We start from the raw sequence: 72,089 nt of genomic DNA, 5'->3' as shown, positions 1-72,089 counted from the left end.
CTCTGGAGAGACCATTCATAGATTTGGTTAATGTAGTAAAATCCTTAAATTAAAATAGGTTTTTTTAATATACTGGCAGTATGTGTATGTGTGTGTGTTTATAGAGAGAGGTAGAATAATAATATCTCATATTTCTATGTTTTCAGGGTTAATAAAGTCACTTGTGGTTTTACAAATGAGAAATCTTAGGCTCTAAAAGGTTAACTGACTTGCACATGACCACACAGTAAGTGTTTGATAGGGTATTGAAACCCAGTTCTCTCAGCTTCAAGAAGTCAATTATTCAAACCAACTAAGCCTAAGAGCATATGAGATATAAGGAACAAATGAAAAACTACTTTAAGTAAGAATAAGTACTAAAATGAATTCTTCGTGATGGCTCTGAGCCCATTCATTGCTAAACTGATGTACTCATGGGAGACTAGATTAGATGTGAAGAAGGGGATATCACCCATTTTGGATATTCTGCTTTGGTTTCTAAGAATTGTGTTCAAAATGTTTAGGTTCCATGCTTAATGTCAAATGTAAGTTAAAAAATAGGGCTTAGTTCTAATATTAAAATAACATTTTTTAAAGGGAAGGAAAAGAACTGGTATATCTGGGACATCTGAAGATATAGAGTTTAAATCAACTATATAAGGCTATTTCATAGGTGTCTACATTAGTTATATATTAGCATTAATCTATATCACAAACCTATATAAATTCTAATATATATATATATATATATATATATATATATATATATATATATATATATATACACACACACACTATTATCCTAACAAAAGAAAACTTAGAAATTAAAGAAAAAAATATTTTCATTATATGATATTGTAATCTATTTAAATATTACCGAATTCAAGATTCTATAGATCATAGATTTGTTACAAATTACACAAATCAGAACTACATAAATCTTATTTTATTATTTATAAATAATTCTACCTCCAAAAGAAAATTGATTAACCCTCACTAATACAGTCACCAATTTGAGATAAAATTATATTTACAGTTTAAAAAACGTAAAGGATAGATTTAATGACATGAAAACTTTTCATTGTTTTGATAAATATTGCTTTTATTAAAACACTCTTAAGCTGTCCAATATTCATTAGTACTCTTTTAGTACAAAGGAAAAAAAATCTTTTGGTACTCAGAAAATGCCTCTATTTTTCCATTACACTTTTTAATTTATGTTATTTTTGTATTATTTTCAGTGGATAAAATGTACAACTGTGTTTAGGAAAATAATTCATTTGCCAAATAGATTTTTATTTCTTGTTTTCATTTTTATGTTTTAGAAAATTGAAGGCACTAATGTCTTCAATAAATAATAAAAAGTGGCCACTACACCCTTTGTTATGAACTTAGAAATGAGAATACATACAACATCAGAAAATAGACTTTATGAGTATATTTTGTGCCAGGCTAGAGTCACATGCCCCATAAATATCAGTGAAAGGAAGGAGTGTGTAAAGTAGCAGATATTATGAATGAAGTCAGAGACATCATGTAATAAGGTAAGTTTGTACCAAATATACCTTCAATACCATATATATTTTACATTATACATATACTTTGAATTTATATAGGATATTAGTATTTACTAAGTACTTTATCAGTATCTATGAGGTTATTTAAATATATGTAATCTTTATTCCTATGATCCAGATTGAGACAAAGTCAGAAAAGTTCTATGATAGCCAAAGCTAAGTGAATTGCCCAAGGGTATGAAAACTATGCAGGATTGGAAACAGAATTTAATAAATCTGCCAATACACAAGCATTTATTAAAAACCAACTATGTACCAGATACTATTCTATGCTCTAGGGATACAGATAAAATGAAATGCTCCTTGGCCTTAAAGAGCGTACAGTCTACAGAGGAAAACAACATTTAGAAGTATAAGTACATAACTCAAACACAGATTTCCTGACTCCAAATCCAGTTATTTTCCAGTATATAATACTGAGATTTAAATTAAAGCTTTTTGAAAAAATTATTTTCTAGAACATCATCTTTTTTTTTTGGAGGGGGGAAGGCAAGGCAATTGGGTTAAATGATTTAACCAAGGTCACACAGCTATTAAGTGTGCCAAGTGTCTGAGGGCAGATTTTAACTCATGTCCTCCTGACTCCAGGGCTAGTGCTCTACTCACTGTGCCACCTAGCTGCCCCTAGGATATCATTTTTAACTATATCAAAAAATTCCTTTAATCCTTGTTTGTGTCAAATCCTATAGAAAAAAAAAATCTTAGGCTTCAAGGCAATGTTGAAATATTGCCATAAATGTTTTAATTATTCTTAGAAATAAAATATAACATTTTAGGGGGTGGAGCCAAGATGGAGGCTAGAAAACAGGAACTTGCTTAAACTCTCCCCCAAATCCTTCCAAAGACCTGTAAAAATGGCTCTAAACAAATTCTAGAGCTAAAGACCCACAAAATAACAGAGGGAGGCAGGTCTCCAGGCAAGAACAGCTTGGATGTTTTCTGGGAAGGGTCTATCCCATCATACTAGGAGCAGAGCACAGCCCAGAGTGGGCCACACCAGGACAGACCAGGCTCTGAGGATATTGGGTGGAGCACACCTTAGTGCCATGAATCACTGAGCTACAGCAGTTACCAGACTTCTCAACCCACAAATGCCAAAGAAGACTTAGCAGGTCAGTGGGAAAATTGCTGAATCTTGGTGAGAGAAGTGTGTGTCTGGCCCTAGCCTGGGGGGTGTCAATGGTGGTGCAGCAGCCTCAGCAGGAAGCTCTGAAGGCTGTTTTCAGAGCTCCAGCTGTGGTTGCTTCCAGCACCAGTGCCACCCAGTGGGAGGAATCAAGTGGTGGATCAGAGCAGGAGTTCAGGGAACACTTTGCTGGTGCAGAGGGAGGGTTGCCTTGCTTTGCCCTACTTGTATCTGGGTCATGGTCCTGGTTGGTAGTTCTTGGGGGAGGAGGAGCACTGGTGTGGCAAAGCTTGCTGTGTAGAAGTAGCTCTGAAAACAGCAGTGCAAGACCCCTGAAGCTTGGGACAAAGCACTCTCCACTATGAAGGCAGTCATACACTGCTAAAAAGCTCAAGGGTCAAGTAGTTGGCTGGGAACATGAGCAAGCAGCAAAAAAGGACTCAGACTATAGAATCTTTTTTCTAGTGACAAAGAAGATCAAAACACACATGGATAAGAAGTCAACAAAGTAAAAGAGCCCACATCAAAAGCCTCCAAGAAAAATATAAATTGGTCTCAAAAAGGATATAGAAAAGCAAGTAAGGGAAGTGGAGGAAAAATTGGGAAGAGAAATGAGAGTGATGCAAGAAAATCATGAAAAATAAGTCAACAGCTTCCTAAAGGAGACCCAAAAAATATTGAAGAAAATAACACCTTAACAAATAGACTAACTCAAATGGCAAAAGAGCTCCAAAAAGCCAATGAGGAGAAGAATGCCTTGAAAGGCAGAATTAGCCAAATGGAAAAGGAGGTCCAAAAGGCCACTGAAGAAAATAACACCTTAAAAATTAGATTGGAGCAAGTGGAAACTAGTGACTTTATGAGAACTCGTGAAATTATAAAACAGAACCAAAGGAATGAAAAAATGGAAGACAATGTGAAATATTTCATTGGAAAAACCACTGACCTGGAGAATAGATCCAGGAAAGATAATTTAAAAATTATTGGACTACGTGAAAGCCATGAAAAAAAAAAAGATCCTTGACATCATCTTTCAAGAAATTATCAAGGAAAACTGCGCTGATATTCTAGAGCCAGAGGGCAAAATAGAAATTAAAAGAATCCACTCATAACCTCCTGAGAAAAGATACCAAAAAGAAAACAACTAGGAATATTGTAGCCAAATTCCAGAGTGCCCAGGTCAAGGAGAAAATATTGCAAATAGGCAGAAAGAAGCAATTTGAGTACTGTTGAAACACAATGAGGATAACACAAGGTCTAGCAGCTTCTACCTTAAGGGACTGAAAGGCTTGGGATATGATATTACAGAGGTCAAAAGAGCTAGGATTAAAACTGAGTATAATACTCCAGGGCAAAATATGGATTTTCAATAAAATAGAGGACTTTCAAGCTTTCTTGATGAAAAGACCAGAGCTGAATAGAAAATGTGACTTTTAAATACAAGAATCAAGAGAAGCATGAAAAGATAAACAGGAAAGAGAAATCATAAGGGACTTATTAAAGTTGAACTGTTTTGTTTACATTCTTACATAGAAACATGGTATTTGTAACTCATGAAAGCTTTCTCAGTATTAGGGTAGTTGAAGGGGATATATACATATATATATATATATATGTATATATATATATATATATACATATATATATATATACATATATATATGTATATATATATATATATATACAAAAGGCACAGAATGAGTTGAATATGAAGGCATGATATGTAAAAATAAATAATAAATAAATGCAATGAAGGGGTGAGAGAGGAATATATCGGGAGAAGGAAAAAGGGAATGATAGAGTTGGGTAAACTATGACACATAAAAGTGGCAAGAAAAAGCAGTTCTATTGGAAAGGAAGAGGGGGCAGGAGAAAGGGAATGAGTGAATCTTGCTCTCATCGGATTTGACTTAAGGAGGGAATAACATACACATTCAATTGGCTATCTTACCCCACAGAAAGGTAGGGGGGAAGGGCATAAGAGAGGGGGAATGATAGAAGGGAGGCAGATTGGGGAAGGAGGTAATCAAAAGCAAACACTTTTGAAAAGAGAAAGTGTCAAGGGAGAAAATTGAATAAAGGGGGACATGATAGGATAGAGGGAAATAAAGTTAGTCTTTCGCAACATGACTGTTATGGAAGTGTTTTGCATAATGATGAATGTGTGGCCTATGTTGAATTGCTTGCCTTCTCAAGGAGGGTGGTTGGGGAGGGAAGAAGGGAGAGAATTCAGAACTCAAACTTCTAAAACAAATGCTCCAAAAAAAGTTGTTTTTACATGCAACTGAGAAATAAGATGTACAAGCAATGGGGTATAGAAATCTATCTTGCCCTACAAGAAAGTAAGGGAAAGGGGATAAGGGTGGGGGAGAGTGGGGTGACAGAAAGGAGTGCAGACTGGGGATAGGGGCAATCAGAATATATGCCATCTTGGAATGGGGGAGGGTAGAAATGGGGAGAAAATTTGTAACTCTAAATCTTGTGGAAATCTTTAATGAAAACTTAAATATTAAATAAACAATAAAACATTTTTTTAAAAAGGTCTTTCTAAGAAAATAAATTAATAAGCTCAAAAAAAGAAAAGATATATAACATTTTACTTTAAAGAAGTAGATAGTACTCCCAGGAGTACTATTGTCAAAAATCCAGACTTCCCATATCATATAATATGCTATAAGGAGCTAGAAAGAAGAATTCAAGTCTCCAGGAGCTATGATCAATATCATACAAGACTAGGTGGCTACAACTATGCTCAAAACATGGTATTCCAAGAGGGAAAATAGATATGCGGCTACAAAGAAGGATTGGAGAGTGGAATTAAATTGTATTAAGTATAGATCAGTAATATGATACTGTATCAGTAAGGTAAGATTGATGATATTGATGGTGACCATGAAGATGCCTTCATAGTTCAGAATCACAAAGTATAAGAGACTCTCTGTATAGAAGGCAGAAGAAGTAAAACATTTATTCAGTCACCAGAGGATCAAATACCAAAACTAATAACCCCAATTCAACATAGCAGTAATTGTATCCCCAAACCAGTAAGTCCACCTTAATGTAACAGCAAGGACATTAAAACACAGCATCACAGCAAAGAGCTAAGCCATGATGTAACCTTCACTTCTGCTAGGGCCTTCCCATAAATGCTCATTCATGAAATCTGTTTGCTTGCCTGCATCCTCTCCTCCCACAGTTCTGAAAGTGCTTGCAGTTCTCAGAGCCCTTCCAGTTCTCTCTCTGTCTATCCATCTCTTTGTCTTCTTCTGTTCTCTCAGCTCTCTCATCTCCTCAGCTCTCTTGTCTCCACTCTCCACAGCTCTCTAGTTTCCACAGCTCTCTAGTCTCCACAGCCCTCTAGTCAGAGTTTAATGACTACCACAGGAGATATATATATATATATATATATATATATATATATATATATATATATATATATATATATATATATATATATATATATGTCCTGTGTAGTCCTGGGGCTTACCATCTAATAGCAAAAGGGTGTGGGCCTGCCTACAAACAAGCCTCTCCTAATCAAGCTTCCCTTAACTAGGTGCACCTGAGGACTATTGAATGGGGCGGGGGGGGGGGGGGGGGGGGGGGGGGGGGGGTAGGGAAGATCTTTGATCATATTAGCACCATAGACACATGCTCTTCTCTCACTGTTATCTTCTAAGTAAAGAAGACTAGAATAAAAAGGAAAAAAATACAAAAGATTTGATAGATGAAAATAGAAAATTAATAGCCCTGGCCATAAATTTGAGGGAGATAAAAATTATGGGGAGACATTTTCTTGCTTGGATGAAAATAAACACAGATACACTACAATAATGATTTTTAAAATGTAGCAGAATGAATAGTGATAATGGAAACAAAAAAGAAACATCAATGAAATTCTTCACTTAGGCAAGGAGTGCTATCATTGGAGATAAGGATAGATCAAGATTCATGAAGACATTAGCCGGTTCAACCTCCATACCCACAAAACTATGTAGAATAGATTAAGTTATTGGAAGACAAAAGGCAAGATAAGCATCTGGGAGAACCAGAATTCAGACAGCCCACGCCTGAGTAAAAGAAAATATTTTAACAACACCTGAGGTCTTACATGAGACCTGCTAAAAGCACAACCAATAAAATGTCCATGGAATCTACCATGATCATAGAAAGAAATGAAGTTAACCCAGGTTTAAGACTGTGCAAGGAGAAGGAGACAAAGAAAGAGCCAAGGTCAAAACATAAAAGGAACCCCCAAGAAGTTGAGCCAAACCAGAAGAATTCCTAAAGAACGTGGGGGCTTCTCTTAGCCAACACATGCAGGACTGATATTTTCTAAATACAGAGTAGGGAGGTGAGTATGACCCAAATATAAAGCCTTAATTGAGAAGCTGAGCCTTAAATATTAATAAATGTAAGAAAATATTAAAGAAAATACCATAGACTCAGAGAAGCAGAAGACACAAAACCCATTAAAGAAAGGAACACCAATAAGGCCTCACATAAAAGAAAATCCTGGCCACAAGCACTATAAGACTACTTACAAGAATACATCAAGATATATAAAATGCCATATAAAAGGAAATTAGAACAAAGAAGAAAATAAAGGAAAGTAGAATGAATAGATTTAAAAGCCATTGTTAAACCTTACCCAAACAATTTACTAAACTTGTTGTTGCTGTTATTCAGTCATTTCAGTGGTGTCTCTTTATGACCCCATTTGGAGTTTTCTTAGCAAAGATACTAGAGTGATTTACCATTTCCTCCTTCAGCTCATGTTACAGATGTTACAGAAAAGAAAAAGGAAAAGAAATGTGATTGGAATTAGGACAAGGGGAATGGAAAGGGTAATGCAGGAGGAAGAGAATGCTTCAAATTTCAATCACTATTGCTTAGAAACTCATCATTGCCTTCTTCAGCTTTGTAAATGAGAGTGGGATGTAGTGAGTGACAAAAAGTAGGGAAAGGAAGAAGACAAGATTGGGAGAAATATACCATTAACAATCACCGAGGTGAACATGAAAGAAAAGCACTTTACCACAAAACAGAACAGAATACACTATAAAGGAAAGTCTAACAACTTTTTTTATTTTCAAGAAATAAACACAACACATAAATATTTACATAATATTAAAAAAGGACTAGAATAAAATCTTATGCATTTGAAGAACTCAAAAAATGTTTAGATATGATTTTTCAAATTTATTTTTTATTTTTAGTTTACAACACTCAATTCCACAACTTTTTAATTTCCAAATTTCCTCCCCTTCCTTCTCCTCCCCCTTCCCACCAAGATGGCATGTAATCTAATATAGGATGACAGTTGTAAAGACGAATTATAAAATCAAAAAAAGAAGGGAAAAGAGAGAAAGCAAATAGTTTGCCTCATTCTGCATTCAGACTCAGTAATTCTTTCTCTGGATGTTGATAGCTTTTTCCATCATGAGTCTTTTGGAGCTTTCTTAGAACCCCGTATTGCTGAGAAAAGACAAGACTATCAAAGTTAGTCATCACAGATACCGTGTGTCTGTAATTGTTTATAATGTTCTCCTGATTCTGCTCCCCTCACTCAGCATCAGATCACATAAGTCTTTCCAAGTTATTATGAAGTTCATCTTCTCATTTCTCATAGCACAATAGTATTCCATTACATTCACATATCACAACTTATTTAGCCATTTCCCCAATTGATGGGCATCCCCTTGATTTCCAATTCTTTGCCACCACAAAAAGAGCTGCTATAAATATTTTTGTACATATGGGTCCATTTCCCACTTGTGTGATCTCTTTGGGATACAACCCCAGAAGTGGTATTGCTGGGTCAAAGGGTATGAACGTTTTTATAGCCTTTTGGGCATAGTTCCAAATTGCTCTCCAGAATGGCTGGATCGGTTCACAAGTCCACCAAGAGTGTAACAGTGTTCCAATTTTCCCACATCCTCTCCAGCATTTATGTTTTTCATGTTTTGTCATGTTAGCCAATCTGACAGGAGAGATGTTGTTTTGATTTGCATAGCAATGATTATTTTAGAAGGGACAGTAAAACTTATCAAGATATAAATAGATGTGCAAGCAAACTGCACTACACTTAAGGGAAATATAGGTAATAAACATACACACATTTATTTACATACACATATCCACCAAACATAGTATGTAAATACTTAAAGGAAATATTGATTGAATGTCAAGAAAAAATAAAGAGTAAAACTATACTTTTAGGTGACCTAAATGGACCTCTTTTAATACCTAGAAAAGTTAAATCAAAAGACATCTAATAAAAATATATGGTTATAGATATAATTTTAGAAATATTGGATAACAAACCTATATATACTGTTGAATGGAAATAGAAAAAAGAATTTATATATTTCTTATCTGTATATGGTACATTTACAAAAATTGGCCATAGTTGGAATGTAAATCCTTGCAAATATATTCAGAAAAGCAGAACCATTGTACATTGCTTCAATAACAACATTGCAATATAATTTATATTCAATAAAATACCCTTAAAATGATTAAAATTAATTTGAGGCTAAATAATATAATCCCAAAGTAACATGTATCAAAGCACGTATCATAGAAAAAAATAATTTTTATTAAAGAAAATGTCAGCAAGTTACTATACCAAAATTTATGGGATGCAACAAAACCTTTATTTAAAGGAAAATTTGCCTCTCTAAACATATTAGTCAACCAAATTGAGAAATAACATCAAATAATTGAACATGAAAGTAACATGAATAGAAAGGCAATAAATTTAAAAAGCAATTTAAGTTTCAATTAGAATTTCAACATCAATCATCAGCATTTCTATACATTACCCCAAAAAGTCCCATTTAAAATAACTGCAGACAGTATAAGATACTTGGGAGTCTACATGCCAATACAATTACATGAACACAATTACAAAACTTTTTTGCACAAATCAAGTCAGATCTATGCAATTGGAGAAACATTAATTGTTCATGGGTAGGCCAAGCCAATATAATAAAAATGACAACTCTACATAAATTTATTCACTTAGTGCCATATGAATGAAATTATCACAAATGTATTTTATAGAGCTAGAAAAATAATACAATTCATCTGGAAGATCCAAAGGTCAAGAACATCAAGGGAATCAATTTTTTTTAAAATGTGAAGGAAGGAGGTTTAGCAATAAATTCTTTGCAAGAAATCTAAGCAAACTATATCTATATCACATACCAATCTATTGCTTTAGTAATATTGGCACAAAAGAAAATGGGCTTAGTCTGGCACAATTTGTTCTTTAAAAAAAAGCCAGGAGGAATATTTGTGAACACTGGTTCATTTAATAGATTATTATTAGTAATTCTTATTTAGTAATATATTCTATAATATTTGGGGGAACTAAAACAAAAAATAAATTCATTCTTCTTGAGTATATCATAGGTTTATCCCCTTATAAAGGAGCTTACATTCTATAATATGGAAACATCTAAGCCCTAAAAACTAGAGAGATGAGAAAATATGTCATATAAAATGTAGCAACTGAAATTAACCTTGAAGGAATTTAGCAATTCCAAGAAATAGAATTGAGGAGTGATATCCAACTTATTCTTAGACCTCTCAAACTTGATGCATGGTAGATATCTCAAAGCCTTGACTTTATCTGTCCTTATCTTCTTTGGGAGCTTGTCCTTCTATGCTTCCCTACCTTTCATCTTTAACAGTCCATTACCGTTTCCTTCCTTGATGCCTATAAATATCCACACATCTTCCATATCCTTCAAAGGTCTTTATTTGCCATCTTTGTCACAACCTGCAGTATAGTAAAGGAATAGAAATGAAGGACAATGAACAGAGCTTTTGAGGTGTATAATTTTAAATTGAAGAACATGAAAGAAGGGGCAACCAGTGCAAAAGTGTGGAATGTAGAACATAGACAGTGACATGGTAAAGCTGAGGATAAACATGAGCATACAGGAAGAGGTGTGGTGGAATAGAAGATTTTCATTATGGCAGATTAACTCTGAATCATAGTATTAAGGGGAGGTCCATATGGGAGTTCGCCCACCATCATCCAATGGAAGGTTGGCCTTTGAGGGTCCAGTCTTTAGAGTTTGTGCATATTTGTCATTACTGGAGGGACAGCATGTGGAGCACGAGTAATAATTATTTCCTTCTGCAAATCAAACTTAGGGAACTTCTACAGAAAAGCCCTTGAATCCACCTAAGAGCAGTAAGACATTCTTTGGCAATTTCTTGTTGGCTTACAGAAGTAACAAAAAATCTTTTAACTGGATGCCCAAGGAAAAGTGAGTGTGCATCCAAAAGTTTTGAGTGATTAGTCTCTTGCTCTCTTCCTGAGTAGTGTTTGAATGAAAAAGAAAAAATCCTGTGCATGTCTGAGTTGAGGAATGTGAGGGGACAGTGGCATTGGTAGTGGCTGAATCAATAGCCTCTGCTGCCTTATCTCAAAATCTGGCTCCAATTTAACCATAAACATTTATGTGGTATCTTTGCTTCTTTTTTTCCTTGCATTTATATTGTATGGATCTTATGTGAATGCCTATCCAGAGATAGAATAGACCATGCTATGGCCATCTGAGCTTTGAATTATCAGGAAAGCTATCAGAGACTTAGCAACTGGTATCAGTAGTAGAGTCTGATAGTGGCTTCAGCATTCATAGCTGGTGGTGGGACAATACAGAATAATCATGTGCTTGACCAAGCCCAGCAAGGAGCCAGCCTTACTGAGCAAGGGAACAACTCATCATAAGATATACCACATGCAGAAGTGAATTCTAGGCAGATTCTGAGAAGGAACAAAATGACTTTCAGAGTCAGGAAATACCCTGAAATTTTTCATAGTAACTTTTTTGAGTTTGCAGTCTCTTCTCAGGGATTAAGTGGTTGTACAGAGGGGAAATTTCATCTATGTATTTGGGGAGGCTTTAAAATATTTTTATCAACATATTTTGTTTTTGCATGTTTTTAAATGATCTATATTTGTTCCTATATCCCTACATGTGCCCCCAAACCTCAGAAGTTCATTTGTTACTTTAAAATACAACTATAAAAATGAAAAATAAATAAGTAAAAAGAGGTAGAAGCAAAAAAACCCCAACAAAATATATCACTATGTTAAAAAAAATGATGCTATATGCAATGTTTAACATCCATGTATCTCCCCTCTACCACCATCCCATATCTGCAAAGAAGTAGATAGAGGTGTCTTCTCATGTTACTCTTTTTGGGATCATACGAGTTATTTTAATTTCATACCATTTACCTTTTATTATTTTGTAATCATTGATCTTTTCATTTACATTAATGTATTCAATGTTTGTGCTTATCTCATTTTGAATTAGTTAATTTTAGACTTCCCATGCTTCTTTATATTCATCCTATTTACTGCTTTGTACAGCATGGTAATAATCCACTGCATTCACAACACCACAATCTGTTTAGTCATTTATATTTTATTCCACATGGAGTCTTTCTTTTTGCCAATGACCTATCTGAAGTATATACCTAACAGTAGAACTGCCAGGCCAAAGGTATGGCTACTTCATCCACTTTATTTGAATAACTGAAGATTGCTTTCTGAAATTGTTGATCCACCAATAATGTATGTGATTCTATCCTTGTATATACCCTCCAGCATCAACTATCCCTAACTTTTGTCATTTTTGGCAATTTGCTGGGTGTGGGGTGAAATCTCAGGGTTGTTTTATTTTTAATTGTTCTTATTAATTATTTTACCCATCATTCCATATTGTGGTTAATACTTTCACATTTTTTCTTTTGAGAGTTGTTTGTTTATATTAATTGGCTACTTATCTATTGAAGATGGCTTCTGGTCCTAATTCTAGTGCTTTTTTTATGCATGTACATGTATGTGTATAGCAACCTAATACAAAATCCTCATCTGAGATCTGTGATAGCAAAGATTTTTGTTGGTGGGGAGTTATTTTTATATACTAATCCTTGCTATACATTCTCTATAAATATCATTTTATAAAAGCTAATTGATAAGTGAAACTGAAGAGATGTCAACTGGTTATTCAATATGGGTGTGACCTAATGGGAGCTTACATTGACTACATTACAGTCTTCCTACCTACTAAGCATTACTACCAAAACCTTAAGGGGAGAAGTAGTTCATCATCTTCTAGAGACTCTTCCTTCCAACCCTTGTGGTAATTAGGTTAGTGAGTAACAAGAGGAACTACAATAGCATGGAAGAAGAACCAGTTGGTCTGGATCATGGGTCCCTTCCAAATCTCAGATTCTGTTCTCAGTGTAGATTCAATGTACATTGTACGATGTACAGTGTGAATCATCATTCTTAGAAATTTATATATCAATACTACTGTGCTATAAGAAATGAGGAGCGGGCAGACTTCATTATAACCTGGAAAGACTTATATGAATTGATGCTGAGTGAGGGGAGCAGAACCAGGAGAACACTATATACAATTACAGACACATGGTATCTGTAAGGACTAACTTTGATAGACTTGGCTCTTCTCATCAATGTAAGGTTCAAAGACAGCTCCAAAAGACTCATGATGGAAAAAGCAATGCACACCCAGAGAAAGAATTACTGAGTCTAAATGCAAATTGAGGCAAACTGTTTGCTCTCTCTTTTTCCATCTTTTTCGGTTTTGTTTCTTCTTTCTTATGATTCATTCCATTGGTTATGATTCTTCTTTACAACTTGACTATTATGTAAATAAGTTGAATGTGAAGGTATATGTAGAACCTGTGTCAGATTACATGCCATCTTGGGGGGAGGGGGAAGAAGAGGGAGGGAGAGAAAATTTGGAACTCAAAAACTTGTGGAACTGAGTGTTGTAAATTAAAAATAAAAAATAAATAAAAAAGATATCTATGTATCATACAAATGGAAATAGTTTCATATTTACTCCTAAGCTCCATATTTTCTACGATCTTTCTTTCCATCTTTGTGTAATACTTTTCTATTCTCCAAAGTTCTAACAGAAGTCAGTTACATCCTTCTGTCTAATCAAATCTTGAGGGAGCTATAAAATAATATTGCCTCCTCATAGTGACATCAGATCATAATAGAAGACACAGTATCATAAGATCAGATATTTATATTTTGGAAGAGTCTACTGTCCAAATCTCATCATCTTGCACATTGAGAAACAGATTCATTGACTTTCACAGACTCTCAAATGTAGTAAATGACAAAGCTAAGGATTGAATCCAGGTCCTTTATCTCCAAAATCAGTGATCTTGCTACTTACCCTTGATGCCAGCCTGATGGCCAAAGTTGATGCCAGATAAGTATTTAAAAGTGGATAACTTAAATGACAAATATGTCAAAGTGAAAAGGAATAATCAATTATGTTACAGGTGAGTGGAAGGGCTGTCATTTAGAGCTAGGAAAAGGAAGAAGTGCATTCAAGATGAAAATAAACAAAGTATGGAATAGAGACAATAATCCAGATAACAAAAGCCATTCCCAAATATGCCCTTTTGGTTCAATTATTTGAATATTTAAAGTGATAAGCTTTAGGATTTTAATTTGACTGAATGGTGAGGACTCAGGGGTGGGAAACCTGAGGACTTGAGGACACATACAGCCTTCAAGGTCCTTTAAGTGCAGCCCTTTGACTGAATCCAAACTTCACAGAACATCTTTGTGAAGTTTGGATTCAGCAAAGCCCAAACTTAAGGACCTAGAGGGCTGCAAGTGTCCTTAAGGCTGCAGGTTCCCCACCCCTGGTAGGTTTTTGCCTCCGGGTTCCACTGGATTCCCTAGTATTAATATATCTTGCCCCACTTTGTTCTTTTAACATTTCACTCTGAACAGGGAAGGGTTATGACTGCCTCTTTACGTGACATTTTGTCTGTAGAAAATAAAAATAAGCAAAGGAAAATCTTAAAGATCTGTGAAATTATAACAAACATGATTTTATAAGCTTTTCAGTTGTAGACTTTAATTATGTGAACCAATCTCTGAAGTCAATGGTGTTAAGATTTTCTATAGACTCACACCTAAAGATAGATTCTGACTTTGCCATTAAGCCTCAGCTGTCAACAATCACCATTCAGCAGCTGTCAGAATTGACATTAGAAATGTAAACAGTGCTTGGAGGAGTGGACACAGTAAAACCTGGATAAAATCCCTACATTTTCACCTTTTACATGTGTCAGTTGCTTTATATTGTCAGCAGTCAACATTAGCAGGAGGGCAGCTTAGACACTTTTGTATCATTTTAAAGAGTTTTCTTTTATATATGATATAACTCAGTAGGAAATGTGGCTATAGAATCATAGAACTGGAGGTGGAAGGGACTTCAGAGGTCATCTCTTGCAATATAGTCACTTTACAGATGAGCAACTAAAGTCCAAAGAAGTTGAATAATGTGCCCAAGGTCACACAGGTGGGAAAGATCAAAGCCAGGATTTCAAACTAATAATCCATCTGAAGAGGGTTTGGGGTGAGAGGTGCTCGACACCCCAAAGTACCGACACACCGGGTCCTGCCGAAAGAATTCGACTCAAGCTTTCTCAGCCAAGGGACAAGATAAAGTTTATTAAGAGTTAGCCAAATAGGCCTGCCCCAAGAGATCCCACCCCTTGTGACACCTGTAAGGAAAGCGGGCCAGATCAATCTGAGCTAGATTGGATCTGACCACCTTCATGGAGGCAAGATGGAGATTATATACATAAAGGTTGTGGGAGGGACTGAGGGGTGGTCTGGGGTGACCAGAGGAGGTGTCTGGGGTAACAGAGCTAGGGTATAGATATTTTGATCAGGATTAAGGATGGGAAACAGGATTAAGGGTGGGAAACAGCTGGACAATAGCGGACTGGGCAAGGTAGGCATTTGGGCTTAATGGTTATAGCCTCAGGCCAAGGCCAGATTAGGTGGGAAGATTCAAGGAGAGTTCAAGGGTTCAAGGGGTTCCCAGAGACTGTGCCCTCATCACATCTAGCTACTATTTATCCAACTTTATTACTATTATTATTATTAGTTATTAAATATTACATTTATCATCATTCATTATCATTATTGTTGTCATCGTTGCTGTTGCTTTTGGCACCTTACTTGTAATATATTTTTTTCCCTTAGTATAATACTTAGTGACCCAATGAATTATCAGACTTGACACCTTGGCCTCAATCAGACCATATGCTAGCCAATTGAGGTAACAGACTGAAAACTCTTGATTAAAATATAAATATAATGAAAATAATTTCTACAGAATATTATTAGCGGTAGTCTATATCATTTAATTCAGTTCCTGTCACAGCTAAGCTGGTAGTTTGATTTGATAGCATATTTCCAGGTGAACATGGTGAGGCCACAGTCTTTCAGATGGATAATCATAAAAGATAAAGCTGCTGGGGATTTCAGATGTTTCTATTTACCTTACAAGATCTTCTGTATCCTTTCAGACTTTACAATTGCTAGGAATCACGCCTTAAAACTTGAGTATGGGTATTCTTTTAAATATTTTTAATGTAATGTTTATATCTAACTTGGTTCAGGAAGAGGTAAGCCAAAAAGCTGTTTTCAGAAGTAAGATGTTTTCATTCTGACTTCTCTTCTGTGGTTATCAAATTGGATGCAGACAAGCGTCTTGAAGCTTCACCACATGGATATCTTTGGTGAATGTCTTGAAATGGTTGCTGGGCTTGTTATAAGCACAGCTTTAATGACCCTATTCCAAAAGAATTACGCATAATTAAATTGTAACAAGAGGCTAAGTATATGGTATTGGAGAATTCCTGAATGACAAGAGAAGCTCCAGGCAGCAGCCAAACCCTTTATTAGTTCTCTTTGTTTATAGAATGCGGCCACAGTGGCTTTTGTGTGATCTTTTTTCTAAGCCACTTAAAACCTTTGGTCTCTTTTCAAAGGTTAGGGAACAGAGGCCCACAGTGTGTTCTTACATTTGTGTGTGAGTGTGTACACATATGGCAGTCCACCTAAGCATATGTGATGTGAGGTACAGCCATTTCTACTTGATCATATTTCCTACTTTACAGGTCTTGTGAAGATTTCTGCCTCATGTCTGTAGTGTTTTCTTAACTTTGTTATAGATATCCCTGTAGCATTCAGAAATGACAATTACTCTGAGCAGCGTATTGCCCAGAACTATAGTCTAGGAAGATTTTTTTTTTAAAAGGAAGAGCTAAACTTGAAGATATAGGTACTGATTTAAGAACTAGACATCTTTACCTCATCTTAATTACCATCGTCACTGTGGAACTGAGAAAGTGGCTAACAAAACTTAAATGATATGCTTTCAACCATCTACTGATTACTATTTTAACTCCTTGTAATGATAAGAGAAAATATGGAGTAATCTCTATCCTCCTACCCCCAGTCCATTTTTGTCATCCAACTTTTTTGTGTCCTGCCAGCAGTGATAATTGCAGACACAGAGACACCATTCTATGGAAAGAATTCCAACTACATTTATACTGGGCTCTGATCTGTTTTATCTTACTTGATCCAGAAAATGATCCTTTGAAAAGTCAAATGCCATCATATTCATTTAACAAATGAGCAAACTGATGCTTAAAGTGATAAAGTCACTTCCTCAATGTCACATAATAATGGGAGAGCCACATCTTAAATTCAAGTTTTCCAATTTCAATTCTAATTCCTCTTCCATACCATCACAATGTTAATGTGAGGCCCCTCCTAGAAACTCACCAGTTGCTAGTGATTTCTCTCCCTCTTAAAATCATTTTGTTTCAATTTACATATACTCTTCTCACCATCACCCCACAGGCATGCACATTAAAGGTTCCCTGAGAATAGAAAATGTTTCTTTTGCTTCTATGATGCTTCATTGCCTATGTTATCTTGCAAATATTAGGGACTTAATAAACATTTGTTCAATTGAAAATTTCACCTTTATCATACCTCAAATACAACCATTGATTCTAGTATACATAAAAGAAGTTTAGAAAAGCAATAAACATATAAAATTAGAAAAATAAATAATCAAATTTATATTAACAAAGCAAAATTGTTTCCTTGAAACTATTTAGGATGATATTCATTCATTTCATAATGAATTCCTCATTGACAGTTTTTTCTTCCTAAAACATCCTCAGCTTATAAAACCCAATATAACTTATCACCCCCTGAGTTGAAATGCATGCCTCTTTATTTACAAGACATCCCAAGTCAGTCTTCCAAAATGTGTAGTGCTGTCATTTAAGTAATATTTGCTTACTTTCCCATATGGTATTTTACACAATTAACATTTCTAAAAGTTCATAGTTATAAAAAATGAGGAAAAATTAAAAAATATATATTTACATAAAATTACTGACAAAACTTATGAAGGGGATAGAATTGTTGATGAGTTAAAATCTGAGATAAATCTACTATTGGAACTTCCCTTAAGTCATTCTTGTTTTGTGACTGGTTGGCTCATGTGAACTGCTATATCTGACTTTTTTAAAGACACTCTTTTCCTTGGATTTTGTGTATTTGATACTTCTGATATTCTATTTCATCTTAACCATTTATCCAATTCCCAGAGGGGAAAAAGATCTTGATTTTCTTCTTTGATTCTTCAATTTGAAGTTTTGTATTTTTGACTACAGCTTCTCATAAAATATTATGAAATAATAACACAATCGTAAAAGCATAATGCCTTGATCTTCCTTGTGAGGCCTTTCAAACTCCTAAGGAATCTCAAATACATACAAATCTATCCTGTACCTCAAAGCTGTTATGGGAGAAGATACTGTTGTCTTTCTTGGTAACCCATTCCATACATACTTTTGATCTCCTACTAGGTCATATTTACTTACAACTTGAAGATGCGCATTCACAGTTTGACATTCAGTTAGGCTAGTTTATATACCTTGTTTTTTTTCTTTTTAAATCCAAAAGTGAACACATGCAAAATATTGTGGAAAATTGATGTCATCAATGTTTGTATCATATATATGGTAAAACAAAACCAAACTTTAAAAAAAATCTGGCAGCCACTTCTAATCTGACCATATTTGTTGTCTCTGGAAAGTCTCATTCCTTTAGTAGCAAAACCTATTTTTGGTGGTTAAGCCCAGTTGTCACAATATAAATGGGATGACTGAAGGGTACAGTTATGAGCAATAAAAATCTTTACCATTTAGGGTGTTGATTGATTTGAGACTTTCTTCCAGGTGGGTGAGACTAGAGAGTGCTATTGTAGAACAGCTGTTGAATTATGAGAAATGAATGCAGAGATACCTCATGGACATTTCCCTTCCATTCCTTGCCCATCCCACCATGACACATACATCATCTTAGTAATTTCCTAATAAGGGAAAAGGTAAAGTCAGATCCTTCAGGGATGAGCCTTTTGGATTAATGATCTGCATATGGTTGCCACTTCTGTTCTGGTCACATCTCCACCCAGTTCCATTTCCTGTATTTGGCCCACTTCAGAGTGGGGAAACAAGGAAACTCTTGTTTTTAATCCTGTGGAAGAGAAATAAAGTGAGAATTCCTTCCTCAAAAGCCTTTCTCTGTTATTTGAGCTTTGGGAGATGCAGCAGTCTGCCTGCAACATTATAAAATAATAATAAGTTTTTTAAAAAAGAACAAGAATTCAATTTGATCAGCAAAGAATGCAGAAATTTACTTAAGTAGTCAAGAATGTAGCTAGCCTGACTTTTGTATTATATTACACCTCATGGTTTAGGCATCTTATTTGCCTTAAATGGTTTCACAAGCAGCAGAGCTGACTCAGAGCTGATCTGTGGTAGCTACAAGGGGTACAGCTAAACAGCAGATTTAATGAGGTAGGAATTTCACACAATGCCTTATTCAAAGAATCCAGGCAGCAAGACCAGTTGTTGTCAGTTGTGTTTCCCTATCTCTGTTCATCCAGAAGTAAAGCACATTCCACAAATCTTTTAGAAAACTTTAAAGTAAGTGCCAATTACCATTTGATTCCAGGTTACACATTTCTGGATTCTTTTTTTGTCCCTCTTTAGCAATTCTGTTGAAGTCAGTTCAGGAAACAGAAATATGGAGTTCTGAATAGTGCCCTAATGTTATGCATGATCAAGTATTTCCCAATAGATTTTGGCATGCTCTAAGTAATTTTGAAATGAAGGGCTGGAAACATTAGAAAACGGACATTATAAATTCACTTACTCTGTGTTAATTTGAAGAAAGTTTGAAATTCACAAGCTTTATTCAATACATAGTGTCCTGAGAAGTAATTCTAGATTTCAGAAGATCTCTTTATTTTTCATTTGATAGATTAGTTTCTTAAATACCTGTCTAGAGGAGATGATGTGGAATAGTAGTAAGAACATTGGATTTACTGACAAAGGATCTGTTTCAAATACTGGCTCTTCCATGTTATTACTTCTGTGACCATTCATACTACGTTCTTGACAGAGACCTGGATCCTTGCCTCATCATTTTCAGTTAAGAGACCTTCACCCTTGGTTGCTTCAACCCAAGTAAAACTAGAGGAGGGGTCAGGATACAGAAGCAATTTGCTCCTTGTTTGTCCTCCTCTATTAAGACTATAACATCTGACAGACGGTGTTGACTGGGCAGCCACATGCAAAAGTGATGGGGGGAACATAGGGCAGGGCTGGTATCAGCTTAACTCTCTAACCCAAGATTACGGCAGGGGGAGGAATCTTGATACAAATATTGTCTACTCCACTCTGACTCAAGAAGTAGGCAGCATTGAAAACCAGGATCCCAGAATCAGGTACCTCCTTTAGAACAATAATGGCAACTTCACAGTCCCAGAACAAGATTATTGTAAATTACAGGGCCAAGACGTTATTTTTAGTCTGTCCTAATCTGGGCTGAGGATTGAGATGTGGCTGCTGGGAGCCATTTCATGCTCACACAGGGTCAAGACACTAGCTGAGAGACAAGGGTGAAAATAACTCTAGCAAAAGCAAACCCAAGAGAAGTTTAAACGAAATAACAAAGAGAGATATTTTTCTATAATCCCTAGCAAAGATACTGAAGAAATGAGCCAACAAAAATTAATACAATGAAGAATACAATGAAATATAAAATCTAAAAATAAAATTTCAGAAGAAGAAAATTAATATAATTATAAATAGAATCACAGAAGGGAAGCAGATTAGCCACAAAGAGTTGAAGAGTGAATAGAAGGCTTATTACCTTGCAGTAAGAAGTAAAGAATAAAATTAAATGTTGCAAGTCAAAACTTAAAAGAATAAACAGCTTAAAATACAAGTTGGAAAATCTTATTCAAATAGAAGACATCCTAAAAATAAGGTAACAGAATAAGGAGAATTCAAAACTCAATGCTGAAATATGAAATATTATAATTAAGTTAAAAAAAGAACATGAGGTAAGTCACACAGTAAAAACAAAGGAAAAAAGTGAGCTAGACAGGCAAAAATAAAACAAAACCCTTACATGGAAAATATGATGAGAGACAATGAAAAAAAATTATGTTCCTTAAAAACTATGATAAAAGAAAAAAGTCTAGATAACATATTTCAAGAAATCACCAAACTGACTTGAATTACTTAAACCAGTCTGCAAACTGTGAATCTAGCTTATTCTCACCTCCTTTACTTTTATTCACATATATTGAAAGGAACTGATGAAAGCCACAAAACCATACTGATTGAGTTTAATTCAAATTTATCTTAATTGTGCCCTCACTACAGTGAGGTAGACATTCTATTATTCCTAATTAGCTTTGCTATTTTACTCTCCACAGCAGCTGTTCCAAATATTCTCAAGTCTCCTCAAGCTTTCTACAACACTCTTTACCTCTATCTTCTTAGGGAGTACATAGTTTTATACTTCTCTCCACCTCACTGAGACGGGAACCCTTATATCCTTTCTCCCTTCCTCCTCATTTCATACCATTCAGCTTCTTCCCTCACTCTTATTCTTTTTCACTCATTTCTCTAATGAAGAGATGCTCTGGTCTCCTCACCTTTTTTCTTACCATAGTTCCCCTCCCCTAGTGTCCCTTCCCCTTTTACAGGAAGCCATCTTATATAAGAAAAAGTATTTTCAAAGAAACACAAAACAAAGAAAATATGCATAACTGATCATTATATTAAAAAGGTTGACAGTATGTGGAAAGTACAACACATTTGGACCTCTCACTTCTGCAAAGGGATGGGTTGGAAATGTCTTCTCATGCTTATAATTTTGCAATGTATTTGATATGTGTGCATATGGGGGAAGGGATTTGTTCTACCCAATTACATTGTTGAAGTTATTGTGTATATTGTTTTCTTGGCTCTTCCTATTTCACTCTTCATCAGTTTATGTAAATCTTCCCAAGTTTCTCTGGACTCATCACATTCATTATTTCTCACAACACAGTAATATTCCATCACATTCATATCACACAATTTGTTTAATCATTCCCTAATCAATGGATGTCTATTTTGTTTGTAATTCTTTGCTATTATAAAAATGTGTTACAATAAATATTTATCTTTCATTTGGGGACTATGTTCTTATCAGTGACCTCTTTGGTATATAAGCTCAATAACGGAATCTCTGGTTCAAAAGATGGGGGCATTTTATTTAGATAATTCCAAATTGCTTTCAAAAATGCTTGTACCTTTTCACAGCTTATCCAATGCACTAGTGTGCTTGTCATTCCACAATCTCTCCAACATTGACAATTGCCGTGTTTGGTCATCTTTGCCAATTTACGGGACAAGAAGTGAAAAAGTTACTTATTTTTATTTGACTTTCTCTTAATATTACTGATTTGGGTCATTTTTTCACATAGCTAAGAGCTATAATAATGATAGTTAACATTATATAGTGCTTACTATGTGCCACACTCTGTGCTCAATGCTTTAAAATTATTTTCATTTCTTCCTCATGATAACTGAGTGTGGAATTTTTAGTCAGATGATTTGAATGCAAATCTCAGCTTAAACCCTGTATGACCTTCTTAAAATTAAATCAAAAGGTTGGCTTATATTACATCTAAGATCTCTTTTACAACTCAATCTTTGATACTTTGAAATGGAGGAAAGACTATTGCCCTTTGGAATTTTAAGATCTTTAAGGACCAACAGATTATAAAGAAATGGACAAATTTAGGACATAGGCATTATATATTTTCTTTTTGTTTTATAAACAGAATTTAAAATTTAAAAAAAATAAATAATTATTTAATATATTATTAAAAATAAAATAGAAAAGGGAAAGAGGAAGAAGTTACTTGCCATTTCTTAGTTAACTGGAAAATGGCAAAAGAATACAAAACGTATGCTTGTAATGATGGCGGTCACTTGAGTAAATCGATCAAATCACTCCATTTTCATTTAAAATAACTAAAATACTTTACCTTATTAAAGTAATGTAAGAATATGTCTCAATCAGTCAAAAAATTTCTACTAAGTCAGGAAAAGTCATGGAGCAAAAAGAGTGAAATTGTATGATGGAAGTGAGCAAAATGCCTGTGACATTGTCAAAAATGAAGTGACAGGCTACTAGTGTGGTCTAAGAGGTAAAGATAATAACATTGTGAGTGAATAGTTGTAGGTTTAGATCACTGATTTGTTTTTATTCCATTTCTTTCTACTCCTTTTATATTTCTTCTGAAGTGGAAGGTGAAGGTATCATTTGAGAATAAAATCCAGAAGCCATGTTGTTGCATTTTATATACCCTTTATCTTCAGTTAGTGCATTGATTGATAATTCTTTTTTTGTGTTTGCAATATAAAATGCAATATTATTTATACTCACCTATTTTGATAATACATTGTGTCCAACTTCACCCTCATTCTTAATTTTTCTTGCACTGATGGATAAGACAGTTTTTTTTGGAGTAGAGGGAGTTGATCAACTCAGAGGGCAGACTGAAGCATATGTTCTCTTTTTTCTTTCTTCTGTTTCATCATGTCTAGTTTGGGAATTTGTTTTGCATGACTATACGTATTTGCATTGGATTTTGTTTTTCTTCCCTTTTTAATGTGTTGAAGATATTAGAGGAGGGAGGATTATTGCTCAAAACACAGTCCTGGGCTGGCTAGACCTAAATAATATAATTCTAAAGAAAGAAGTAATCATAGAAATAATAGATAAATTTATAAGTGAATTACAATGATCCAAGAAACAAAACTTTTGCACTTCATTTATAATTCAACAAATATTATTTTACACATATATGTCAGTTACTGTCCTAGGTTCTCAGAATACAAAGGAAAAAACAATGGATTATTCCCTGGTCTTAAGGAAATTACCGAATCTATGAAGAAGAAATGTGAGGCAAGAAGATCATCTAAGATTCCACTACAATAGTCCAAGAGAAAGTCTGTGAGGACATGAATTAGGTGTGTCTTTGTTAATCATTTAGTTGATAAACATTTATTAAGTATCTACTATGTGCCACTCACTGTACTATGTGCTGGAAATAGAAAGAAAGGCAGAAAACAATATAATGGGAGGGATAGTATGCAAAAAAAAAACCTTTATATAAACAAGATTACATACACACACACACATACACACACACATACAGCATTTAAGACAGATTGCGAAAGGTATCCTGTATAAGACCTAATTTTAGTTGGGACTTGAAGGAAGCCAGTCAAACCAGGAGGTAGAGAAGGAACGACAAAGAAGCCAATGTTCTTGGATTGAAGCATATGTGGTGGCAGGGAAGAAAGTGTAAAACTGGAAAGAGTAGTGGTGGGTGGCTATGAAGGATGTTGGATATTAAGTAGAAAATTTTGCATTTTATCTTGAAGATGATAGGGAACCCTGGATTTTACGAAGTAATGAGTTGTCATGGTTGGACATTTGGTTTAGGAAAATCACTTTAGCAGTTGAGTAGAGGATGTACCAGTGAAGTGGAGAGAGACTTGTCTGAAGCAGATCAACCAGCAGGCTATTATAATAGTCTATGCTTAAGGAGATGAAGGCCTACACCAGGGTGGTGAAAGTATAAGAGGAGAGAAAAATCATATTTGATAGATCTTACAAAAGTAAAATTGAGAAGCCTTGGCAACAGACTTGGTATAAGGAGTGGTCAGTGAAAGTGTGAGGAGTTGACTGGAGAATGACTGGAAGTTGCAGTCCTGGGGGGGTGGGCGCTACGAGTTCTTGATAGTAATAGGGAAGTTTGGAAGGAGTGAGGGTGGGCCATGGAGGTGGGAAAGATAGATTTTTATGTGCTGAGTTTAAGATGTCTATAGGACATCTAGTTTGAAATGTCTAATGGGTAATTGGAGATGCCAGACTGGAGGTCAGCAAAAAAGTTATGGCTAAACAAGTAGATATAATAATCATCAGCATAGAGATGAATCTCTGGAGGTAATAGGGTCACCAAATGAAATAATATAGAGGGGGAAAAGAAAAAAAAAACTGAGGACAGAGCCTGGTGGGACACACACTGTTAGTGGTCATGATCTGAATGAAGATCCAGCAAAGGAGACTGAAAATGAGCAGTCAGATAGGTAAGCAGAGAACATGTCTCAAAAAGCTAGAGAAGAATGCATCATGGAGCATAGGATGATTGACAGTGTCAAAGTCTGTAGAAAGGTCAAGAAGGATGAAGGTTGAGAAAAAGTCATCGAGTTTGGCAGAGAGGGGGAGAGAGAGAGAGAGAGAGACACACACACACACATACACAGATTATTAGTGATACTTGAGAGAACAGTTTCATTTGAATGAAGCAACTACAGAAAGTTAAGAAGGGAGTAAAAACAGCCTCTTTACTATTCCACAAAAAGGAAAGCTACTCTATCTCTTATCTCCAGGCATTTTCCCCCTAGTGGTTGCCCATGCCTATAATCCTGTCCCTCCTCAACTCTGTCTACTGACTTCTCTAGCTTCTTTGAAGTCTCAAATAAAATTTCACCTTTTATAAGAAGACTTTTCCAACTTCTCTTAATTCTAGTTCCTTCATTCTATCATTTTCTGTTTATCCTGTATATATCCTGTTTTGTATATATTTGTTTGCATGTTGTCTCTCCAATTAGGTTGTAAACTCCCTGAGGACTGAAACTATATTTTGCTTCTTTTTTTATCCCAAGTGTTTAGCCCATTGGGATAGTTATCTCCATCAGTAGGCACACAGTGAGAACTTAACAAATGTTTATTGATTGATTGAGGAAGCAAAGTCACAAAAAAGAGAGATGTGGAATAAAAAAAATGGTGATGAATTGCCAAGGTGAGAGTTTTTTTTGGTTTGTTTTGTTTTGTTTTAGTAATGGTTTTCTTGAAGCATACTCAGGTTACCTAACACAGAGATACTTTGTTTTCCTGTGTTCTTCTCCATGTGGGGAAGAGTAGCCTCCTCTAATTGGCAAGGTAGCTGGCATAGGATACTTCTTTAAACCTATTAAGATTAGGAAAGTCTCATTCTCTTTCCTATGGACTCTTCCCTGCTCTATTCAGAGGGTGAAGATCAAATATAGTTCAACCACAGAACAGGTGCCATTAACTGACCTAGTGAGGAGGTAAGAACTCCCTTTCCTTTATCTCCCCTTTGCCTCTTGGCATTGAGAAACTGGTGTGGATTTTGTATTTCTGTTCTGTTTCTTCTGTCCTTCTCAGTTACTGCTTCAGACAGAAATCCCTAAGTCTCAGCAATTTGAACCATGGCAAACTTTGGGACTAGGATTCCAGGTGGAATATCATAGCTGGCTAGCTCAATAAAGATAGTTATACTTGACTCTCAAACTCATGAGGTATTTTGAAATTGGAACTTGGAATTGTATTCTGTAATAACTGGTTCAAACTAATGAGCCTAAGTCCCTTCTCCTATGAAGAGACTGGGTTAATCGAGGGAAGGGATTTATGCCTCCTATGCATTGTAGAGTATGTATGCATTATTTGTTGATATACTTTCAAGTAAATATTTCTTTTTGAAGCTAATCTGATTAGCACTTCCAAAGGTGGAACCAAGACAGTGGAGTAGTAAAAACACTCAAGTGAGGTATCTCAACATTCCCCTTCAAAAAATTTTAAAATAATGCCTCAAATTGAATTCCGGAGTAGCAGAGTCAACAAAAGCTCTTAGTGAGTCGGTCTTCCAAACCAAGACAACATAGGAGGTTGGAAAAAGAAATCTGTAATATGGGGAGGAGGATGGCCCAGGGCCTAGACATCATATTTCAAGAAATAATTAAGGGAAATCACCCTGATATCCTAGAATCAGAGGGTAAAATAGAAATTGAAACAATTCATTCATCACTTCCTGAAAGAGATCCCAAATGAGACATTATAGTAAAATTTCAGAGGTTCCAGAAATTCCAGAAAATTCTTGAAGCAGCTGTATAGAATCCATTCAAATTCCATAAAGCCACAGTCAAGATCACAGAAGATTTGGCAATACTTCATTGAGAGGAGGAATATTATATTCTGTGAGGCAAAAGATCTAGGATTACAATCAAGAATACTCTACCCACTAAAGTTGTGTATAAGCCTTGAAAGGAAAAAATGGAGTTTTAATGAAATGGAGAACTTTGAACTATTCTTGTTGAAAAGACTAGAACTGAGTAGAAAATTTGACTTTCAAATATAAAACTGTAGAGAAGTATAAAAAGGAAAATGTGAAAGAGAAATCATAAAGGACTCAATTAAGTTAAAGTGTTTACCTTTCTCTAAGGGAAGATGATTCCTGTATCTTCTAAGAATGTTATCAATTACATACCAGTAAAGCTTCCAATCTAAGTTAAATGGGTGAATATTTACAAAAATATAAATTGCCCACATATCAAGGGGATCAATAAAAAGAAAATGTGAAAGAAGGCAGCTGAGCAGTACCAGATCTCAAACTGTGTTACAAAGTGGTAATCATAAAAATAATCTGATACTGGCTAAGAAATAGAATGGTAGATCAGTGGAGTAGCTTAGGTATACAATATAATACACAGCTGCAAATAACCATATTAATCTAGTGTTTGATAAACCCAATGATACAAGCTTTTGGGGTAATAACTCACAATTTGACAAAAATTGATAGGGAAATTGGAGAGAACTTTGGCAAAAATTAGGCATAGACCAATATGTCACACTATATACCAAGATAAGGTCAAAATAGATAAATGATTTAGATATAAAATGTATTATCATAAGTAAATTAGGGGCACATGGAAAAATGCTCCTGTTAGAATTATGGACAAATGAAGAGCTTATGACCAAGCAAAAGATAGGGAGGATTAGGAAGTAAAATACATAATTTTGATTGCATGAATTTTTTTTATAATTAAGATTTTTTTTTTGGTTTACACCACTCAGTTCCACATAACTTTGAGTTCCAGATTTTCTTTACCCCCCTCACCCCTCTCCCTCCCCAAGATGGCATGGAATCTGACATATCTTCTACATATAATTTCACATTGAACTTATTTACATAATAGTCAAGTTGTAAAGAAGAATCATGACCAACAGAATAAATCATGAGAAAGAAGAAAGAAAACAAAAAAAAACCCAAAGACAAAAACAAAAGAGAAAAAAAATGGGGGGGGGGAGCCGAGCATAAAGTGTGCCTCAATCTGCCATTCAGACTCCATAGTTGTTTCTCTGGATATGGATAGCCCTTTCCATCATGAGTCCTTTGGAGTTCTCTTTGCACCTTGTATGGTTGAGAAGAGTAAAGTCTATCAGGGTTAGTCATCACGGAATCCATATATCTGTGGTTGTGTATAATGTTCTCCTGGTTCTGCCCCCCTCGCTCAGCATTATATCATGTAGGTTTTCCCAGGTTACTATGAAGTCCGTATCATTCCCATTTCTTATAGTACAGTAGTATTCTATAACCTTCATATACCACAACTTGTTCAGCCATTCCCCAATTGATGGGCATCCTCTTGATTTCCAATTCTTAGCTACCACAAAAAGAGCCGCTATAAATATTTTTGCACATACGGGTCCTTTTCCCACTTGTGTGATTTCTTTGGGATACAACCCTAGAAGTGGTATTGCTGGGTCAAAGGGTATGAACATTTTTATAAACTTTTGGGCATAGTTCCAAATTGCTCTCCAGAATGGCTGGATCAGTTCACAACTCCACCAGCAGTGTAACAATTTTGTAATTTTCCCACATCCTCTCCAGCATTTATCATTTTCCTGTTTTGCCATTTTAGCCAATTTGACAGGAGAGAAATGATATCTAAGAGTTGTTTTGATTTGCATCTCTCTAATCAGTAATGATTTCCAACATTTTTTCATATGCCTATAGATATCTTTAATTTCTTCCTCTGAAAACTGCCTGTTCATATACTTTGACCATTTCTCAATTGGGGAATGACTTGTATTCCTATAAACTTGGCTCAGTTCCCTGTATATTTTAGAGATGAGGCCTTTATCAGAGACACTAGTTGTAAAGATTTTCTCCCAATTTTCTGCTTCCCTCCTAATCTTTGTTGCATTGGCTATTTTATACAAAAACATTTCAATTTAACATAATCAAAATTATCCATTTCCCATTTTGTAATGCTCTCTATCTCTTGTTGTGTCATGAATTGTTTGTTTTCCCATAAATCTGATGGGTAAACTATTCCTTGCTCTCCAAAATTGCTTATAGTATCAGCCTTTATTCCTAAATCATGAACGCATTTTGACTTTATTTTGGCATATGGTGTAAGATATTGGTCTATGCCCAGTTTGTGTCCTACCATTTTCCAATTTTCCCAGCATTTTTTGTGAAATAGTGAATTCTTAGCCCAGAAGCTGCATTCTTTGGGTTTATCAAAGAGTAGATTGCTATAGTCATCGAGCACTGCATCTTATGTACCTATCCTATTCCACTGATCCATGCCTCTGTTTCTTAGCCAGTACCAGGTAGTTTTGATATCTGCTGCCTTGTAGTACAGTTTAATATCTGGTATGGCTAGGCTACCTTCCCTAGCATTTCTTTTCATTAATTCCTAGATATTTTAGATCTCTTGTTCTTCCAGATGAATTTTCCTATTATTTTATCCAGCTTTTAGGATTACTATCTGTGTCTTTTTCTCCATCCTATTTACCCCCTGTTTATGCTTTTATTTCTCCCTTTCCCCTTCCACTCCTCAACAAAATTTTGCTTTTGACTACCACCTTCCCCAGTTTACTCTCCCTCTTGATTCCCCTCCCTTATCTTACCGTTTTCCACTTGCCACTTCTTCCCTCTCTTCTGACCACCTCCTCCTTTCTCCCCCCTGCTGTCTGTAGGACAATTTATATTTCTATACTTATCAGAGTATGTTATTCCCTTCTTGAACCAAATCCGATGAGAGTAAAGCTCAAATACTGCTCTTCTCCCTCCCTTCTTTCCATCTACTATAATGTGTTTTTGTGCCTCTTCATTTAATGTAATTTACCCTTTTCTACTACCTCCTTACTTCTCCCAGAACCCTCCCTTTACATCTCTTAATTATGGTTTTTATTCTTATATCAGTTATTTACACAGACATCCACAGTCTATGTGTATCCCTTTCAATTATCATAATAACTGTACTATTCTCAAGACTGACATATATATGTACATATATTATATATATACATATATATATATATATATATATAAAATCACACATGAGATGATATAATTCTATATAAAGATGTAAATAATTTGCCCTTATTGATTAATAAGGTTTGTGGGGTTTTTTTTCCCTGTTTTCTTTTTTATGTCTCTCTTGAGTTTTGTGTTTGAAGATCGAATTTTCCATTGAGTTCTGGCCTTTTCATCAGGAAGGTCTGGAATTCCCTTATTTCGTTGAATGCCCACCTCCTTGCCTGAAAATTTATGTTTAGTCTTGCTGGGTAGTTGATCCTTGGTTGTAGCACCTTTGACCTTCAGAATATCATATTCCAATTTCTCCTGTCATTTAAGGTAGAAGCTGAGAGATCCTGTGTGATCCTGACTATAGTTCCACGATATTTGAATTGTTTCTTTTTGGCTGCTGGCAGTATTTTCTCTTTGATTTTGTAATTTTGAAATTTGGCTACAATATTTCTTGGAGTTTTCAGTTTGGGATCACTTTCAGGGGGTGATCAGTGGATTCTTTCAATGACTATTTTACCCTCTGGTTATAGGACCCCTGGACAGTTATCTTTGATAATTTCCTCAAAGATACTGTCAAGGCTCTTTTTTGCATCGTGGATTTCTGGTAGACCAATAATTCTTAGATTGTCTCTCCTGGATCTATTTTCCAGGTCAGTTGTTTTTCCAATCAGATATTTCACATTTTCTCCTATTTTTTCATTCTTTACATTTTGTTTACTATTTCTTGATGACTCATAGAGTCATTTGTTTCCACTTGCTCAATTCTAATTTTTAATGAGTTGTTGTCTTCATTTTGCTTTTGAGTCTCCTTTTCCAATTGGTTGATTTTACCTTTCAGGCTGTCATTTCCTCTGTTTAGATTCTGAATCTCCATAGCCATTTTGCTGATCTTATTTCTTAAAGACTTGATTTCATCAGTGGGTTTTTTCTCCATTTTTTCTTTTACCTCCTAATTTGGTTTTTAAAATCCTCCTTTAGCTCTTCCAGTAATGCTTTTTGGGCTTGAGACCAGTTTGCATTTGCTTTTGAGGTATCAGATGTGGGTATAGTGTCAATGCTATCCTCTTCCAAATTGGTATTTTGATCATCCCTGTCTCCGTAAAATGAATCAATGGTCTTCAGTTTTTTCATGTTCTTCTTCGTGTTGGTTAGCTTTTTCCTGACTTTACAATGGATTTCTGCTTTTGGGGCTCAGGGATCTCTGTCCCAGGTTTCTCATTCTGGGGATTGTAGGTCTATTTACTGGCTTTGTGTATTATAGCCTTCAGTTTCCTGAGGTATGGGGGAGAGGTCTGGCTGCCTGAATTCTCCTTTTCCCCTGGGGCTTCTCTCCAGCACTATTGCTCTTCAGCAATGGTCTCAGCTGTTTGTTGTCTGTGTTGGGATCTGCTACTTCCCCTGGGGGTGCAAGGGTACATCTGGGCTCCTGGTGTTGACCCCTGCTGGCTCTGCCCCTCTGGGACTCAGGAACCCCCACTGCTTGGCCACTGAAGCCCCACTTTTGTCTCCTCTATTGCAGCGTTTTTAACTGAGGAATTCTCTGGTTGGGGGGGGGAGGGATTAGAGCTGTTTACCTGGACATTATGTCTCCTGGAAGTTCAAGAAGGACCGTTTCAATCCTTTGGGCTGCAAGCCTCAGAAGTAGATATCTCACAGCCAGAGGTACTGTGCTGCTGCCTCTTGTCACTTCCCAGACTCCCATCCTGTGTTGGGAGGCCTGGGGATCTCCACTGGTTTCAGACACCTCACTTTCTCCCAGCCTGTCTTGCTGATTGGTTTCTAAAGCTGCTTCCACTTTGGTGCTGTCTGGTGCAGCTCCCTCCACATGCCGAGTGCTCTTCTAGCCTACAGATCTGCCCGTAGTCCTTTCAGACTCTCCTGGCTTGGAAATTTTCCCCACTCAGACTGCTAGCAGCTTCTAACTCTTTCAAATCTGCTCAGATGCACTTTTTTTAGGGGAATCTGACAGAACTTATGAGAGAGCTCTGGTAAGACACTTTTTTCACGTGGCAATCTTGGCTCTGTCCCCCGTGTGTTGATTGCACGAAATTAAAAAGCTTTTATACAAACAAAACTATGCAAAATTATAAGAAAAACAGGAAACTGGGAAAAATTTACAGGAAGTTTCTGTTAAAGGTCTTATTTCTCAAATATATTGAACTTATTCAAATCTATAAAAAATAAGAGCCATTCCCTGGTTGACAAATAGTTGAATGGTGTGAACTGGTAGTTTTCAGAAGAAGAAATTAAAGCTATCAATGGTCACATTAAAAATGTTCTAAATCACTCTGATTAGAGAAATGCAAATTTAAACAATACTGAGGTACCACCTCCTAACTTTCAAATCGACTAACATGACAGAAAAAAAATGACAAATGCTCAAGGGTATCTGGAAAAATTGGGACACTAATGCACTGTTGTGTTGATAAGCGAAATAGCCTTTGTTTTCTTTGAGTAATTCAGTGATCCTTACTAGGTGCTAAGCCCCAGTCCCAAACCCCATTAGGTGTTAATCTAATCCATGTGGATGTGAACCTCCCAGGGTCCTAAGGGGAGGGGCCAACTCAAGAACCAATCGCCAGAGCCTGAGCTCTGGTGATTCAGATGACATTTGATGATGTCTGAAGCACTATAAGAAGGGAGGACAGAGCCATTTGTGTGGGGCTCTGGAGATGGTGTTGATGAGCAGACTCTGGGCAGCTGTAGCTAAGGAGCCTTCCAGCTTGTAAACCCAGATGCTGCGACTTTGTTGAACTCTGGTGACTATGTGTTGGGATTTCAATCAGACAAAGTCTGTCTGTCGATGTTTGTAATTTGTTTGCATTTTGTTTTGAAGTTCAGGGTGCTGGCTTTTTCACCTGAACTAACTGAATGATATTTGTATTAAAAGTAAGCTTGTCAACCCCTTCACCTTGCTTTCCTTAATTAAGCAGATCAGAAGAACCTGTGCTGTTGGCAGCTTTCTGGGTGCTGGCTGTGGGTGAATCTTACACCCCCACAGAAGCTGCCAGCCAGATTGTTAAAGCAACTGTTGATGGAGTTTTGAACTAGCTCAACCATTCAGGGGACCAATTTAAAACTACTCCCAAAGGGCTATAAACCTGTGCATAGCCATTGACTCCGCAATATCACTACTAGTTCTATATGCCAAAGAGATCAAATAAAAGGGGAAAAGGACCTATATGCACAAAAACATTTAAAGTGGCTCTTTTTGTGGTAGCAGAGAATTGGAAATCATCAATTGGGAAATGGCTGAATAAGTTGTGCTGCATGACTATAATGGAATACTATTGTTCTATAAGAAACAATGAGCAGGATAGTTTCAGAAAAACCTTGAAAAACTTAGATAAATTGATGCAAAGTCAAGTGAACAGTACCAGGAGAACATAGTACATAGTAACAGCAACATTGTAAGAATGATTGATTGTAAAAGACAGCATCTCTGATCAAAACAGCAATCTATGGTGATTCAAAAGAACCTAAGATAAAAACTGCTATTCATCTCCAGAGAGAGAACTGATGAACTCTGAATACAGAGTGAAGCATACTTCTTTTTATTTTATTTTTCTTTTTTTATTTTGTCGGTGTTTTCTTTTGCAACATGGCTGATATGGAAATATGTTTCCCATGACCACATGGATAATCTATAACAAATCGCTTGCTCTGTCAAATAGGAAGTGAGGGAGAGGAAGAAATTTTGGAACTCAAAATTTTACAAAATGATTATTAAGAATGTTTTACCTGTATATGGGAGATATTTAGTGATATAAATAAAAATAATTTAAAAAATGAAAGCTAATTTGACTAAGTTGTTAAATGGAACTGGAAAACAGGGAACCCACTCCTCTATACTTGAGGAAACTCCATCAGTGGTGGTGAGAGTCAATAGGAAAGAGCCTAGACAACCCCCAAAATTTCTAAGGATACCAAAGAACACTGTAGGGTTGGAGTGAGATCTAATTCACCTGGCCTTCAGATAGGGGTGCCCAAAGTCATCAAATTTTCATTACAATGAGGGAAACAAGAATTTCTTTGTAGGCAACAGGGAAACAGCAAGAGCTCTCCCTCTCTTCCTCTCTCCCTCCCCATCTCCCTCTCTCCCTCTCTCCCTCCCCATCTCCCTCTCTCCCTCCCCATCTCCCTCTCCTACTCTCCCTCCCCATCTCCCTCTCTCCCTCCCCATCTCCCTCTCCTACTCTCCCTCCCCATCTCCCTCTCTCCCTCCCCCTCCCTATCTCCCTCTCTCCTTCCCCCCCTCCCCCTCCCCATCTCCCTCTCTCAGGTGTCATGTTCTAAGGATGATGTAGGGATAGACTCTCTGAAATCTGGAAGTTGATTAGATATGCAGGTGAGGGATAGTGAAGGATCAGGACTAAGTTCAGGATTGTAATTCTGAGTGACTGAAATGATGGTGGTACCATAAAAAAGAGAGAAGTTGGGAAGAGGTGAGCTTATTTTTAAGGAATATGATGCATTTTGTTTTGCTTATGTTGAGCTTAAGATGTCCCTGAGACATTTTATTGGAGATATCTATTAGTCAGATTGTGACATACAGAGTTCAAAAGAGAGATTAAGACTGATTAAAAATAATCATAATAACAACAATCACAATAACTTTTATATAACATTTTAAAATGTAAAACGTAGTTTTCAGATATATTTATCTGATAATTGAGATGATAATTGAACATTTTATAGGTGATAGGGTCATCCAGAGAGTTAGTGAAGTGAGATAAGAAGGCCTAGGACTAAGCCCTTTCATGAATAGGTGCTAGAGCATGGATGTCCATTCAACAAAGGAAAGCAAGGAGTAGTGAAATTTGTAGGAGATAAAAAAGACAGTATCTCAAAAAAAGGGGAAAATATTTAGGAGGAGAGAATGGTCAACAATATTTAATGCTGAAAAGATGGCGAGCAGGTTAGGGAATGGGGAAAATTGTCAAATTCAGCAATTGAGAAACAATTAATAAATTTGGATAATTTCAGTGTAATATTGAGAGTTGATTGTAAATTGTTTGAAAAGTGAATAGGAGATGGTAAAGTAGAAGTATTAAGAATAAACAGCTTTTTCTAGGAGTTTGGTTTTGAAAGAACCTATAGGATGATAGCTTGAAGTGATGGAAGGAATTGATGAAGTGTTTTTTCTCCCCATGGGAATGTTCTAGTAATGTTGATAACTAGTAAGGAAGAAGCCAGAAAATAAATTTTAAAAATTAAACAGAAAAGACAATGGGGATGATCAAAAGGATGAGTTCTCAGAAAAGATGTGGAGGAAATTATTTAGGATCAATGCAAAAAATAAAGATTTTGACATGAGAAGAAGGACTAGCTCGTCCTCTGAAATTGGAGCAAAGGAATGGAGAATGGAAATGATATTGAGGTGAAGTGTGGAATTAGCAAGTAGAAGATGCTTGGGACTAATTTCCTCATTTCTTTTCAGTGAAGTACAAAGCAAGCTTCTCTACTGAGATGATGAAGTTGGAGGGTGCTTTAGATAGCATAAAGAAAGAATCATTGGATTATAGATTCTGTGCTAGAAAGAATTTGAAAGGCCCAGGAGTTCAGTACTTGTATTTATAACTAAGGATACTGAGTCAATTTTGGTTTCCTATTTTTAACTTAAGAAACTGAAACACATTTTGGTTTAAAATACTTTCCCAGGATCACATAGTTTGCTGGTTTCTGTGGCAGTATTCCTTCATAAGTCTTTCTATCTCCTACTCCAGTATATTATCCTCTACCCCAAACCGCTTGCCCAGAACAAAGTTTGGAACATATTCCATGAAAAATAGGACTGAGAGACAGTCAAGGAACAGGGAAAATGATTGCCATATGAGGACTCGGTTGGTAATAGATGGTGGAGAGGCATTGTGGATGAAATGCAGAGAGTGAAAACTTTAAAGTCAAGAAAACTTACATTCAAATTTATTTCTGGCACTTATTAAGTATATAATCCTTAACAAGTTCTCAGTTTCTTGGGTATCTTTTAAGTATCTGTAACAACAATGTTGTAACAGCTATTGTGGCAGTGAAAGACCAACAATAACAGAACATAGAAGGGATGCTAGCACAGGTTCTTTGATCTGCTTTTCTAAGGAAAGCACCTTTAAAGGGTTTACAATCTCACTTTAATCAAACACACATGTAAGATTCACTTAGTTCAGGGGAAAAAACCAGCACCCAGAACTTCAGAGCAAATACAAGCAGAAATTACAAGCATACACTAAATAAACAGAGCAAACACATACAGAAATCAACAGACAGACCTCTATTTGTCTAACTAGGGAATTACATAGTTACCAGAGACAGAGGTACCAAGATCTGGGTTTTCAAAGGTACCAAGATCTGGGTTTTCAAAGCCAGGGCGGGGAGGGTTGGGCTCCAACAGCTATCCAGAGTCTCCTCTAGCCAAATTACCAAGTCTTCCAATGAGTGAGCTCCCAAAGGCAAAATGCCAACCTCAGAGCTCTTATACCCTGTTCAGGACCCTGAGAGCTCAGAACCTACTTAGCAAAAAGGTGTGGGGCCTGCAGCCTGGGGCTTTCTCACTTCAAAGATGCCCAGTTGAAACAAAGGCAAGACTCATTAAAAGGCACTTGATAGCCTTAGCATTCCAAAAGACAAGAACAGCAAAAAAAAAGAAAAAAAGAAAAGTTGCACCTTAATTATCATAACAGTATCATAAGTGACAGATGTACATTGGGAGAACTTCTATGCTGAGAGTTCCTCATTCTGATGAAATCAAAGGACCTCCTCTTTCTATCCTGAAATGAATAAAAACAAATCAACAGCAACAAATACAGGCAAACAAACAAAACAGCTGGCTGAAATCTGTTTGGTCCATGCAAATTCCACAAAACATTATAAAGTGGATACTTGATGCATGATTTTTGATGCTGGTGACTTCTGCTTCTCCTTTCAGTCGTTTCAGGAATGGATTTTAAATATCGAAATCATTTTTTATTTGCACACATGAAAATGCTGAACCCTAGATAGTCCTAGATAAATATAGGAGAAGGGATTACAAGCAAACTATACAAACTGAAATTTAGGCAAAAACATTTACGAAGTACTTATTCTAAAAAAAAATAAGTAAAACAGTACTCAGAATTAGAACAGACATATTCAATTTTTTGGGAGCACATCTTCTGTCTCACCTTATCAAATGGTTTCAGTTAGGTGGTACAATATTATAAAAACAGCAAGTTACCATGAAAAGTCTGTGGGGACTATAAAGACTTTCTTTGTTGACTTTGGAAAGTAGGTAAAATTTATCTTCCCTTTTATGGGTTTCTCTCCCATATTATCTTTTCCCTCATACTCCAGAAGTTCATTGTTTTCGTGTTGTCCAAAATTTCCTCCAATCAAAAATCGTTTTCAGAAAAAAAAAGTCCTTTACTCTTCATTCTTAAAATGTTCAGCAGGTTACCGTGTTTCAAGTTTTGGAATGTCAAATTAGGGGCCTAAAGGTGACTGCTGGAAGGTATGAGGATAAATTCCATTGTTCAATAATTCTCCTTTAAAATTTTCATGAAAACTTGATTAAACACCTCCCACACTATATTTTGGGAAATAGCTTTTCCCCCCTCCCCTTACTGCTCATAACCCTACATCACCTCCCCAATCTCTGTTCAGAAACACACACACATACACACACATACATACATGCACATTTACAATGATATATGCACTTACACATACAAACATATATACATGTATATATATACACATTTGTGTGCACACATCCATGTGTGTGTGTAAGGAAACATCATTAAGCAATATTCCTGAAAGAGCCTCATCTCACAGCACTGCTAAGGCATTATAGGCCTAAATTATATGTAAATGGAATGTCCTATTAACAAAGTCAGGACCAATTAGAAGAGTGGAAAGGATCACAGATTTAGAGCTGGAACACAATGAGACGTCATCGCTCCATTTCTTTGGCTTTCAAATGAGGAAACTGAGGGCCCAGACATATCAAGTAGTTTACCAAAGTTCACATAGGTGGTAAATGGAAAAGGAATACAGGCACAGAGTTTCACTATTGAGAAAACACCAAAAGGGGTAGATACTAATCATATTGCTTAGCTTGGCCAGCTTGGTATAACTTGACATAGTACTTATCGGTCACTCAGACATTATCATTGTGTTTCAATAGCCCAATCCTCCTAATATCCCCCACCCATTTCGCATGTTGATGAAGAATAAAAAAAATATTTCAACTACTTTTATGAGAATTTTGGGTATCTAATGCTCCAAAGATAGATGAGAAGATATTTTTCATTAGGAGTCCTGTTCAATGTTCCATAAATTGCATCGTTTATGTCGCCTCCAACATATTTATGCCCTGGTTCAGGTTGGGGGAGGAAGATGCTGTTACATATCTGAATATGAATATGACTGAAAGATTGAATTAAACTTTGTTGTTATTTTTGGAAACAGATTAAATGAATTTATTTTTTCAGGAGCTAATGAGAGCAACAACTATTTCAACAACTATCTGCTCCTCCTCCTCCTCTTTCTCTTCCTCATTTTCTTATTCTCCTCCACCTTGAAAATGGATGGAAAATTGTCCATCTTTTAGGTTCGGCATTTTTTAAATAAAATAAATAAAAATATAATAAAACACAAATAATATTACATTTTAAAACCAAATCAATATGAGACCCATAGGAATCTCTCATGTACCAATTAGTGGCTCCTGTTTCTGTTTGAGTTTGACACTGCTGCTCTACAGGTTTAATAATGTAAGCTCTACAATCAGAGGTCCCTTCCAGCTCTAAGTCCCTGAGAAACTATGTTCTGTTAGCAATTCCTTTGCAAAAAAAAATCTTTAAAACAATAGTTTTCTTCATAATGGCCACTCAATTAAAGATCTACATCTGGTTCAATGCAATTGACTTTTAATTACAAGGATTACTTTAAGATTCAACTATAGGTTCAGTCACCCCTAGGTCAGAAAAACGTACCTCTGTTTATACTGAGCACTTTCAGAGCAGAGGAAAGTATACATAGGAGGAACACTCCAACTAATTTATGCTAACTTCTCAGTTTGGCTCATGTGTGTGCATGTGTATATGTGTGTGTGTGTGTGTGTGTGTGTGTGTGTGTGCATGTGTGTGTGTTTTCCTTCAAGGAAAGAGTATTGGATACCATTACTTTTGACCTTAGTTGCTATAACTGGTTCACCATAGTCAAAAGTCAAGAGAGACATAATCTTAATACATAGTGGATTGGGAGTCAAGAGAAAGAGAATCAAGGCTAGGATCTATCATAAAATTTTTATGGGGCCTTAGATAGGCTACTTGACCTCTCAAAATTCCATTTTCCTCATTTTTAAAAGGAAAAAAGTTTATTTAGATCAAGTGTTCTTAAGCTGGTGTCCATGGGGTCCATGAACTTGGATGGGAAAAAATGAATAGAATGAATATTTCAATATATTTGGTTTCCTTCATAATTCTATGTATGTTAAAATATTGTTTTAAGAGTTCATATTTTTATATACCATTAAATTGCCAAAAGAAGTCCATGACTTAAAAAAAAAACAAGATTGGGAACTCCTGGGCCCTTTCCACACCCAACATTCTAAGTTCTTTTTCAACTTTTTTTTTTTCTCTTAATTTTTTAAATACACTTTGCTTTATGTTTTAAGTTTCCTTCTAGCCATGATACTCTATTTTCTAGGTCCTAAGGTCCCTTTAAATTCTAACTTTCTTTGTCCTAAAACCCTTTCCAACCCAAACAGGCTTCATATGGAGATCTCTTCCTGTTCTACTATTATACGAGTTTTATGAGTTATTTACATCTGGCCTTCTCCAATTCTGGGGATGAGAAAGGCACAGAAGCTACTGCCCACCATTTGGACACAGTTTGGGGCAGCAGAATTAACATCTTTCTTTTTTTTTATTTTTAGTTTACAACAGATAGTTCAACATAATTTTGAGTTCCAGATTTTCTCCCCTCCCTTCCCCCTCCCTCCCCAAGATGGCATGGAATCTCATATAACTACCACGAATGAACCACGAAGGTTCAGTATTTTTATTCAAAGTGAATAAATAAATCTAGTTGTTGCATCTAGTTGTTTTACACAAAAACAAATTGTAGCCTGCTGGCATTTCCCAGCTATTGAAGTTGATGCTTCATTGATTAAAATTCTGCTTCCTTGTGTCCTTCAAGTATCTTTTTTGCCCTCCTCTAATAAAATTGATTGTCCTCTTTCTCTTTACCATATTGAGACTGTGTTAGCTTGGTCATCTGTTTTCATCATGACAACAGGATACTAGGGGAACTCTGAAGGATATGTCTTTAGAGCTTCTGAATTACAAAGGTTCAAAACTCTAACAAATACAGACATCATGGGCACAGTTCTTCCCTTGGATTCAAGGTGGTGGTGGGGGCACTAACATTCTCTCCTTAATGACAGTAGAATGTAATTTCCTTATGAGAAGGCATTGTTTCATTTATTTTCTTCATATCCTTAGCACAGTACCTGAGTCTCTTTAGGGGCTTACATAATGTGAAGAAGAAGAAAAAAAGCTTTCTACTCTTATTTCCAAGAATCTAAGTGTTTTATGATTGGATCAAACAAAAAGTTTCCCTCTTCACTTTAAGAAGCCATTTTTTGTTTGTTTCTTTTATTTTGTTTTAAAATTTTTTTTAACTAAATGTAAAGAGAAGGAATGGAGGTCATGAATAATAAGTATTACAGATTCATAGCATGTAAAGGAGAGTCCTCAAAGCCATTCATGAGAACAAAGAAAGAACCTTTTCCCAGGAATAGCTATGTGGGTTCACACCTTACACAGGAATTTCCTAGGGCAAAAGACCCTTTTAGGCCCATAGATATAGGAAGGCTTTTCCAACCTTATTTCATTTTACTTATCTTCAAAAGACTCTTTGTTGTGAAACTTGATCTGTCACCTCTAGACTTGATATGTCTACATAAATCATCCATGTTTGGAATGGCCTTTAAGTTTATCTCCAACTTAGAGAAGACTAATCTTCCTTCCAGGCTCAGTTCAGTGCCTCTTCTTCCATGTGGCCTTCTATAATGGTAATCAAGGAAGGATTTTTTTGCTGTTCTTCCCTTGTGGGATGCTAAGGCTATCAAGTGCCTTTAATGAGTCTAGTCTTTGTTTGAATGGGGCAGGTAAAGTGGACCCTATTTTGTTTTGGAGTGTTTCTCAGCACTAAGGTATGTTTCTAAACACTAAGGAGTGTTTCTAAGCACTAAGGGGATCATGGATTGGAAACAGTGTATATCTTGTAGTACTAATGACTGAAGAACTTTTCCACACCAGGTTTGACTTTTGGGGGCACACTCACTGAAAGAGAATGGGTGACTAGACTCTGTGCAAGCCACTGAAACAGTCCCCCTGGGCTTTGAATGTTGGTGTTTCTCTTTTTGGTAACTATGTATGTGATATGATCAGATAAGGTCTGTCTGTTGATCTGTCTGTAATTTCTGTTTGTATTTGCCCTGAAGTTCAGGGGGCTGATCTTTTTTCCCTGAACTAAATGAATCATATATGAACTCTTACTTAAAGTGAGATTGTTAACCCCTTAAAAGTTGCTTTCCTTAGAAAAGCAGATCAAAGAACCTGTGCTAGTAGCCTTTCTGTGTGCTGGTGTTATTGGTCTTACACAGCCACAGCAGCTGCTAGCAACATTGTTGTTATACCTCCTCTTCTCCATTCACCCCTCGCTTAAAGTATTCCAATATTTGCAAAATTTTCTCCAGATCTGGCATTTGCTTTCATCATGTCCCACCTGGTGTTGTCTTTAAGTAACTACTAACATATCACTTTCTCTTCTCTTGCCAATACAACTTAACTTCTTCAAAAGCAAAACAGTGCTATTTTGATCTTTGTATCATCAGATCTTATTATGGTTTTGCTATTAGTAAATGTTGAGTATTTTTTTATTTGATGTTTGATATTTTTCATTCAGCATCAATATCTGTGAATAGAGATGACAGTCCTGCTCCATGTAACTAAGAAGATTTTCTCTTAATCTATGCTCGTGTTTTAGATTATCCCTTCAGTTTGTGAGAACCAGAGACAAAATTGCCTGTTAACCAAATCTATCTAAGTATTTTCATGAACATGTAAAGCAAAACTGCTAATTCAAAAGACGCAGTTCCCTTTTACAAGTGTCACTCTCTCTTCTTTTCTTGTTAATTCAAGGTTTCATTTGAACTGGTGACCTAGAAGGGAAAAGTTCTATATTGTATTATCAATCTACTAAGCCATCCAGTCCCCCATATATAATTATCTTTGTAACTGCATTAGAATACATGAAAATTAGTTATTCTTAAATTATTTATACTTTCAAAATATACTTTCAAAAATTAAATTAAATATTAAATGTACTAGCACATGACCTCCAGATGTACTCAATATAAAAATGATAAAGCATACATATAATTAAATATCCTTTCATTAAGTAGAATACAGAGGGCAGCAGAAATGTAAAGGCTTGTATTAAATAAGATTACATTAGTAAAAGAGAAAGTGATAGCCCAGTGACAATGTTCCCAAGAAGCAGACAGACAACAAGCTCCTTTACTGTGTCTCCTGAAAGTCACTTAGAGAACGATAGGATGATCTATGCATTCAAAATTGGTGGGTAATTGTTTTCAGTAATCTGTACCCTCCAGGGCCTTGTACTAAGATGTAGTTTTGTCACTTATGTGTTTAAAATAGAGATGTGGGAAGGAAGGATGCACATTTTTCTAAGTGCATTTTATTTTTTTTTAGCTTTACTTAGCAGTAGCAAGACCTAGAAGCTACCTTGGGGAACCCCAGGTTTAATAGATGAATTGTGGATTGAGTTTTATCCCAGGGACTGTGAAATATGCTTGTTCCACCCTTAGAGGATAAGGATAAGCAAACAACTTTGGGGATGTTGCTACAATGGATACTAGTATAATTGTAATGTTAAGGAGAGATGCCAAAAAGTTAACTCTGAATATTGTGTGCCTTTAGGAACCCATTTGTCAGTTGTATAAATCAGGGAATTTTAATGTTCTTGTTTATACAACTAGAAGTAGTATACCATACTTTTAGATCCATGAAAACTATTCTATAGGTTTTGACAATGGGCAGAATGGTTGTACCATAATGTAACACTATTGACCTGAGGATAAGTAATTTTTCTCTAAAGCAGAACTATAAGAGATATTGCAGATTCTAGGTTCTGTAGAATGTGATATTTATTTTTTCAAACCAAAGTATAAAAGTATAAGATGAAAAACTTTGGGTTTTTTAAGTTACATTGACTATTATTGTGTCATTGACTGACCAAATTAGTCTAGCCAGACTAATTACTTCAGAAATTGGCAATTCTAATGTATATGTGTGTGTGTATGTGTGTGTGCATGCACTTGTGAGTATCTCTCTGTGTGTATGTATGTGTGTGACAAAGAGAAACAGAGACAGAGATTTAGCAATTATTGACATATTGGCCATACATTGACAATGTCTTGGTTATGGAAGTTCAATTACATAAATGGAAGTTGTATAGTGATTGTTATGTTTTTTTAAAATATAGAAATACAAATCCATGTATGATTCAGGGAAGAAAAATGTGATAAATTTAAACCCAATTGGGATGGGATAGAGACTAACCTGGAATTTAAATTACTACAGGAAATTCTAGGATGAGGTAAATACCAATATATAGTGGCACCTTCTGCAACTTATAGTCTTTTCTGTTGTTTAGTCATTTTTCAGTCACATATGATTCTCTGTGACTCCATTTGGGGTTTTCTTGGCAGAAATACTGGAAGGCTTTGCCATTTCCTTCTCAAGCTCATTTTACTCATGAAGAACTGATGCAAACAGTGTTAAGCGATTTGCCCAGGGTCACACAGCTAGTAAGTGTCTGAGGCCAGATTTGAACTCAGGAAGATGAATTTTCCTGACTACAGGACTGGCACTCTACCCACCGTGCCACCTAGATGCCTTTACAGTCTTAAAGAACTGCTAAAGAGTCTGAAATGTTAAGTTATTGGCCAAGGTCACATAGCCAGTAGGTATCATAGACATGACTTGTACTTAGCTCTTCCTGGTTCATGGAAACCTTTATCTCATAATTGATTATTGATTGTAAACGTAGGTAGGTAAAATGAGATTTGAAAAAAAATTGGTCGAGATTTGAACACCTCTAATAAATTAACTTTTACCTGGAAAAGATTTTAACCTATATTACATATAAAGAATCTTTACACAAGTAAAAGATACTATTGACGGAATTTGAATTTTGAAAGAAGAAATTAGTTTGGATAAGTAAGAAGAGAAAAATAATGTATGGAATGATCAGCACCTCTGAAATATTTGTTTCTTCCCCTTTTAACAAGCCAAATTAAAGAACAAATAATAAAACTAATTTATTCTTCTGTAAGGTGGCATGGCATAATAATAAAGTGTTGGGTTTAGAGTCAAGAAGATTTCAGTGCAAATCCTGCTAGATCTATCTGTTGGGGTAACTTAATTTTGTTATGCTTCAGGACATTCCCTAAGACTTATCTACCAAGATATAGATGGTTTCGGATTTGTTTTGGTGAAAGGAATTCTCACAACAGCAGTTCTATATGCTGGGGGGAAAGATCCTTCACATTTTTTACATGCACAATACTGTGAAGTATTCATTTAGTAATATTAGACTTTGATATATACATATATTAATATCCCATTTCTATGTAAGATAATTTTTCATTTTTAACACTAGTACAAATTGGATAAATTGACTTTTCATTATAATTTTTACACTGAATATTTTTTCCTCCAGAAATAACTGGATTCTTTGGAGTTCTGAGGATTTAGTCACACTGCTTCTTTACTATGGCCAGATGACTCATGCTGCGAGTGTCAAGGCATATGAAAATAAAACTTAAAGATAACACCAGAATTCCATGATCCATTTAAAATCTCAAAAAAAAATCAGTGAGAATAAGGTGACTCAGCTTTATCTTTATTATTCAAAAGTCAAAACAATTATGTTTAGCTTTATAAATTTACCAAAGTGGTGAAGACTCCATTTCAACTGAGTCACTCACAATTTTATATTTGTTTTGTATGAAAGTATGTATGTATAGGTATATATGTATATGTATATGTGTGCGTATATATAACATATATTCACCTTAGCTTAGTGTTACACATTACTGACATGTACTCTTTGATCTAGTGGCACTGGAATCCTGGCTCTGTGCCAGGAACATGACACTCCATCTCTCAGGTCCTGACATTTTCTCTGTCTCCTATGTCTTCTTCCTCTGCTCTGACTTCTAACCTCTCTGGCTTATTTTGTCTCAACTCAAATTTTATTTATAGTAGAAGTCTTTCCCAACCTCTCTCAATTCTAGGACTTCCCATCTGTTAATTATTTCCTATAGATAAAATGCTTTGTATATATTTGTTTGCATGTTTTTTTTCTCTAATATAGATTGTAAACTCCTCAAGGAGAAGGATTTTCTTTTTGTATCCCAATAATTAACCACAATGCCTGGGACAAAGTAGGTGTTTAACAATTGTTTGTCGATTGACTGGTAAAGTACAAAGAATGATGAATTTGTACTCAGACAGCCTGTGTTCAAACTCTAACTCTGACGCTTACTCTCTTTGTGATTTTAGAGTGTTGAACAAGATGGCATCTGAGGTCCATTCCAATAAAAGAGAGAGAGAGAGAGACAGAGAGAGAGAGATATGAAATGCTTATCCTATAAATTTATAGAACATATCTAGGTAAGACACCTAGTCTTTTAGAGCTACCCCCAAATTGCTTAAATTGACTTCTTATTTAATTTTGAGATTAATACGTTTTTTCTCCCAAATTTATTATTAGAGGAAGATCCAAGATGGTGGAGTAAAGGTAGAGACATGCCTGATATCAACAAAATTTCTCTCAAAATGATTTTAAAATATCACCTCAAAATGAATGCTGGGGCAGAAGAATCAACAGAAGAATAAGGTAAAACAATTTTCCAGGAAATCTCTTGTTTGGTCATGAATTCTTCTCCTCTCCATAGATCTGACAGGTACTAGTCCTTTCTCTTCCAATTAGCTTATGGTGTTACCCTTTATGTCTAAAGTGTGTGTCTTATTTTTTCCAGTTTTCCCAGCAGTTTTTGTAAAATAGTGACTTTTTATCCCCAAATATAAGATCTTTGGGTTTATCAAATGCTAGTTCCTATGGTCATTGCCTACTGTGTTTTCTGTACCTAATTTATTCCACCGATACAACACTCCATTTCTTAGCCAGTATCAGATTTGATGATTACTTCTTCATAAGATAGTTTGAGATCTGGTATTGCTAGGCCAGCTTCTGTTGTATTTTTTAAGACTAATTCCCTTGATATTGTTGACCTTTTGTTCTTCCAGATTAATTTTGTTATATCTTTAGGTCTATCAAATTTTTTTGGTAGTTTGATTGATATGGCACTGAATAAGTAAATTAATTTAGGTAGAACTGTCATTTTTATTATGTTGGCTTTTCCTACCCATGAGCAATTGATATTTTTCCAGTTGTTTACATCTGCCTTTACCTGTATGGAAAGTGCTTTGGAACTGTATTCATATTGTTCCTGAGTTTGTCTTGGCAGGTAGGTTCCCAAGTATTTTATAATGTCTACAAATATTTTGAATGGAATTTCTCTTTCTCTTCCTGCAGGGCTTCATTGGTCATATAAAGAAATCTTGATGATTTATGTAGGTTTATCTCATATCCTGCAACTTTCTTAAACTTGTTAATTATTTCAAGTATTATTTTAGTTGATTCTCTAGGGTTCTCTAAGTTTACCATTATATGATCTGCAAAGAGAGTTTTGTTTCCTTTTTGCCTATTCTAATTCCCTTGATGTATTTTTCCTCTCATTCCTATAGTGAACATTTCTAGTAAAAAAAATGGATAATAGTGGTGACAATGGATATCTTTGCTTCACCCTTATTCTTATGGGAAATCTTCTAGCTTATACTAATTACAGATAATGCTTGCTGATGGTTTTAGATAGGTACTGTTTATCATTTTAAGGAAAACTCCCTTTATTCCAATGCTCTCTAACGTTTTTAACAGGAAAGGATGCTATATTTTGTCAAAAGCTTTTCTGGAATAAGTTGAGATAATCTTGTGATTTCTCTTGGTTTTGTTACTGATACGGTCAATTATGTTGATAGTTTACCAAATATTGAACCAAGCCTGTAGTCCTCCTATATATCTCATGTGGTTATAGTGTATAATCCTTGTGATATATTGCCGTAATAGCTTTTCTAGAATTTTGTTAAAAAATTTGGCCTCAATATTCATTAGGGAAGTTGCTCTATAATTTTCTTTCTCTGTTTTGGCTCTTCCTGGTTTAGGTATCAGAGCAATAGTTGTGTTATATATAATAGTTGAGTTTGGTAGGGTTTCTCCTTTGCCCATTTTTTCCAAATAGTTCATGCAATATTGGAATTAGTTGTTTTTTAAATGTTTGTAGAATTCACTCATGAACCCATCTGGCACTGGAGATTTTATTCTAGTGAGTTAATTAATGATTGTTAAATTTCTTTTTCTGAGAAGGGTTTATTTATTTAGGCATTGTATTTCCTGTTCTGTTAAACTAAGCAATTTATTTTTTTGTAAATATTCATTATTTTGCTCAGATTGCTTTAATTTCTTATTCATTGGTGGTGATTTTACCCTTCTCATTTTTGGTTAGTTGTAATTTTTGTTTCTTATTTTTTTTTTTTATCAAATTAACCAATGGCTCAAGTCTATTATTTTTTTCCCTATAAAACCAGATCTTAGATTCATTTATCCTCTCTCTCTCTCTTCATATATATAATATATATATATACGTATATGTATGTATGTTTATGTATTTAATTTCAGTCTTATCAATTTCACCTCTGATTTTCAGGATTTCCGCTTTGTTGCTCAATTGGAGATTTTTAATTTGTTTTTTTTTCAAGTTATTTTAGTCACATCCCCAATTCATCAATCTCTTCCTTTTTCAATTTTGTTGATGTAAGAGTTTACAGAAATAAAGTTTTGCCTCGGTACTCCTTTGGCTGTCATTCTTGTCATTGTTGTCATTCTCTTTAGTGCTATTATTGATTGTTTCTATGATTTATTCGTTGATACACTTATTCTTTAGGATTATTTAGTTTCCAAAGAATTTTTAATCTATCTTCCCACTGCCCTTTGTTGAATGTATTTTATTGCATTATGATCCAACAAAAATAGATTTAATATTTCTGCCTCTTTGCAGTTGATTTTGAGGGTTCTATGCCTTATCACATGGTCATTTTTTGTGTAGGTACCATATGCTGCTGAGGGGAAAAAGTGTATTCTTTTCTGTTCCCATTCAGTTTTCTACAAAGATCTTTCACAAATAGCTTTTCTAATCTTCTATTTACCTTATTAGTGTCTTTCTTGTTTATTTTTGGTTGGGCATATTGAGTTTTGAGAGGGGACAGTATGTTTTTGCTGTTTATTTCTTCTTGTAACTCATTTAACTGTTTAAGAATTTGGATGCTATACCATTGGTGCATACATGTTTAATATTTATAGTACTTAAATGTCCATGGTACCTTTTAGGAAGATGTAGTTTCCTTCCTTATCTCCTTTAAATAATTCTATTTTTGCTTTTACTTTGAGATCAAGATTGCTACCCCTTCTTTTTTGTCTTCAGCTGAAGTATAATAAATTCTGCTCCAGCCCCTTTTCTTTACTCTATATGTGTCTCTCTCCTTCAAATGTGCTTCTTGTAAACAATATATTGCAGGATTCTGGTGCTTTGATCCATTCTGCTATCCATTTCTGTTTTATGGGAGAGTTCATCACATTTGCATTCACAGTTATGATTACTATATATGTATTTCCCTCCATCTTGTTCTTCCTCCTGTTTGTCCTCTCTCTCCTTTCACCCGTTTCCTCTTCAGTAGTGTTTTGCTTCTGTGAACCACTTTTCCGGATCAACTTGCCCTTCTATCAGTCCCCAGCATCCCCCTTTACTTAATCTCCCCCCTCCTACTTCTCTATTGGGTAAGATAGATTTCTATATTCAAGTGATGTTATATATTATTCCCTCTTTGATCCAATACTGATGAGAGTAAGGTTCAAGCAAGGCCCATCATCCATCCTCTCATCTCTCCCTCCACTGTAATAGGTATCTTGTACCTCTCCATATGAATTAATTTACCCCAGTCTACCTCTCCCTTCCTTCTGTCCCCTGTGTACTCTTTTCGCTCATTCATTAATATTTTTGTCATTCCCTCAAATTCGCCTTTTACCCATACCCTTTGTCTATGGATATTTCTCCTAGATTTACTATTATTAATACAATTTTGAAGAACTACAAGTATCATCTTCCCATGTAGGGATGTAAACAATTTAGCTCTTCTGAGTCCTTTTTGTTTTCTTTTCCCTCTTCCCCTTTCTATACTTCTCTTGGGTCTTGATATTGGAGATCAAATTTTTTTTCCATTTTTCTCTTCTCCTTATGGAAGCTTAAAATACTACCATTTCATTGAATGAACATTTTTTCCCTTGAAGTATTATCATAATTTTTCTGTTTACGTGATTCTTAGTTGTAGTCCCAGACATTTTGCCCTTCAGAATGTCTTGTTCCCTGACCTCTGATCTTTTAATATTGTAGTTTCCATGTCCTGTATAATTCTGACTGTGTATTCCCAATATTGAATTGTTTCTTTCTGCATACTTGTAGTATTTTCCTTTACCTGGTAGTTATGAACTTTGACTATAGTGTTTCTTGAAGTTTTTATTTTGGGATCTATTTACTGAAGTAATAAGTGGATTCTTTCACTGCCTATTTTGCCATCTGGTTCCAGGACATCAGGGTAATTTTCCTTGATAATTTCTTCAAAGATGGTGTTCTTTGATGTCCTCCTTTTGATTATTGCTTTCAGGCAGTCCAATGATTCTGACATTTTTACTTCTGGATCTATTTTCTAGTTCAGTTTTTCTTCCAGGGATGTATTTTACATTTTCTTCTATGTTTTTCACTCTTTTCTATTTGTTTGCTTCTTGATGTCTCATAGAGTTATTGGCTTCTATTTGCCCAATTCTAACTTTTAAGGTGTTGTTTTCCCCAATTAGCTTTTGTACTTTTCCATTTGGCCAATTGTACTCTTTAAAGAGTTGTTTTCTTCAATGGAGTTTTGTATCTCCTTTCCCATTTTGTCAGTTCTATTTTTTAAGCAGTTTTCTTTTTCTAAACTGTTGACTCTTTTTATGCATCACTCTCATTTCTTTTCCCAATTATTTTCTACTTTTCTTGTATGATTTTGAGCTCTTTTTTTATTTCTTTCTTGAGTTCTTTCTGGGCTTGATACCACTTCCCATTTTTCTTTGAGTTTTTGCCCATAGGTTTTTTGACATTGTTGTCCTCTTCTGAGTTTGTGTCTTGATCTTCCCTGTTACCATAATAACTTTCTATGGTCAGATTCCTTGTTGTTGTTGTTTTTTGCTCATCATTTTTGGCCTTTTCCTTTCTTTTACTCTCTGCTCCCAAAGTGGAAGCGGTATTGTCTGAGGCTTCTTGTATTAGGGGCTTCAGGCCCTGTTTACCTAGTGTTGCACTGATGTTCTCCTGTGGCCCACAGGAAACCCTCTTGCCTGGTATGTGTTGAGAGGGTGGGGTAGGACATGACTGATTCTGCTGGAGGCCACAGGGTTCTGGCACCTTACCTGATGCTGAGTCACATCCTAGTTATGGTGTCTGATGCGAGCTGAAGCTGGTGGGGTGTTTTTTACATTTTGCTGGGGCTACAATGGATTGCATTGTGGTCTGCCTTCTGGTACCTTTCTGTTTACCCAGGGCTATGTTGAAGTACATGGCAGGGACCTGGAGCTGGTGGCTGCCTATTTTCTTAGGCACCCCTTGGGTTGGTATTTACCTGTTTTCTAGGGGCTACACTGAAGCATGTGAAGTATGGTGGCTGGAGGTTTCTTCTTTGCCAGGGGATATGCTGAAACAGTGGTGATTCTGAGAGCTGGAGTCTGAGGGTTCCCCTGGCTATGCGGAGGAACATGAGGGGCCCTGGTGTTGGTGTTTGCCTGCTCCACCACAATGGCGCTCAGGATTTACTGTTGGTTTGCTGAGATGGGGCTTGCTGGTGGCTTACTGGGATGTTTCCTGTCCTGGACTGCACTCCCATTTTAAGTGAGTGAGACAGACATTTCTTGCTGATCTTCTAAGATTCTTGGGCTCAACAACTGTTTCCCATATCTTTTTGTTTGTTCTTCTGTTCTAGGATTTGTTTGGGGGAGCTATTTTATGATTTTTTGCAGGTTAATATGGGAGAGTTATGGTGATTTATTGCTTTCTCCATCATCTTGGCTCCCAGAGTCAACTCTCATCACCTCAAATTCTAGGGTAATGTAGGTAGTATTTCTGAGGATTTCTCATTTATTAATAATGTTTCATCCCCTTTGTCATCAATTTGTTAGTTCAGAGTTCCTACTACATTTTCTCAACTATTAATATTTTAAGTACAGAAAATATTCAACAAAAACAATTGTTCTCTCAATATAGAAGCTCAGACTTCTAGTATTAAAAATTATTACTTGCATATAAAATTTATTGATATAATTCATAACACAGACATAAATAATTATTTATAATTTACATGTAAGATAGACCACTGCCAGCTGTCTTAAACCATGATATTAACTGCACATGACTTCTCTTTAGTCATAGTACTTAGTCCCACAACAATACCAAGATAACTCTCCTCTCACAATTTTTGTTTATCTTCTTCACAGAACAATGGTTAAAATAGTTTTCTCAAGGAAGACCTCTCTTTTTTCTTGTGTTTTTTTCCAGATTCTCATTAGCCCTGACAAGAACTCTGTATCTGCAACAACTCTCAAGCTATCACTCTCAGCAGTCACTCAAACTGATGGTCAAAAGCTATGTTCTTTTTTTACCTTTAATTTTTTTTCACTTAACAGTCACAAAAGAACATTTTTCTACATGTAAAATATTACCGAAAAAGAGATTACATGGGAAACCACGAATTTTTATTACATAATGCTTGTTTTTTCTTTGTTTTAGTATACCATATATTCCACAGGGTATTCAATGGCCCTATTTTCTGTCTATTTTTTGAAAAAACATTTGGTAGATACCCTCTCCTTAAAAATGCTTCTCTGGGGGGCAGAGCCAAGATGGAGGATGGAAAGCAGGGACTTGCATGAGCTCCTTGGCAGGTCCCTCCAAAAACCTATAAAAAATGTCTCTGAACAAATTCTAGAATTGCAGAACCCACAAAATAGCAGAGGGAAGCAGAGCTCCAGCCCAGGACAACCTGGATGGTCGCTGGGTGAGGTCTATCATGCACGGATCTGGGAGCAGAGGGGAACAGAGCCAAGCATGGGCAGTGGCAGGACCAGGCTGCCCAGGAGCCGGGCAGAACAGGCCCTAGTGCCCTGAATCAGTGAGCTGTTGTTTTAACAATCTGGCTAGCAGCTTCTGTGGGGGTATAAGATCCACCCACAGCCAGCACCCAGAAAGCTGCCAACAGCAAAGCTTCTTTTGATCTGCTTAACTAAGGAAAGCAAGGTGAAGGGGTTGACAAGCTTACTTTTAATTCAGCATACAAATATCATTCACTCAGTTCAGGGGAAAAAGCCAGCACCCTGAACTTCAGAACAAAATGCAAACAAATTACAAACATCAACAGACAGACTTTGTCTAATTCAAATCCCAACACATAGTTACCAGAGTTCAACAAAGTCTCAGCATCCGGGTTTACAAGCTAGAGGGCTCCTTAGCTACAGCTGCCCAGAGTCTCCTCCTCAACACCATCTCCAGAGCCCTGCACAAATGGCTCTGTCCTCCCGTCTTATACGGCTTCAGACATCATCAAACGTCATCTGAATCACCAGAGCTCAGGCTCTGGCGATTGGTTCTTGAGTTGGCCCCTCCCCTTAGGACCCTGGGAGGTTCACATCCACATGGATTAGGTTAACACCTAATGGGGTTTGGGACTGGGGCTTAGCACCTAGTAAGGCTCACTGAATTACTCAAAGAAAACAAAGGCCATTTTGCTTATCAACACAGTTGTGGCAGTTACCAGACTTCTCAACCCACAAACACCAAAGACAACAGAGAAGGTTAGTTGGAAAAGCTGCTGGGGACAGAGTGAAGAGTTTGCAGTTCGGCCACCACCCCAGGGGGAAGCGGAGGTAGTGCAGCTATAGAACTACAGCTGCTGTTGCTTCTGGCCCCAGGCCCACCTGGTGGGAAGAATTAAGTGGCAGATCAGAGCAGGAGTGCACAGCCTGCTGAAGATTTGCATCAGGTCTGGGTTGGCGGTTCTTGGGGAAGAAGGAGTGCTGGTGTGGCAGAGCTGGCTTCGTAGAAATACCTCTGAAATCAACAGCACATCCCCTCAAGCTTGGAATAATGTACTCTTTCCTCTACTAGCAGTCATACCCCCACGAAAAACTCAAGGGTCAAGTAAATTGGCTGGGAACATGGTCAGGCAGCGAAAACAGACTCAGATTCAATCTCAGACTTTGGAATCTTTCTCTGGTGACAAAGAAGACCAAAACATACAGCCAGAAGAAGTCAACAAAGTCAAAGAGCCTACATCAAAAGCCTCCAAGAAAAACATGAACTGGTCTCAGGCCATGGAAGAGCTCAAAAAGGAGTTGGAAAAGCAAGTTAGAGAAGTAGAGGAAAAATTGGGATGAGAAATGAGAATGATGTGAGAAAACCATGAAAACCAAGTCATTTGATAAAGGAGATCCCAAAAAATACTGAAAAAAATATTGAAGAAAACAACACCTTAAAAAACAGACTAACTCAAATGGCAAAAGAGCTCCAAAAAGCCAATGAGGAGAAGAATGCCTTGAAAGGCAGAATTAGCCAAATGGAAAAGGAGGTCCAAAACACCACTGAAGAAAATACTACCTTAAAAATTAGATTGGAGCAAGTGGAAGCTAGGGACTTTATGAGAAATCAAGATATTATAAAACAGAACCAAAGGAATGAAAAAATGGAAGACAATGTGAAATATCTCCTTGGAAAAACCACTGACCTGGAAAATAGATCCAGGAGAGATAGTTTAAAATTATTGGACTACCTGAAATCCATGATGAAAAAAGAGCCTAGATATCATCTTTCAAGAAATTATCAAGGAGAACTGCCCTGATATTCTAGAGCCAGAAGGTAAAGTAGAAATTGAAAGAATCCACAGATCACCTCCTCAAAAACATCCCAAAAACAAAACTCCTAGGAATATTGTCACCAAATTCCAGAGCTCCCAGATCAAGGAGAAAATACTGCAAGCAGCCAGAAAGAAACAATTTGAGTATTGTGGAAACACAAGTAGGATAACACAGGATCTAGCAGCTTCCACATTAAGGGACCGAAGGGCTTGGAATACGATATTCTGGAGGTCAATGGAGCTAGGATTAAAACCAAGAATCACCTACCCAGCAAAACTGAGTATCATGCTCCAAGGCAAAATATGGACTTTCAATAAAATAGAGGACTTTCAAGCTTTCTCAGTGAAAAGACCAGAGCTCAATAGAAAATTTAACTTTAAACACAAGAATCAAGAGAAGCATGAAAAGGTAAACAAGAAAGAGAAATCATAAGGGACTTATTAAAGTTGAACTGTTTTGTTTACATTTCTACATGGAAAGATGATGTGTATAATTCATGAGACCTCAGTATCATAGTAGCTGAAAGGAATAGGCATATATATATATATATATATATATATATATATATACACACGTGTGTGTGCCTATGTATGTATATGTGTATATGTATGTATATATATATGTGTGTGTGTATATATATGTATATGTGTGTATATATATGTATATGTGTGTGTATATATATATATATAAAAATAGGGACAGAGAGAGAGGGAGAGAGAGAGAGAGAGAGAGAGAGAGGGCACAGGATGAGTTGAATATGAAGGGATGATATCCAAAAAATAAAATCAGATTAAGGGATAAGAAAGGACTATATTGAGAGAGGGAGAAAGGCAGAGATAAAATGGGGTAAATTATCTTACATAAAAGTGGCAAGAAAGAGTGGTTCTGTAGGAAGGGAAGAGGGGGCAGGTGAGGAAGAATGAGTAAATCTTGCTCTCATCGTATTTGGCCTGAGGAGGGAATACCACACACACTCAATTGGGTATCTTACCCCACAGTAAAGAAGGAGGAAGAAGATTTAAAAAGGCAGGGCGATAGAAGGGAGGGCAGACGGGGAGGAGGTAATCAAAAGCAAACACTTTCAAAAAGGGACGGGGTCAAGGGAGAAAATTCAATAAAGGGGGATAGGTTAGGAAGGAGCAAAACATAGTTAATCTTTCACAACATGAGTATTGTGGAAGGGTTTTACACAATGATATGCATGTGGCCTATGTGGAATTGCTTGCCTTTTTAGGGAGGGTGGGCGGGGAGGGAAGAGGGGAGAGAATTTGGAATTCTAAGTTTTAAAAACAGATGTTCAAAAACAAAAAAAAATAGTTTTTGCATGCAACTAGGAAATAAGATACACTGGCAAAGGGGCATAAAAATTTATCTTGCCCTACAAGAGAAGAAGGGAAAGGGGGACGGGAGGGGAGTGGGGTGACAGAAGGGAGGGCTGAGTGGGGAATAGGGCAACCAGAATATATGCCATCTTGGAGTGGGCAGGAGGGTAGAAATGGGGAGAAAATTTGTAATTCAAACTCTTGTGAAAATCAATTCTGAAAACTAAATATATTAAATAAAAAATGCTTCTCTGATTAAAAGTAAACTAATAGGTATTCAATCCCTGTAAAAAATAAGTACAACAAACACGTTTACAAATTTTCACACCCAGAAATGTATGCCTCATTCTGAACCCTAAGACTATCATCTGTCATCTTTCTGTCAGGTAGTTGGCAGAAGCCATTATCATCAATCCTCTGGAGTTATGTTAGTAACTATATTGTTCAGAATCATCAAGTCTTCTTAGTCATTAGTTGTTTACAATATTATTGTAATTGTATAAATAGTCTTGGTTTTTTTTTTACTTCACTTTGCATCAGTTCATATAAGTCTTTAAAGGTTTTATGTCATATTTTATGACACAAGAGTATTTCATTATATTCAGATGACATAATTGGTTTAGTCTTTTTCCAGTTAATGAATACCTCCTTTGTTTCTGTTTCTTTGACACTTCAAAAAGAAAGCTGCTGGGAATATTTTTGTTCCTATAGTTCTTTCCTTTCTTTTTTTGTTCTTTTGGCCTAAAGGATATCAAAGAGTTGGCACAGGTTAGTGACTTTTGGGCCATACTTGAAAATTATTTGCCAGAACAGTTCTACCGATTCATAGCTCAAGATAATATATCTTTTTTCCACTTCAATATCTCTTTTTATAATTTTTATAATTTTTTTAAATTTAATTTATTTATTTAACATATTTAGTTTTCAGCATTGGCTTTCACAAGAGTTTGAATTACAAATTTTCTCCCCATTTCTATCCTCCCTCCGACTCCAAGATGGTGTATATTCTGGCTGCCCTGTTCCCCAGTCAGCCCTCCCTTCTGTCACCCCACTCCCCTCCCATCCCCTTTTCCTTTCCTTTTTTGTAGGCAAGCTAAATTTCTACTCCCCATTGCCTGTGTATCTTATTTTCTAGTTGCATGCAAAAAAAATTTTTTTTCTATTTTTGAACGTGTTTTTAAAAACTTTGAGTTCCAAATTCTCCCCCCTCCTCCCTTCCCACCCACCCTCCCCAAGAATTCAAGCAATTCAACATAGGCCACATGTGTATCATAATGTATAACCCTTCCACAATACTCATGTTGTGAAAGACTAACTATATTTTGCTCCTTCCCAATCCCTCCCCCTTTATTGAGTTTTCTTCCTTGACCCTGTCCACTTTTGAAAGTGTTTGTTTTTGATTACCTCCACCCCCATCTGCCCTCCTCTCCATCATTCCTCCCCTTTTTTATCTTCTTCCCTCTTCTTTCCTGTGGGGTAAGATACCCAATTGGGTATGTATGGTATTCCCTCCTCAGGCCAAATCTGATGAGAGCAAGATTCACCCCCTCACCTGCCCTCTCCCCTCCTCCCACAGAACTGCTTCCTCTTGCCACCTTTATGTGAGATAATCCACCCCATTCTATCTCTCCCTATCTCCCTCTCTCAACCCTTAATTTGATTTTATTTTTTTTAGATATCTTCCCTTCATCTTCAACTTACCCTATGTTCGCTCTCTCTCTCTCTCTCTCTCTCTCTCTCTCTCTCTCTCTCTGTGTGTATATATATATATATATATATATATATATATATGCACATAGATATATACATACATACACATTCACATATATATATATATATATACATAAACATATATGCATATATCCATATTCCCTTTAGCTACCCTAATACTGAGGTCTCATGAATCATACATGTTATCTTTCCATGTAGGAATGTAAACAAAACAGTTCAACTTCAGTAAGTCCCTTGCAATTTCTTTTTCTTGTTCTTTTTCTTGATTGCCTTTTCATGCTTCTCTTGATTCTTGTGTTTGAAAGTCAAATTTTCTATTCAGTTCTGGTCTTTTCATTGAGAAAGCTTGAAAGTCCTCTATTTTATTAAAATTCCATATTTTGCCTTGGAGCATGATACTCAGTTTTCCTGGGTAGGTGATTCTAGGTTTTAATCCTAGCTCCATTGACCTCCGGAATATCATATTCCAAGCCCTTCGATCTCTTAATGTAGAAGCTGCCAGATCTTGGGTTATTCTGATTGGGTTTCCACAATACTCAAATTGTTTCTTTCTGGCTGCTTGCAGTATTTTCTCCTTGATCTGGGCGCTCTGGAATTTGGTGACAATATTCCTAGGAGATTTCTTTTTGGGATCTATTTGAGGAGGCGATCGATGCATTCTTTCAATTTCTATTTTGCCCTGCGGCTCTAGAATATCAGGGCAGATCTCCTTGATAATTTCTTGAAAGATGATATATAGGCTCTTTTTTTTGATCATGGCTTTCAGGTAGTGCAATAATTTTTAAATTATCTCTCCTGGATCTATTTTCCAGGTCAGTGGTTTTTCCAATGAGATATTTCACATTGTCTTCCATTTTTTCATTCCTTTGGTTCTGTTTTATAATATCTTGATTTCTCATCAAGTCACTAGCTTCCACTTGCTCCAATCTAATTTATAAACTAGCTTTTTCTTCAGTGGTCTTTTGGACCTCCTTTTCCATTTGGCTAATTCTGCCTTTCAAGGCATTCTTCTCCTTATTGGCTTTTTGGAGCTCTTTTGCCATTTGACTTAGTCTGTTTTTTTTTCTTTTTTTTTAAATTTTATTTTAAATTTATTTAACATATTTAGTTTTCAGCATTGATTTTCACAAGAGTTTGGATTACAAATTTTCTCCCCATTTCTACCCTCCCCCCCACTCCAAGATGTCATATATTCTGGTTGCCCTGTTCCCCAGTCAGCACTCCCCCTCTGTCACCCCACTCCCCTCCCATCCCCTTTTCCCTTTCTTTCTTGTAGGGCAAGATAAATTTTTACACCCCATTGCCTGTGTATCTTATTTTCTTGTTGCATGCAAAAACATTTTTGTTTGTTTTTGAACATCTGTTTTTAAAACTTTGAGTTTCAAATTCTCTCCCCTCTTCCCTTCCCACCCACCCTCCCTAAGAAGTCAAGCAATTCAACATAGGCCACATGTGTATCATTATGTATAACCCTTCCACAATACTCATGTTGTGAAAGACTAACTATATTTTGCTCCTTCCCAGCCCATCCCCCTTTACTGAATTGTCTCCCTTGACCCTGTCCCCTTTCGAAAGTGTTTGTTTTTGACTACCTCCACCCCCATCTGCCCTCCCCTCCATCATCCCCCCATTGTTTTTTTTATCTTCTTCCCTCTTCTTTCCTGTGGGGTAAGATTCCCAATTGGGTATGTATGGTATTCCCTCCTTAGGCCAAATCTGATGAGAGCAATGTTCACTCATTCCCCCCTCATCCACCCTCTCCCCTCCTCCCACAGAACTGCTTCCTCTTGCCACCTTTATGGGAGATAATCCATCCCATTCTATCTCTCCTTATCTCCCTCTCTCAGTATGTTCCTCTCTCATCCCTTAATTTGATTTATTTCTTTTAGATATCTTCCCTTCATCTTCAACTCACCCTGTGTCTGCTCTCTCCCTCTCTCTCTCTCTCTCTCTCTCTCTCTCTCTCTCCCCCTCCCTTCCTCCCTCTCTCTCTCTCTCTCTCTCTCTCTCTCTCTCTCTCTCTCTCTCTATATATATATATATATATATATATACATACACACATAGATATATACATACACACATAGATATATACATACACACACATTCACCCATATATATACATAAACACATATGTATGCATATTCCCTTCAGCTACCCTAATACTGACGTCTCATGAATTATACACATCATCTTTCCATGTAGGAATGTCAACAAAACAGTTCACCTTTAGTAAGTCCCTTGCAATTTCTTTTTCTTGTTCTTTTTCTTGATCACCTTTTCATGCTTCTCTTGATTCTTATGTTTGAAAGTCAAATTTTCTATTCAGTTCTGGTCTTTTCACTGAGAAAGCTTGAAAGTCCTCTATTTTATTAAAAATCCATATTTTGCCTTGGAGTATGATACTCAGTTTTGCTGGGTAGGTGATTCTAGGTTTTAATCCTAGCTCCATTGAGCTCCGGAATATTGTATTCCAAGCCCTTCGATCTCTTAATGTAGAGGCTGCCAGATCTTGGGTTATTCTGATTGGGTTTCCACAATACTCAAATTGTTTCTTTCTGGCTGCTTGCAGTATTTTCTCCTTGATCCAGGAGCTCTGGAATTTGGCAAAAATATTCCTGGGAGATTTCTTTTGGGGATCTACTTGAGGAGGTGATCGATGCATTCTTTCAATTTCTATTTTGCCCTGTGGCTCTAGAATATCAGGGCAGTTCTCCTTGATAATTTCTTGAAAGATGATATCTAGGCTCTTTTTTGGATCATGGCTTTCAGGTAGTCCAATAATTTTTAAATTATCTCTCCTGGATCTATTTTCCAGGTCAGTGGTTTTTCCAATGAGATATTTCACATTGTCTTCCATTTTTTCATTCCTTTGGTTCTGTTTTATAATATCTTGATTTCTCATAAAATCACTAGCTTCCACTTGCTCCAATCTAATTTTTAAAGTAGTATTTTCTTCAGTGGTGTTTTGGACCTCCTTTTCCATTTGGCTAATTCTGCCTTTCAAGGCATTCTTCTCCTCATTGGCTTTTTGGAGCTCTTTTGCCATTTGAGTTAGTCTGTTTTTTAAGGTGTTGTTTTCTTCAGTGTATTTTTCAGTATTTTTTTGGGTCTCCTTTAGCAAGTCATTGACTTGTTTTTCATGGTTTTCTCGCATCCTTCTCATTTCTCTTCCCAATTTTTCCTCTACTTCTCTAACTTGCTTTTCCAAATCCTTTTTGAGCTCTTCCATGGCCTGGGACCAGTTCATGTTTTTCTTGGAGGCTGTTGGTGTAGGCTCTTGTACTTTATTGACTTCTTTAGGCTGTATGTTTTGGTCTTTGTCAGCAAAGAAAGAATGCAAAGTCTGAGACTGAGTCTCGGCGCGTTTTCATTGCCTGGCCATATTCCCAGCCAACTAACTTGACCTTTGAGTTTTTCAGCGGGGTATGACTGCTTGTAGACTAGAGAGTTCTATGTTCCACGTTTGGGGGGGAGTTGCCAGCTCTGCCACACCAGCACTGCTCCTTCCCCAAGAACCCCCAACCCGGACTGGGCTTAGATCTACAGCAGGCTGTGCACTCCTGCTCTGATCCGCCACTCCACTTAATTCCTCCCACCAGGTGGGCCTGGGGCCGGAAGCAACAACAGCTGTAGCTGCCCCACCTCCGCTGCCCTGGGGCTGGAAGCCGAACTGAGAACTCCTTCCATTTCCGCAGCTTTTGCCACTAACCTTCTCCGCTGTCTTTGGTGTTTGTGGGTTGAGAAGTCCGGTAACTGCCACAGCTCACTGATTCAGGGCGCTAGGGCCCGCTCCGCCCCGCTCCTGGTCTGGTTGGTCTGCGCCGCTCAGGCTGGGCTCTGCTCCACTCCATTCCCAGCTCCCAGCTCCGTGTAGGATAGACCTCACCCAGAGACCATCCAAGCTGTCCTGGGCTGGAGCCCTGCTTCCCTCTGCTGTCTAGAATTGGTTCCGAGCCATTTTTTATAGGTTTTTGGAGGGACTCTGCAGGGAGGTCACACTAGTCCCTGCTTTCCAGCTGCCATCTTCAATATCTCTTTTTAAAAAATTTATTGCGTTGACTTTTGCCCATGTCTATATCTATCTATCTAAAATTATCAATTTTATCTGCTGCAATCTTTATTCCTTTTAAGGCTGTAAACTAGTCTCCTATTTAAATTCATGAAAGGAGATTTTTTTTTCCTTTTCTTCTCTGATTTGATTATGTAATTTCCTACATAAAGAAAAAGATACGATTGAGGTTGCAATCTGTTAAAGAAAACAAGGACAAGGATCAACAGCATATTTAGATAAGTTGGCCTTCACAAGTAGAAGGGCCATTGTCAAAGAATGGGGTATTGGAGGAGAGAATGGAGCATAATTCAAGTGGCTTTAAGATGAAGAGAAGGGGCTAAGAGAGAACTAATGTCAAATGGCCTTAATTTTCCCAGCAAAAGAAGAGAAATAGTCCTCAAAGAGCTTGAGAAAAGAGGTTTGGGAAGCCTGAAGAAAAAAGAAATGGTTTGAAAAATCTTCTATGTTTAATGAAATATGCCATTAATTAGAAAGTAATGAAAGGAACACCTTATACTAGTTAGGGCCTATTTGATGTTAGATAACTTAAATTTAAAATATATTCAGGCAACAGAGTTTTGTGGTTTCTTCCAGCTTTGTTTAGAGCACATGTGCAATGGAGGAGACAGATACCAGATAGTGTGAGTAATCAATGACAAGGTTTTGGCAAGGAGTGAGCCTTCTACATCTTGCACTTCTGAAGTGGGTATTTGGAATCTAAGTATGACACTATATTTATCCTTATTGAATTGTATTATAAGTGACATTTAATTTTCTACCCTCTGAAGATTTTACTGGATTATTACCATGTCACTACGTGTGTTATTCTTCCCAGCCAGCAAGCAATTTTTTAAAGTGTTTAGAATGTGCCAGGCAGAGTGTTGATTTCTTAGACTATAAGAAAAGGCAAAAACACAGTCCCTGCCCTCAAGGAGCACACATTTTAATGGGAAAATAGAAGGCAAGCAACTATGTATATACAAGATATTTACAATTTAATGAGAGGGAACCACTAACGGAAGGTATTAGTAGTGGAGGGGAAGAAGAAAGGTCTCTTGTAGAAGATGGGATTTGACATGAGTTTTGAAGGAAGCTAGAAAGCAGAAATGAGGAAGGAAATCATTCCAGGAATGGGGGATAGACAGTTTTAGCACTAAGTCTGGAAATGGAGTGATATGTACAAGGAAAGGAAAAAAAGTCACTGTTAATGGATTGTGTAGTGTGTGGAGGAGAATTATGTATAAGAAAACTAGAAAGGCAAATAAAAGGCAAATTTTGAGGGACTGTTTTAAAATGTATAAAACATGGGATTTTATGTTTGATCCTAGAAATTATAGGGAATTTATTGAGCAGCGGGTGACATTATCAGACCTACACTTTTTGAAGATCTCTTGAGTAGCTGAATGGGGGATGAACTGGATTAAGGACAGATGTAAGGGGAAAAAACACAAAAACCTAGCCAAAAGGCTATAGTAGTATTCCAAATCTGTGGTGATGAGGGCTACTATCAGGAAGGCAGCTGGGTGAGTGAAAATAAGAGGGTACATATGGGAGACACTGTTAAAGTAGAAACAACAAGAGTTGTAAACCATTTGGATATACAGGATAAGTGTGATTGAGGAGTGGAACATGATGACAAGTCCAAGGCAGGGTGCCTGGAAGACTGATGGTATGCTTAACAATTATAGAGAAGTAGGGAAAAAGGTGACTCCTTGAGGGGAATGATATTGAGTTCTGTTATGGATATTTTGGGTCTGAGATGTCTACCAAATATTCAGTTTGAGATGTTGAATAGGTACTTAGTGTCATGTGAAAATTTGATAAGCAGATTGTCTATATACCTATTAAAGTCATTGAAAAAATGTTAAAGAATACAGGGCCATGCATACTATGATTTAGGTATAGAAGGGATCTCACATGTGATCGAGTTATTTTGTTACATATTGTTACATATTTAGAGCTAAAAAGAACCTTAGAAGTAATCTAGAATATTCTCATTTTATAGATGAGGGAACTGAATCCCAGGTAATTTATTTGGTCAAGGAAACACAACATAAAGGACACACAAGGTAGTGAGGGACATGGCTGAGATCCAAAGTAAAGGCCAGTAAATTTAAATCACTACCTGGGGCCTTGTAGAATTTGTTATGATACTTATATGTTTTTCAGGGGATTTTGACTCAATTTCTTCTGCTGGGAAGTACGTGGTTATTAGGATGACTCTTTTCTGTGTTTTTCACTTACTTCTCCTAAGGCAGCTTTTTTTATCTTTACCAATTTTTTAAAAATATTCTTTTGATTTTTCTTTGGCATCCTTTCTATAAATATTTTTATTAACCTCACTGATTATGAGTCAAACATTGTTTTACCCTTCTTTCATTTTAAGCTTTGAGTTCTCTCTTTTCTCAAAGCATTTGGCTAGACAAAAGCTGTAGTGAAGTCTTGAAGGGACACTGATAAAAGGGCACTTCGAGAGGCTAATATGGTCTGGAAAATGTCTTCACATTTTTTATCCACACAATTGATGAACTCACTTTCTTCTCTATCACCTGTTCATTAGTCTGTAGGCTAACTCTGGAAGTTGGCAGTGATGGTTTTTTGGTAGAGAGTGTCTCCTGGAACACTGCTTACAGAAAAACTCCAAGAAGGCTTAAAATTGAGCTACTATCTCAGCTCTACTCATGATTCTACAGACTTCTCTATGTTTAGTAAGCTTCTCATCCTGGATATGCCTTCAGCCATATAGCCTTCTCCTCCAGTTGGTGAGTTCATGCATGATACTGTCATATGAATTAACTCAGTGGTTTACTGGATAGAGTGCTGGCTGTGGAGTCAAGAAATACTGAATTCAAAACTGACCTTATATTCTAGCTATGTGACCCTGGGAAATGTATTCTCTATATGCTTTAGTTTCCTCACCTATAAAATGGGAGTAATCACAGCATTTAACTCCTAGTATTGTGTTAAAGATAACATTAGGTAATATATGTCAATTATTTTGCAAACCATAAAGCAATATATAAATTCATCTATCTTTTAAAAATGTTTTTATTATTATTATAATTATTGTTATTAAAAATAGTAATATTCCCAGTGCTAGGCACATAGTAAATAGTTAATAAATATTGCATCTCTCCATCTATCTATCCACCTATATCTTTTCTACATTTTTATTCTGCCATCTGTTAACTGCCCATACCATCCTATGCTGTATTGGATTATTTTAAGTAGCTCTCAACCTCTTCCTTTACAATCTTTGCAAATTCATCCATTATTCTTATACAGCTGTTCCCTTTTCTTATTCTCCAGCATCAAGGCTGGATAGATTCAAAAGCTTCAATACCTAGGGATCCAAGTTCCCTTTAGATATTGCCAATGGTTGACCACAAATGTTGGTGCCTAGAACTATTAGCCCTATAGGAAAAAAAACATAGCCACAGGATGTGGAGGCAATGTTAGGAACAAAGGACCTGTTGAACATATCCAGAGAATTGTTGTGAGGTAATTTCTTTCAATTTTACTTTCCTTGCTGTTATTTTCCATTTTGGAATACTTACCCTGTTTTTGTTTATCTATATTTTGGGGGGTGGTAGTGTGTATATGGAGGAGAGATAACTTTAAGTTACTCATTAAGGCATAATTTCTCCAGTATTCTCCAAAGTAAGAGTTGTAGCCCTTATCTTCCCTTTCTACGTACTGCTCACATTCAGTGAATTCCTTTATTTGGGGGGATGGCCTAACTCACTAAATATTGATGATTGCCAAATTCTCCTTCCCTGCCATAAAAGGAAGTCTTTTAGTACTTAACCATGGTAAAACTAGTTCTGCTCTGACTAAGCTCCAGCAGATTGTCTCCTGGCAGATGGTTTGAAATGATAGGAAACCAGTGCTTCACAAAACATTAGAATGATTTTCTTATTCTGGCTTCCTCATTTCACAAATAAGAAACTGAAGTTCAGATAACTGACTTGTACTAGATCACAAAGTCAGTAAGACACAGGGTCATGACTTGAGCCCAGATGCCTGGTTTTTACTCTAGATCTCTTTCAAATATAACATGCTACATCCAGTCATAACTGGAAGCATTTAAGACTACTGGCTAAAGACTACACACAAATGACTAGTCTTCATAGTTGATGTAACAAGACCACTTGAAAAATATAAGTCAGTCCACTAGTATTTATTTATATTTTTCTCTTTTAAAAAATAATTTATTTATTTATTTTTAGTTTTAGTTTTCAACATTCACTTTCATAAGCTTTGGAGTTATAAATTTTCTCTCCTTCCCTCTGCTTCCCCCTCCCCAAGGTGATATGCAATCAAATATAGGTTCTACTTATAGAATCATATTAAACATTTTCACATTAGTCACAATGTAAATAAAGAATTAGAATCATTGGGAGGAACCAGGAGAAAGAAGAAACAAAATAGAACAACAAAAGAAAAGGAAAACAAAGAGTATGCTTCTATCTGCTTTCAGATTTCAAAGTTCTTACTCTGGATGTGGATAGCATTTTCCACTGTGAATCTTTTGGAGTTGTCTTAGATCTTTGCATTGCTGAGAAGAGTTAAGTCTATCTAAGTCAGTCATCACACAATGTGGCTGTTACTGTGTACAACGTTCTCCTGGTTGTTCTCACTTCATTCAACATTAGTTCAGGTACGTCTTTCCAGGTTTTCTGAAATCTGTCTGCTCATCATATCTTATAGCACAATAGTATTTCATTACATTCATATACCACAAGTTGTTCAGCCATTCTCGAATTGATGGGCATACCCTCAATTTCCAATTATTAGCCACAACAAAAAAGAGCTGATATATTTTTATATTTTGTATTTTTGTACATGTGAGTCTTTTTTGCATTTTTATGATCTCTTTGGGATGAAGACATAGAAGTAGTATTGCTGGGTCAAAGGGTATGCACAGATTTTTAGCTCTTTGGACACAGTTCCAAAATGCTCTCCAGAATGGTTGGATCAGTTCACAACTCCACCAACGATGCATTAGTTCGACTAGTATTTATTGTCTACTAAATCCCTGTTACTGTGCTAAGAACTTGGAGATGAAGGTAACATTGTCACAGAACAAAACTAAAATCTGAGATTATCAATTTAGAATTTTGGAAATCATGGTATAACTGACATAGAACATGAAGGAATCTTAGAAGACATCTAATCTAACCTCTTCATTTTATAGAAAAGGAAACTGAGGCATAGAGAGGTTAAGTGATTGGTCATTGTCACAGATACTAAATAGCAGGGTCAGAATTAAAACAAAGATGTCAATGCAGATACTTTTTTCTCTTCATAGAGTCATACAAACTTTTACAATTCTCTCTGCCTGATGAATCTAGCACATGAAAAACCCTCCAGAATACAGCCGTATCTATTCTTATTCTTCCCCCAAGTCCCACCCCATTCGTGTATAAGCTCCTTGAGGGCTAGTATTGTGGTAGCTTTTATCTTTCCATCTCCAGAACATAGGTCATAGCAGCAAGGGCTTAACAAATCTTTATTGAACATGTACTATTTTAGACATTGAATTCATTTTTGTAACACACCTTCACTTCTTTGGGAGAAAATAAGTAGATAATTATAAAACATTTTATAATCAGAAGAGACAATCTTTTCTACAGCTACTACCTTCCTAAGATTTATAATGCTCCATTTTGGACTTCTATATTTTGAAACTGTAATTAAGCCCCTTGTGGTTTTATAGTCAAAGTAGCAAAGAAGGCTTAATAGTGACAGAATGAATTAAGTATGTCAACCTATAAAGGGTTACTAGGGTTATAAAGTTAAAATGCATGTAATTGAAAGGGTGTCCTCATAGTTGAGTGTAAAGAATATCTTGAAGGTTTTTCTTTCCAAAATCTGTTTCTATGCAAATGGCTAAAATGTAATGATTCATATGAATGACATATTCCATGAAATGAGATCACATGGTTTAAGAATTTCTACATCACTTGGCAGCTCTTCTATTGCTCAGCCCAGAAACACAGACTTCTGGAATGCAGGCTTAAAATAGTAAAAATGCAGCAGAATTTGGGGAGTTGTGCTTTCTCATTTAATGACTTAGCATTTGAATATTCAGAATTTTTTATTTTTGAAGAAATGTTTGAGCAGGAAGAAAGCTTTTTTTTTTTTGAAAAATTTCCCAGATAAATATTATATAAATATTTCATATGTTAAATTGTTAAACTTGTTTAACAATCAGAGAGAAAAAACTGCTAATACAGATTTAGTTTAAAATATTTGGTACTCTGCCTTCTTCCCCACTCATTTCCAAATAATTCCATTCTGCCCCACAGGGTAAATACCATAGGAATTGGGATGCTGAATAGCTTCCTAATTCCTTTTATGGATTGGGGAAAAGATTGAAACTCCCTTTCCTTACCTAACACTTCTTGAATAACCTAATGGAGACACCCACTGATCAGAAATGTTAAGTGAATATCTTATTTTTTCCTGTAATGTAAGAAAACATTTTTTAGCAATTTACTTCCAGCTCTAGCTCTAATCTGATGTAGACTTTCTGATATTTTTCCTAGAGTCCTAGAGTGGTCTGTATGAATAGAGGAGAGATCTGTTGCATAAAAGTCTATCTTTTTAGAAGACGCTTCAAGGACTATTTAGTTGAACCTATGATTGAAAAAAATGGCCTGTATTATATACTATAATAGTGATTGACTTGCCTTCATTTAAAGAGCTCAATAGAATGGAAACCCACAACCTTCCAAGACAATCCACTGCACATTTTTTTTTCCTGTTTTCACATTTTATTTATTTATTTTTAACATTCACTTAAAAAAAATGAGTTCCAAATTCTCTCCCACCCACTCTTCCCACACCCACTGAGAAGGAAAGAAATATTATCTCAATTACACATGCAAAATCATCCAAAACATATTTCCAGATTTCTCATGTTGCAAAAACAACAATAAGAAAATAAAAGAAAATGGGAAAGTACGTTTCAAATTGTACTCAGAGTTCACCAGTTCTCTCTCTTCATCATGAAGCCTTTGGAATTACCTTGGATCACTGCATTAATCAGAGTAACTAAGTCATTTATAGTTGATCAACATTACAATATTTTTGTTATTATGTACAATGTTCTTTCTGTTTTCTTCACTTCATTTTGCTTAAGTTCATATAAATCTTCCTAGGTTTTACAAAAACAATTCTGCTTGTCATTTCTATTGATGTATTCATATAATTTTTGGTACTTTGTTATTGATATGGTCAATTATGCTGATAGTTTTCCTAATATTGAACCAATCCTGAATTCCTGGTATAAATCACATTATATATGATCTTCCTAAAATATTCCTGGAATCTCTTTGCTAGTATTTTATTTAAAAATTTTACATTAATATTCATCAGGGAAATTGGCATTTAGTTTTCTTCTGGTTTTGCTCTCCTTGGTTTAAATATCAGCACCATATTTGTGTTATAAAATAAATTTTGTAGGACTCCTTTCCCCCTATTTTTTCAAATGGTTTATACAGTATTTGGATTAATTCTTCTTTAAATACATGTTATACAAGTTTAAATTTAGTTCTAGGGTTGTTGGTTTTATTTTTGGTAGGGGGTGAACTCATTTATGGCTTATTTAATTTCTTTTTATAGGATAGGGTTACTAGTACTCTATTTCTTCTGTTAATATTGGTAATTTATATTTTTATAAATATTCATCCATTTCAGTCATATTTTTTATCCAAGTATATGATTGGGCAAAATAATTTTAATTTCATCCTCAGTGGTGGCTCATGCACCTCACTCTTTTCATTTTTGAGGTCAGTAATTTGGTTTTGTTCTTTCTTTTCCTTTTAATCAAATAAAACAATGTTTATTTTTATTATTTTTTAAAATTTCTAGTTTTCTTTATTCATCTTTTAATTTCAATTTTATTAATAGCTCCTTTAATTTTTCAGGACTTTTATTTTGGTGTTTAATTGGAGACTTTCAATTTGTTCTTTTTCTAGTTTTATTGAAAAATTTTATGCCCAATTCACTGATCTGTTCCTTCTCTTTTACTGATATATGCATTCAGAGATACAAATTTTCCTCTAATATTGCTTTCGCTACATCTCACAAATTTTTGTATGTTCTATCATTGGTGCCATTATTTTATTTTTAATTTTTTTTATTTAAATAAGGAGGATTCTTTCATATAGAAAGAGCTAATACAATCACATATTTGAAAGGAGAAACAATAGGTACTGAAATGGATGGAAAGGGCATGATGTCATTATTTTAAATGAAATTATTAATTGACTTTATGGTTTGTTAATTTTTTAGCATTAGATTATATAGTTTTTAATTAATTATAAGCTGTGGTTCCATAGCCCTTTATTGAATGCAATTTTACTACATTATAGTCTGAAAAGGGTCCATTTAACACTTCTGCTTTTCTGCAATTGTTTGTGGATTTTTATGCCCTGATACATGGTCATTTTTTTGTGAAAGTGTCATGCACAGCTGAGAAAGAAAGGTTATACTGCTTTCTCTTCTCATTCAATTTTCTGCAGAGGTCTATCATATCTAACTTCTCTAAAATTCTATTAATCTCATTAACTTCTTTCTTATTTATTTTATGGTTAGAGTTATCTGGCCCTAAAAGGAAAAAAAAAATAGTTGAAGTTTCCCCACTAGTATAGTTTTATTCTCTATTTCCTCCCATAGCTCATTTAACTTTTCCTTTAAGAATTTGAATGCTATGTTATTTGGTGCATGATATTACTTTACTGTCTCTGGTGCCTTTTAGCAAGATGTAGTTTCCCTGCTTATATCTTTTAATTAAGTCTAATTTTGCTTTTTCTTTATCTGAGATCATAATTGTTACCCTGCCTTTTTTACTTTAGCTGAAACATAATAGATTCTGCTTCAGCACCTTGTTTTACTTCTGTGTGTATTGATCTGTTTCAAATGTTTTATATTGTTGGATTTTGGTTTCTAATCAATTCTGCTATCTGCTTCTGTTTTATGAGTGAATTCATCCCATTCACACTCACAGTTGTGATTAGTTACTGTAATCAAATATCTATTTTTCCCTAGAAAGATTATATACTCAATTTTGTTGGGTAAATTATTATTATTTGTTATAATCTTGGCTCCTTTGCTTTCCAGAATATCATATTCTTAGCCTTCTGTTACTTTAATGTGGTACCTGCTAAAACTTATGTGATTCTGACTGTGGTTCCATGATATCTGAATGGTTTCTTTCTGGCTGCTTACAGTATTTTTCATTTTGACCTGGGAGCTCTGGAATTTGGCTATATATCCCTTCATTGCTCGTATTTTTTTTACCCATTTCCCCCATATCTTTCTTATTTGATTTTGAAAAATGATTTTTTAACTCTGAAAATTCTTGTTGGGCTTGTGTCCACTTCATCATTTTTCCTTGAGGCTTTGCTTATGCCTGTTTTGACAAAATTTTTTCTGAGTTTCTGTCTTGATCCACCCTGTCACCATAGTACCTTTTTATGCTCAGATTGTTTTGTTGTTGGCTCATTTTTTCTAGCCTATCTATTCACTTTGAAATTTATGTTAAAGTTAGGCTCTGTTCCCAGCATGGTAGTGGTGGGTCACTGTCCCAAGCTTCACTCTTTTTTGCACTGCTATTTTTAAAGCTAGTTCTTAAGGTTTGGATGTTTTTAGTGATTCAAAGGTGGTATGATCTGGGGAGATGTGTGGTCACTGCTTTCCTGGTCTTTTTTTTTTGTCTTTAAGGGCACCTAATACCTTGTAGCCACAATCAAGATTGCTCCTCCAAGCCCCTGATCTCTTGGGATTGAAAATGGTACTGTTCCTCAGGGACTCTGATCACTTGGGAAAGCAAGGAAGATTGTTCCTCATAACTTCTGACACCTTGTGACTATAAGCACCCCTCTCTGCAATTCATGAGGTGGTATAGGCAAGGGACTTGCCAAACAATACCCTGTCCTGCACCTAGTGCTAGCACAGGGGTCCGCTGTAATCTTTTTCTGACCAGTTGTTTGATCCCTTTACCTTCTTTGGCTTGCAAGCTCCTGAAGCTGCTGCTTTTTCTGTAGATACCTCCAAGGCCCACATTTGGTGTTGCTACCATGTGGGATCTGGCCCAACCCCCATCTCAGCATCAGAGTCCTCTCCTTCTATTGTCTTGTCCTGGAAAAATGTCTTACTCCATCCCCCCATCCCTTTTTTCGGCTCTGCAGCTCCAGAACTCAAAAAAAAATTGGAGAGGAATATTAGGAGAGTTCAACTTCTTCCTCTACTCTACTATCTTGGCTCTGCCCTAAATCTCCACTCCACTTTTTGATTGCTCTAATTTTGATATTCTTTTTTTTTACTTTAAACCTAATTTATTTTGCAGCTTCCACTCAGCATTACTAATTCTGCTTTCTGAAACCAAACAGAAGTCTATTCCATCTTCAGTATCAGTCTTTCAAATACAGCTTTAGTGAAATTCCCTGAATTTCCACAGGTTAAGCATGCCAATTTCCTTCATCTGATCCTCCTATGAAATGAATTGTTGTTCTTCATTAATCTATATTAATTCTATTTTTCTGGATATCCACCAGCTTATCAATTTTCTTTTAAAGTGTAGCACTTGACCTCAGTTCAAGAGACTGTATCATATAGGTATATTTTAAATGTCTGAAAATGGATCAGTTAGGTTTAAAA

This window comes from Trichosurus vulpecula, chromosome 7, assembly GCF_011100635.1.
Source record: "Trichosurus vulpecula isolate mTriVul1 chromosome 7, mTriVul1.pri, whole genome shotgun sequence".
NCBI classification, from domain to species: domain Eukaryota; kingdom Metazoa; phylum Chordata; class Mammalia; order Diprotodontia; family Phalangeridae; genus Trichosurus; species Trichosurus vulpecula.
This window is presented reverse-complemented; position numbering follows the sequence as displayed.